The sequence below is a fragment of the Phodopus roborovskii genome, unplaced genomic scaffold, assembly GCF_943737965.1.
Source record: "Phodopus roborovskii unplaced genomic scaffold, PHOROB, whole genome shotgun sequence".
Taxonomy (NCBI): Eukaryota; Metazoa; Chordata; class Mammalia; order Rodentia; family Cricetidae; genus Phodopus; species Phodopus roborovskii.
In genome coordinates, this window is record NW_026126469.1 from 6168783 (window position 1) to 6240871 (window position 72089).

Sequence of the window (72089 nt, forward strand, 5' to 3'; positions counted from 1 at the left end):
GTAGAGGACAGAAATGTAAGCTGGGAGACACTTGAAGGTATTGGCATTTAAAGTAAAAATAATAATGATTATGATGATTCTACAGGGAACAGGATCTACATTCAATGTACAGCCTTGTTTTCTCCCACCCCAGGAACCTTCAGGGAGGGGCAGGCCATTAGCCCTTTATTCTAAACCCCAACAGCACAAAACAGACTTTCAAAGAAGAGCTAATACCAATACTTCTCAAACTGTTCCACAAAATACAAACAGAAAGAACATTGCCAAATTCACTTTATAAGTAGCCCAATACCTAAACACACAGACTCATCAAAGAAAGAGAATTATAGACCAATTTCCCTTATGAACATAGATGCAAAAAAGTCCTACAGCCAATAAACACTTTCACCAAAGTAGCTGAGCACAAAATTAACTCACAAAAAATCAATTAACTCACAAAATTAAGTCGCAAAAATTGTATAGAACCCTCCTAAATACAAATGACAAACTGAGAAAAAAAATCAGAGAAACAACACCTTTGACAATAACCTCAAATATTATAAAATATCTTGGAGTTACTCTAACCAAGAAAGTAAAAGACCTTTATTATTAAAAACTTCAAGTCTTTGAAGAAATTAAAGACGATATCGGAAGATGAAAAGATCTCCCATGCTCATGGATCAGTATGGTTAACAAAGTAAAAATGGCCACCTAACCAAAAACAATCAGTACCATCCCCAACAAAATTCTTCACAGATCTTGAAAGGACAATTGTCAATTTCATATGAAAACACACACACACACACACACACACACACAGAGAGAGAGAGAGAGAGAGAGAGAGAGAGAGAGAGAGAGAGAGAGAAGAACAGACAGCTAAAATAATCCTAAATAATAAAAGAACTACTAGAGGTCTTGACCCTGATCTCAGTAATAAAAATAGCATGGTATTGTCATAAAAACAAACGGGCTGATCATTGAATGGAATTGAAGATCCAGACATAAATCCACATACCTATGGACACCTGATTTTTTTTTTTTTATAAATAAGCCAGAAATATACACTGGAAAAAAAAGACAGAATCTTTAACAAATGATGCTAGTATAACTGAATGTCTGTGTGTAGAAGAATACAAATAGATCCATACTTATCACACTGCACAAAATTAAAGTTCAAGTAGATCAAAGACCTCAATATAACACCAGGTACACTGAAACTAATAGAAGAGAAAGTGCCTTGAACACATTGACACAGAAGAATTTCTGAACAGAACACAAATAGCATAGGCACAAAGATCAACAATCAATAAATGGGTCCTCATGAAACTGAGAAGCTTCTATAAGGCAAAGAACCCCATAAATTAGACAAAGAAGCAGCCTACAGGCTGGGAAAAGATTTTTATGAACTCCACAAGAGAGTTGATTTCTAAAATATATAAATAATTCAAGAAACTTGATATAAAAAAAACAAATAACCCAATTTAAAAATGGGCTATGGATCTAAACAAAACTCTCAATAGAGAACTCAAACAGCCAAAAACACTTAAAGAAATGAAAATCAAAACTACTTTGAGATTCCATATTACACCTGTCAGAATGACTAAGATAAAAAACACAAGTCACAGCTCATGGTGTCGAAATATGAAGCAAGGGAAACATTCCTCCATTGCTGGTGGGAATGCAAACTTGTATAGCCACTATAGAAATCAGTATGAGGTGAAATTCTTCCACCTCAAGATCTATCTATAGCACTCTTGGACATATAACCAAAGGATGCTGCATTCTACCACAGGCATGTTTGCTCAACCATGTTCATTGCTACTTTATTTATAACAGGCAGAAATTGGAAGCAACCTAGATGTCCCTCAACAGAAGACTGTATAAAGAAAGTGTAGTACATTGGAATATTACTCAGCTCTTTAAAAAATAACATCATAAAGTTTGAAGGCAAATGGGTGGGACTAGAGATAACCCAGACCCTGAAAGATAAATATGATATCTATTTATTTGCTTATATCTGTATATTAACTAAGCTACAATCCATAAACCCAAAGAGGTTAGGTAAGAGGAAGTGGAGGGAACACATGCATCTCCCTAGGAAGGGAAAAGTAGAATAGATTTTCCTGGAGATGGGTAGGCAGGACAGAATTGGAGGGTCAGGTGTGAAGGAGGAGGGAAGATGAGGTTGAAGGGGGAAATGAGAGAAAAGATAACTAGAATTGAAGAGCATTTAAGGAACGCTTGAGCAGCTGGTATGGCACAAAGTGCAGTGGAAACTTCCTATAATATACACAGGTGATCCTAATAAAGTCTCCAAACGAAGGAGACAGAACCTCTACTGGCCACCTCTTTCACCAAATGAAGCTTCAGTATCAGGATTGAGTTTCTTTTGGTTGAGTTGTTAGCCAAAGGAGTCCCATGAAAATCCCCCAAACAACCCAGACTGATCCCAAGACAATAGGTTGCTCTTCACAAACTGACAGCAAAACCACATTGCTGAAGACAGCACCCATACAACTCATTGAACATGGAAAGGTTGAGCTGGCGCCTACATAGAACCTTCATCCCCTTGTTCTAGTGTCTATGACACAGAAAGTGCTCTCTATGCTACCAAAACAGAAAAACACACACTAACCCAACAACAAAACCTTTGATCTACAATCTATCCTGCCTGCAAAATATGCTAGGGTATTGGCAACACAATGTCTAATTTGACTTATGAACCACTCCATGAGATGGAACCTATACTGGACACTGCTTGAGTGTCAAAGAACCAGACCTAGATATTCCAGAGTCCTAGGGTAAAACCAAATACTACTGGTCTAAAACAGAAGACAATAAAATGGACTCCTAAGCAGACACTCACAGCTAAACACTGAGCCAAACTTCTGGAATCCAGTTGCAGAGAGGGAGGAGTGATAAGAAAAGGGGTCAAGACCAGACTGGAAACCCATAGAGACAGCTGACCTAAATAAACAAGGGGGAGCTAATGGATCCCAGACTGATAGCTGGAAACCCAGCATTGTACTGACTCAGAACTCCTGAATGTGGGTCTCAGTTAGAAGGCCTGGGAAGTCTAAGGGACCTCTGACTGTGGAACCAGGATGTATCCCTGGTGTATGAAAGAACTTTGGGAGTACATTCACCATGGAGGGAGATACTCTCTTAGCCTAGAGGCAGGAGGGAGGGCCTAGTCCCTACTCCAAATGACTTGTCAGATTTTGATGATCCCTCCTGGATGGCATCACTCTCCCTGTGAAGGGGAAGAAATGGGATGGGAGGGGGAGCCAGGGGACATGGGAGGGAAGGAGAGTGGGAGGGGGAACTGGGATTGATATGTAAAATAAGAAAAAAATAAAATAAGTAAATTCGTCCTAATGGACTCCTAATGATATTCTTCTCTAATTAAAGATGGGTGCCTTATTAAGCCACCATTAGAAAAGCTTCCTCCTGAAATAGACAGAAACAAATAGAGAGACCTACAGCCATACATGAGAGGAGGGAGAGAGAGAGAGAGAGAGAGAGAGAGAGAGAGAGAGAGAGAGAGAGAGAGAGAACAAGAACAAGAAGAACAAGAAGAAGAAGAGGAGGAGGAGGAGGAGGAGAGACCTTGAAACACACAGATCTAAATGGGATAGCCTCCATCAAATCCTCCCCTCACAGCACAGGGAACCCCTCAGAAGGGGACAGAAGGAGTTGAGGGAGGACACCAAGAGAACAAAGCCCTCTGAAACCACTGAGCTAAGCTCATATGAACTCACAGAGACTAGAGCAGCAAGCACAGGACCTGCATAACTCTGCACCAGATCCACTACATATACATATACATATACATATACATATACATATATATATATTATAGCTTTCAGTTCTGTGTTTTTATGGGACTCCTGAATGTGTAAATGAGTTGGTCTTTGGTTTTTGTGCCTTTTCTTTGGGATCTTTTATTTTTCTGTTAGTTTGTCTTGTCCAACTTTGATATGGTGTGTGTGTGTGTGTGTGTGTGTGTTAGCTCATTACATCTTATTTAGTTGTGTTTTGTTGTTATCACCTAGAAGCCTGCTCTTTTCTAATGAGAGACAAAAGGGAGTAGATTTGGATGAGAGAGGAGGTGGTGAGCAAAGGAGGTTGGTAGACACTGAAAGAGAGGTAGGAAGAAGGATTGGGAGAGGGGAAGGAAAAAGAAATGGGAGAGCAGCAGATTAGGAGAAAGGACATAAACTGAGTTTATGGTGTCACATCAATAAAAACCACAAAATGAGACTTCTACATCTTAGGCAGATAAAGGCCATGGACGCCCAGAGGTTTCACATAGGAACTGTAGGCTGTTCAGTAAGCTAGTGACCAGCCACACCGTTGACTATGGATGGGTGTCAGAAGAGGAAAGAAAAAGAGAAAGAGTTGACAAGAAGGAAGGGCTTCGGTGTAGGACCCCAAAACACCTCCCATGTCTTGGAACCAAGTGTTAGTTTGGGATTGTTCAAAGCAACAAGAAAGCAAAGGAAGAAGAGAACAACCCTGTCAGATGTAGATTGTCCCTTATTAGTGCACGAGGATCAGTGGTTTCCCTGCAGGTGTGGAGACTGTGCAGGGGCATGAGGTTTCACAGGGCAAAGTGGGGCTTTGGGGGAGATGATTCCATCTGTACATCTGCTCTTGCAGTCTCAGCGTTGTCGATATGAGCAGAGATTGGTTTGCTGGCCCTCTTATGGGGAGGGTCCAGGATCCTAACTGCCTGCAGATATTATGACTGTGTCAACTTTTCTGTCCAGATTATTCCCAGCTGACTTGAGCCTTTAGGACATTAGTGCTTCAGGTGCTGCTGCCATCTTGACCATGTATTCATCAATATGAACAAGAATTCCTGGAAAGAAACTGTGTCTACAAAGACCAATTGACTAAGATTGCAGTGGTGTAGAGGGGTTGGAATGATGCAGGTCCAGGGCTGATTACCTTATCTTGGGCTGGCTTCAGACCCTGGAACATCCATCCTTTGTCCACCTCTGTGCCATAACTAAAGTTCTGTGACTAATAGATGATACACCTTTTGGAATCTATTAACTTATAAAACCATTAGTTTCCCCCAACCCCAAACCTAAGAACATCATCAGAGGACCTGAGGCCTATAGAAAAACCTCCTAGCTTGTTTTAACCACCTCTCTGATGATGTACCTACTGATTCATTTTAAATTTCCTTGATTTATGAATTTCTTTGTTCTGTGAAATTAGGAAGTTTCTTTCATGTTGAGACATAGAATTTTGGGTATCCTGGGGTAAAAGGGAGAGAAGGACCGCTAAGGTCCCCAATGACTTTTTTTTTTTTTTTTGAATTTTCAGTATAATTCTTTTAATGAAATATTTTATAAATTTAAACCTGTGCTTAAAATGCTCCATGCTCCATTGTTTAGGATTAATGGCAATGAGATGGAAAAGTATTTGAACAGATCTAAATTTTCTAGCCCACCCAATAAATAAGTGGTCAGTAACCTTATGGGTACTTAAAACTATACTGGTGGCTTTTCCATTGCTGCATACACTTCCTAGTTCACAGACATCTATTTGTATGCTTGCTACTCAGTCACATCAATATATAAGTCCTTAGGCCCCAGACTAAAGACTAACTGTAAAAGTGAACAGTTTTTATTTTTATTTTTCTTTACAATTTATGGGTAAGGCACCTTGGTAGTATTCAGAAAGATCACAGTGATGTTTTCCAAAGGATGTGTAGTCTTCAGTGGAAGTCACTGTCCAGGAAGTAACTATTCAGGATTGTTAGTAACGTGGGCATACTTTCCCCAGATAACCTAGCCTCCTTGTGTCACCAGGCCCAATTCACTCACATTCACTTCAATAACTGTGCCTTTGGTGATTACACCCAGAGTTGTATACAATGGGGATGATGGGTTCTTTTTCACACCAAGTATTGGCAGGCAAAAAGTAGCTTTCAGCTCAGGATGTGTGACGTGGGCTTTTTTGAAGCGCAGGCCCATTGGCCCAATGAACCTTTCATATTTAGGCGGTTTTCTTGTAAAGCCATCACCAACAAAGCAGACTTTAGTAACCATCCTCTTCCATGCTTTCTTTTTTCTTTTTCCTGTTCGAATAACTTTCAATACTTCTGTTTCTCCTTAGGCACGGACTTTGAGTAGAGGGACTTCCCATTTTCCGCCTTCTCTTTTCGTTTCTGCTTAATCATGTTGGAAAGTACTTTTGCTCTAGACTGTCCCTCTCTGTCCAGCAGATAGGCGGGTACTGCTCCTTGTGGGGTCTTCTCATCATCCTTTTGTTTGGTGGTTCTCTTTTCATGCATCTTAATAGTCTTTTTCATTTGTATTTTCTCAGCATGGCGCTGTTTATGGTAGAGCTTAGCCTTCAGGCCAATCATTTTTTTGGCCTTCTTTGAACGTTCATGGGCCTCCCGACTTTCTTTCTTTCTTTCTCTTTTTCTCATGGTAATCCAAACGATACCCATAGCGTTTACGGTGTAATTCAATATATTCATTTTGTGGCATGATGACAGCCACAGAACAGCGGTCCGCGACCTCCCGGGTGCTAAAATCTTCTTCTGGTCTCACTGGTCCACGAGCCCACTTCGCGGAAGCCCCCAATGACTTTTTAAGAGTGATCAACATAGTACTGTAAGTTCATGTGATGTGAGTGCTTTCTAAACTGAATGAAGGGGTGAACTAAGGGCTTCCATGCTTGTGGAATTTCCTCCTTTACTCTTTTCCTTCCTCATCAGGACAGGTAGAAATACCAAAGCTGTGCTTGCCCAGAGGTTTTATTCCCCTGATAGAGTTTGCTTTGAGTGCAGATTATGTGTGCTCATTTCCCAAAGTCACTGAGACCAGAATAAATAGATACTAAGAAGAGAACATGGTGGGGTTTTGGTGAATTTAGCTCAGGCCTGTTTCAGACCAACCTTGGTCTCTACTGCCCCTTAACTTCATCTATACTATATTCCACCAACGAATTGGACCTCATGCTCTGGGTCCATTAGGTTGGAAAAGACAACCAGGTAGCTCAAAAGCCCCACAATTGCCTGCTTGCTGGTCTTGCTCAGACTCATGCTTCAGTTCTCAACATTGGGCCCCTTCCGGCTTCCTTGCTTGGAAATCTTTCCTCTTGCAAGCACGCTCACCAGTTCCAGAATGCCTGTGTTTTCCACACCCTCATCCTCAGCTGCTGACCTCCACCTCCTCCCTGCCAAGGATGCTTGTCACTCCAGGGATTTTGCCTCAACATGTAGCCTGCTATATTCAAATGTCCCTGCTTGGGTCCTGGGCTACTGGCTCTGAGGTAGTCCCCAGCTCTTACCATATTGGTAACATGGATTACAATATTAATTTGGTGATGGTTTTATGGAGTTTTGTTGGTGTTGTTTGGTGTTTTTATTTTATTTTGGTTTGGGTTGTGCCTTATGTAGTCGTTGAGATGAGAAATGCTTCCCTACCCAAACTCATGGTGCTCTATGGAGACGTGGTACAGTTTAGCTGGAGAAAGCATATCAGTGGGTAGGCTTTGTGAGCTCACCCACTTTCAGTGTACTCCCTTATATGTGCTTGTGGTTAAAGATATAACTCTCAGCCTCTGGCTCTGGTTACCTACAGCCGTGCCTCCTCACCGTTGAAAACTTGTCCTCACTAGGATACAAGGTGCATTCTAAGAGATTCATATAAAGTCCCTCACATAAGCTGGAAGGGACAAGTCCCCCAGAGCACAGGGGAAGTGGGGGGGCAGTGAATGGAGAGAGAAGTAGGAGAACGAGAAGGGGAGGAGAGGAAGGTACGTGTGACTAGGAAGATTGAGTCAGGGAGGAATAGAAGACGAGAGGGGAGAGAGAGAGAGAGAGAGAGAGAGAGAGAGAGAGAGAGAGAGAGAACATAAAAGAGGGAGCCAATATTGGTTTGAAGATAAAATTGAACACAAAGAAAGGTCTAGAGACCTACAATACTGCCGCCAACTAACAATTTGAACTTCCGTGAAAAGGCTACCATAAATGCCCTTCCCGGATAGCGAGATCAACAACTAACTTATCCATGAAGCCCTCATCTAGTACCTGTTGGAAACAGAAGCAAACACACATATATAAACACTTAGTCGAACTAGAACCCAGATGCAGATGGAGAGGACAAGACCAGGCTTCAGAAACACATAGAAACACTTTAACTGAACAAGGAGGAGCTAACAGGCCACCAGACTGATTGCTAGGAATCCAGCATGGGACTGACTCAGGCCCCCCTGAATATGGGTCTCAGCCAGAAGGACTGAGCAGTCTAAGGGACCTCAGCCAGGATGTATCCCTGGTGCACAAAAGGATCTTGCGAACACAACCCCCACGGAGGGATAACTGTCCTAACCTAGAGACAGGAGAGAAGCCCTAGTCCTTACTTCACATGACCTGTCAGATCTACATGACCCCAACTGGATGGCATTCCCTTACATATGGAATTGGGGTGGGGGGATGGGAGGGGAGGGTGGTTAGGGTGCATGTGAGAGGGCAGAGAGGGTAAAAGGGAGGGAGGGAGAGAGGGAGGGAGAGAGAGGGAACTGGGATCGACATGTAAAATAATAAATCAAATTAAAAAAAAAGAAAACTTTTCCTCAATGTGAAGTTGATTTAGGTTGCAGTATTTATCACAACAACAAAAAAGTAATGAAAACCTCTTAGAAAAGAAACAGAGTTTAGTATGTATGTGATGCAAAAAAAAAAAAAAAAAAAAAAAAAAACAGTGAAAGGAAATCCAAAGATTAACATTCACAGGGTGACACCAAAGAAAAGCCTTTGGTCTAACCTAGCTTCATCCAACCACAAAAGCATGCTGGGAAAATCCTGTGTTGTATGAACTTGGGTGATTCAACGGGTACTATGGTAGTAACTTACTGGAGCCCTCACGCCAGCCTTTCTCTCCCTTCAAGCCCTATTGGAGGCAGGTGACTGGCCCCTTGCTTCACCTCAGGAATGAAAATACATTTCCACTGAGTTCATTTGAAATTCCTTTACTTTCAGTGAAGGGCTGACTCTGTTTTTTGAGTGGAAACTGAGCCAAGCTGATCTGAAACCCACGCAGGATTTACAGAGGCCCTGAAAACTGAGGTCTGGGAAACTCAGGTCCTGGGAACATAGACTCAAATCCTTGAATCCCATCCAGGAGAAGCTGTTACAGAAGGACACTCTTAGAAGGCCTGGACAACAGTGTAGAGATATCCACAAGAGGTAGGGAGAAAGAGCACAAATAAAACAGAACTTGCAAACCAAGAGGCCAGAGCACCAAATCATTGTGAAGGTAAGGTAATACTTCAAAAATGTTTTTATTTTAATTTTTAATTCAATTTTATTTTTTAATGTGTGTGTGGTATGGATATATTCACAAGTGTGAAGGCCCAAAGTTGATGTCAAATGGCTACCTCAGTCATACTCTACTTTTCACTGCTAAGCCCTCTTCCAGGCAATCATGGTCCATTTTCATTTACTGACACAGGGTCTCTTGAACTGGAGTCACCAACTCTAACTGACCTAACTTCCCAGGTTTCCCTGGAGAATGCCTGTCTCTGTTTCCCAAGCACTGAGATTGCAGGCAGCTACCATGCCTGCTCAGCTTTCATGTGGACTCCAGAGCTCTTACACTGGTCCTCACGATTGTACAGCAAGTACTTTATCCACTGAGCCACCACTAACTGGCTATAGCAAGTGTTCTATCTACTGAGCCACTCCCAGCCACTAACTGGCAGTGATAGTTCTAATCTAAAAAAATGGTTCATCCTATAATCAAAAACAACAGTTACAATGTGGGGGTAAACAGAACACATCTTTCACCTTTTTCAAAACAAATGGACCTTCCCAGACTAGTCCCAACAGAGTCTGATGGGAGATGATCAGAGATGCTGTTGACAAGTGCTCCAAAGGCTGCCAAGACCAGTCAGTGATCTCATACGGACAAGGAATAAGAGGAAGACAGCACAGGAAAACACTTTTATTCCCTTTGCTTCAACAAAGTTGCCAGAAAAAGACACTAGCCAAGTTTGGGGTTGGCATTCGGTTTTCCTCTCTGAGTTAAGCAATGTGATGAGAAAGACACTGACTGACATGGCTAGACCTGGCTTTATTCTGGCTGAGCTACTCGCTCTCTGAGTGACCGGATGAAGATTGGCCTGTCTGAAATTCCTTACTTCAACTCTAAGATAGGCACAATACTATCTGGCAGCAGGTCATTACCATAGTTAAGTGAATTACCATGGATAAATGCCTGGCACAGACCAGGGTAAGTAGGCATGTATGGAATGTTAAACATTACCCTTCATCCTGAGGTAGGTCACACAAGAATTCTCAGATGGTCTGAAAGCTGAAGCTTCCTAGGTGCCCCATGATGAGACTTAAACCCAAGCCAAGCCTGAGATTCACAAGGACCTGAGCAAGCTGGGGTACAGAGTCAGTGCTCAGAGACTTCAGGGTACCTTCCTGATTCCCTTTCCAGTCACACAGACACAGCTCCAGGCACAACCCGCCGGATGTGAGTATATGACTTCCTGATGGTAACGCTGCCATGGTGGGACACTCCCCGTGGCAGGACACATTCCTCCGTCATCTTCTGAGACTCAGGGTCCCAGCAGAGCACAGTGGCAATGACCTCATTCTTCTCATCCCTCCCACCAGTGATATACAGCCTGTTGTTGCAGGGTGCAATGCCACAGCTGGCTCGCTCATGACTGAACTGTGTCACCAAACACCAGCTGTCTTCCAGAGGGCTGTAGGCATAAAGCGCTCTCATGGCACCGCCTGCAAAGAAAGAAACACACATGCTGGGCATCTTTCCCGGTCTTTTCTCCTCAATCACAAGAATTCTACTTCTGATTAGGCTAGACCTGCCATCTTGCCAGAGAAACATAGACCGGTAGCTTTCCTCCCAGAAAGCCTGAATGGATAGCCCCAGGTTACTACTGTGGAGAAACTTCATCTCCTTTACATTCTGACCCAGTGGGAATCTGGTTCTGAAAGATACCTCACTTTGCACAGTTGCAAAAAACATCTTAAGACTGACTCCCTGCAAGAACTCCAGCTGATGCCTTGGGTACCTCACTATGGCTACATTCTGATCTGTGACCCTAAGCACTAAAATCACAGTGGTTATAAAATAATGAAAGGACTGTGCACAGGGACAGTTCATAAAAGTCATCAACCTGACATTAGCTAGGAACAGCATCTCTTTGGAGATTAAGTATGATTGAAGACATAAAGGCTGCCCTTCATGATATTGGACCTTTGAAACCTTTGGGAGCCTGACCACAAACAAAACCCCAAGAGAAATCCAGCAAGGGAGAGCTGCATTTTCCATAATGTATGCCCGTGTTTTATCTCCCAGTGCCTTCCCTGATTAGCCCTGATTAAATTCCCAAAGCTATTTGTATTCTAGCATCTCTTTAATCAGTAGTTCTCTATCATGACTGCCCATTAAAATCAGCTACAGTTTTAAACAACCCAGTTGTCCTATTCACAGACACCCTTCTTACTCTGGCAGAAGGCCTGGCCACTGTAATTTCATAAAGCACTTCCTGGTAATCCTAAGGAATGGTCAGGACTGAAAACTCTAACAATTACTTGTCAACTGTGGCCAGGTTTCCTCTCACCTAAGTACAGGTCCCTAAAACCAAGCAGGAGAGGAACATTCCCATGATCACAAACTAAAATGTACAAACCTTTCCTATTTGTTGAGCACTTGTTACACTGAATGTTTCAATTTCTGTATATTTGCTACCTTTGCAATACAACTTTACTCCCAAGTGACTTCTGGCTTCCTCCACTGTATAAGAGTGTCCATGCTTTGTGTGGCTGTTTCTGCCTCTGGGACATGAAGGGAAATTCCAGTAAGGCCTGGACAAAAACCACCTTCTCTTCCTTTTCAGCCTTATCTCCATCACCCAAGCATTCTCGAAATGATAACATCTGGTCTCCCAGGTGACCATGGGGTTCAGGGCTACAGATGTAAGAAGTCATCACTGACTCACCAACAACATAGATGTGATCCTGGAAACTCACTGCATTGATGCATTTAGCTTCTACTGGCATGGGTGACTTAAAAATCCATTTATTGGTAGAAGGATCATAACACTGAGTCTTGTCTGTAGCCAGCTTCCCATTGGGTCCTCCTCCAATGACGTACAGCTTCTTCTTGTGGCTAGCAGCCGCAAAGGAACTGACATGGACAAGGAGGGGTGCAGCCTGCAGAGGCAGAGGGCACAAGAAGTCAGTGTGCTGCTCAGATTGCTGGAGAACACACACTTGGGCACGCTCTGACTGAAATGACAAAACCCACAGCTCCCAATAAAATGCAGAAACAGAACCCACTATCTCTACAGACTCTGGGAAGCCCGGAGCAAGCTGTGTCTCTATTGTTCCTGGTTGTTTATCCCAGAGACCAGCTCTTAGGAAAGGAGGGATGCAGGCAAGAATAAATATCTATGTATGTGAAGCCAATATATTCATAGTCATTCAGTGGTCAGTTATGAGGTGCTTTAAAGTTATGCGCATGTGCAGATTCTCTCACTCTAGGGCAGCACTGCCTATTTGGGAATTAAACTAGATTTGTGTTTGTGAAACCTGTGAACCCAAGGATGATAACAGAGACTTCCAAGGGCCTCTTGTCAATTGGCATAATTCTTTAGTTTGGAGGACTAAGTGATGGGACTTGATGATTAGAGACCATCTTGGACCTATCCCCCACAGGGTCATCAGTCTTAGCTGGATGTCATGGCAACATGATAACCTTTCCTTGTGCTTACAGTGACCACAGTTTAAACTTCCTGTATGCTCTGACAATAAGAAAGAAAATCTGTGCTTCAGAATGATCTAGAAATGTTGGAAATAATATTGTTTTCTTATCCTGGGGCAGTTTTTAACCAGAGATGGCGTTGTTAGAGACTTGCACAAAGGCCTGTAAATGGCTCGTCCTTAGTGAGGAAATAAATTCAGCCTGACTTCTAATCATAACCAAATGACCCTGGGTTCACAAATGGTGGAGGAAATGGATCATCTGGTTTCTGGCATGAAGAGCTGTAGGACAGAAGGCATCTTAGGAGACAGACTGTGGGCCAGGACATGAAACCAATGGAGTTAACCATCTTAAGGTAGCCTCAGCCTCCCTTCATAGTTGGGGCTCTGGCTAGCACAAGACAAGACAATGCCCACACAGAGCCCTGCCACCTAGAAAAATGTTATTACTGGAATTGGATCAGTAATGTTGACTCATGGCTCATAGGAAGAGAAAAGCTCAGAACCAAGATGTCTATAGAAGCAAAGTGATCAATCACTAGCCACCACGATAGGCACCATCAAAGTTATCAATTATTAGCCACCACCATGGGCAGGGTTTTTCTTTTGTTGTTGCTTAAGCTTTGAAATTTCTCGTGGAAACAGTCTCCCATACCTCTGACCAGCAGTTGTGGAAGGGGTCATAAGTCTCCACATTGTTGATCCTTTGTAAGCCATCAAAACCCCCAATTACATAGACTTTGCCACCCAATACGACCATCTTATGCCTCCAGCGGCCTATGTTTAAATATTCAATCTGAATCCATTTGTTGATTGAAGAATTATATTTCCAAACATCATGCTGTGTTTCTTTGCCACCTACAAGAGATACAAAGGTTTTAAAATCATCGAGCAAATGTCTCAAAATACAGTTTTCCCTGAGCAGTCTCCAAACTCTAAAAGTACTAAATCCTTAGCAGAGTTCCAGCTAAGAGAAGATAAGGGAAACTCTGAAGGTCTGGTAGGAGTGACAAAACAAACTCAAAAGAGTGAGAAGACACAAAGGCCAGAATGGTGGACTGTACCTCTAAGGCTCAGGAATCGGGGCCAAGTAAAAGGAGAAGACTTCAGTGGGGTCAGTGTGGGTGGGTGGGAGCCAAAGAGTCTAATCCAGTGTTTGTGCCCCCAAGAAGCCGGTAATAAGGTTGAGCAAGAATGGTAGGGCATTGACAGCTAGATTAGAAGGTATTTAGGTTCTAAGTGTATTTATTCATTCATTCATTCATATATTTATTTATTTAAAAAAAAAAAAAAAACCTTGAAGAAGAAACAGTGTGGAAGAAGTTACCAAGAGATCTCACAAGATAATTTGCCCTTACATCTTTAATCTGTATAAAAGTAGTATAAAGATTTACCTCTAGGTGGAGACAAACCTTTGCCTCCTCTCAAGGGTTAATCCGGTGGGGCAGCCTGGGATCTGGCCTGGGGATCCTCCCTGGGAAGGCAGGTCCACCTTAGGACAATGGTCTTTTCCTTTCCAGAATTCCCACCCTAGTGCACTCCGGGAGTCAGGCAGCTGCCAGCACTGAACCTCAGTTAGGTGGGGCTGCCTCTGCTGCCTTTCTGAGGTCCGACTCTTTCTAGTTTCTCCATTCTGTCAGATGCTGGCCAGGACTTTCTAGTGTTTTAAACTCCATAACAAATGATTTGGGATTCTGCACTCTTCCCAAAGCTTCCCCACCCCCACCCCAACCCCCTCGGAGCTGCCTGCACTGGCTGACCTTCCGCTGTTTGCTGTCTTATCTAAAGGAGCAAGACTTTTGTTCTCCCTGCTTCCAGGCAGCTGTGAGAGAGTTACAGCTTTCCTGGGTTTTACTTTTAAACTGTAGTAATTAATTGTCCTTGAGTCTGTTCTTAAAACCTCTTATTAATAAGACCAAGAACACCAAAGAAAGAGCAGACTTCCTGGGTGATATCTGGTGGGTCTTCTGGGGCTCCCTGAGAGTAAAGGGCCCCAGAAGGCAGTAGGCCTTGTCCTATTTTTAATTAATTTTATTATGAAAATATGAAATGCTTACAATTGATCATTTGAGGGTGAAATGAACAATGTTTACAACAATTTTCTTAAAACACAAAATTATGATGTCTAGGTTAAAGGTACATGCTTGTGAATTTTTATAGAGGCTCCAAGACTGCCCCCCGCCCCACCCCAAATAAAGAACAATGGCACAATGATGTAGCCAGCATGGCAGGAATGAAGACATTCTAAAGAGGCACTTGTGTCCCTCAATCCTATTCTACTACTAAAATGAAACCATGGACCCAAGAAATGAGAATTTCTCCAAGCTGAGAGCAAAGCACTGTCCGGGGTGAGGGAGTTGTCTGCCACAAAGAGATTTCACAGTTCTAGCAACTGTTGAGACAACCTTGTCAGGTAAGATGGAAGCCCAGCCAAAGGCAGGGTCTTGATGGACAGACAGGACCACACCTTAGTGGTCCTTAGGACTGCTTGCTTAGTTGATCATGTCCTTGGCCCTCTAATCACACATTACTCTCACTAGGTACAATGGTACCCAGCAATCCAGAAGCAGAGGTGGGGAATCTCTATGAATTTGAGGCCAACCTGGACTACACAGAGAGTTGTAAGACTGCCAGGGCTACTTAGTGAGACCCTGTCTCAACAAAACAAAGCAAAGCAAAACAAAACAAAAGCCTGTAACTTCATTTGAGGGCCTCAAATATGAACCTGAGCAGGATCACTGGATCATTTTTGTCTCTCTTTCCAATATGGCATCATTGAATAAATCTCTTCTTTCTGTTCTTTACTATTAATTTGGCTGTTTTAATTGGCTTTTACTACTAATTACTGTTTTAACTGGCTTCTTGGGTATAAATGTGGCCAAACCTGGCTCCTTAGTGTACAAACTGTGTCCCTGAGTTTGGTGAGTGTCACTGTTCAGTTCCTTGACTGTGGAGGGGCTGCTACATAATTTCAAATATATAGAAATTATTAAATGACCACTTGGAGACAAGTTAGATAGCTACATCACTTTACATTTAAAACAACTTCCAATTATGACTTGGAGAAGTAACTAGAGAGATGAACTTGGGTGATTTGGAGAACATGACATGAAAATTAAATTAGAATCACATTGGAAAGAAAGTGGTTGTAAATATATAAATCAAAGTTAAAAGACAACCAAAATCTAGAGGGAAAGTATTTACACCACAAAGCAAAGGACATTTAACAAGAGATGCAAAGAATTAATAAGAAAAAGACAATCACAAAACAATAGAAAAACAGCCAAAGGATATGAGCAGACATTTTAAAAGAAATACAATTAGCTGATAATTATATGAAAATATACTCAACATCACTAAAAATCCAAGAGTGTAATGTATATATTCTAGTCTATTATGTCAGAAATAATTGGTGATAACAATTGTTATTAAGGATGTAGAAAATGGGCACTGGTAAACTATAAAATACATGTGCACTGGAAGAGATCAATTATGATCACCAAACCTGTTCTTCCTTCCTGGATGCATAACTAACTACATTACTAACCCCACATCTATTCTAGGAAGAAGGGGCACACTTTTGGTTCCTGCTACTGGACTATTTGTGACTTTTGCAGGCTAAGCTTTATGGAATAGATGTTTCTTCTCATTCGGGCCACGTATGGGAGATAGCAGAATCACAAATCAGAAGGAACATGAGTCCCTGAATACGTTGAGTGATGTGCTCCAGACCCTACTATTCCTACACACACTGCATCCATTCATTAAGTGGAACTCAGGACTTGTTTAACAGCTAATACTATGTATCTTAACAATATGAAAATATTTAATAAAAAATATTAAAACATGGGGAATTGTCATGAATCTAAAAACTGCCATATTTTACTTTTTATTCTCTGTATTATTCAAATCATACAGTATTTCTATAATAAAAAGAAACTTATAGCCTAATCTTTATTATGAACAGACTTGGAGGACAGCTAATATTACCCTCTGGAGGACACTAAATACACAGGAGCAGGAAGGGAATGTTTGCATCATCCTTTTGATATGAATGAGAAGGACCTGAACTTAGTCCCTGGATTGTGATCCTGTCCAACATCAGGATATAACCTGCATTGTATTCTAGAGCCACTCAGAGCCTTGTTTTCTCTTACTTCATAATTTGGCCTCCTTTGCTGTGACTGGCAATTGCATGTTCCTAAAATGTAGGTTCACCTACTAAGCAGTAAACATGACAGAGACTGTGTAATTCAAAAATGTCTACTGAGCATTTTCATTGCTAGGTACAAGGAGTGTTAACTCTCATGGAACTTCAAGTCTAAAGAGAATGCAAGCACACATAATTGTTAATGATTAAGCAACAACTTAGCAATGTATACGTGTTTGTATCACTTCAGTAGACATGTATCTCGGAACCTCTAAGAAATTTGGGAAGGTCGGATTTGTGGGAGGATAAGACATTTCATTACCCTAGTTCTATACCCACATCAGTGCCCTGAACCTGTAACAGACTAAACAAACCCTAACATCACTCTTTTTGTTCCTCCATGAGGGGTGGAACTGTCTGTGCTGCTCACATTACAGTATTTATCAACTGATAATGTTTCCTTCAAGATAAAGACCACCTAAGCTCTTGGTTCCATATCCTAACCCAAAGAGCTAGACCACTGTGAACACACAGACATTCTTGCTGAGCAGTTGGTTTTCACTGAGGAAAATGCAGAATGCTATTGGAGAAATGCTTTAATCCTAGCCTTCTGCTTACCTGAGATGTAGACCTCATTTTTTAATGTCACACAGGCAAACTCCACCCACTTCTTATTCTCACTCTCCAGCTCATGCTCTGTCAGTGGGAGCTTGGCCACCTCCAGGCGACTGCGCCTCAGGGGATCCAGGCAGGTTACCTCTGCCACAAATCGTTCATCTTTTGTGCAGCCACCAATAATCATGAACACTTCAGATTGGAACTCATGCATCCTGGGCTTGGTGCGCTCTGAAATAATCTGGAAATCAATGAGAGGGTATGTAGGCAAAAAGAGCACAACATGACAGTTCACAGAGCTTGGGCTGTGGAACCACAGAAGGTAGGTCCCAATTTTCACCTCCACCATTGCTGGCCTTGTGACTATGACTTCATCACCTGTATAATAACTATTTGATCATAACTACCCAGTAGGATTGTTGTATTAAATGATACAATACATGAAATGTGATGACCCAGGACCTGCTGTATAATAGGTACTGAATAAACTGTTACCTATCATTTGTGTTGCTATTTTAAAACAAGAGTCTGCTTGCCATCAAATGCACTTCCTTACTCTTTTACCTGCTCTGAAACCTGAACTTCTGGAATTAAAGTCAAAGTTAACATTTATGCAATGCCTATTGTAAAAAAGAAATTGTAAAAAAGAAAGAACATGGTGGCAGGTCCATAGGAAGTTGCTGACACATGTCATCCTTCAGAAGGCCTTAACTGGGGGGGGGGGGGTAGGACGGAGGCGGGGCTAGAAGGGATGACAGAATTTCAGGTCCAAAGAAGAGCTTCCTTAGGAGAAATACAGCATTGTGACCACAGATAGCCATAATAGGGCCTTAGAGGTAGGTGTGTGTGTGTGTGTGTGTGTGTGTGTGTGTGTGTGTGTGTGTGTGTGTAGACAGAGACAAAGTGCCTTTGCTTCAAATCCTAAGAGGAAAGGATGTTTCTGACTCATTGGTTTCCAGGAAATGGGCAAGTATCACAGAGGTACTAAGTCTGTCCTATCATACCTGCCAAGTGGCACAGAACAGGCAGTAGGAAGGACCAGAAGCTTGTCTTGCTGGTACAAGGGGGTGGGGCTGCCAGGCTGCAGCATACATAGCATGCTTTCCTTCCTTATCATTTGTTTGTCCCAGAGAGAGAGCTGGGTAGGGGCCTCCTTTTGGGGGAAAGAAACAGTAAGAGGGTCTGTGTTCTAATACTTACTATACACCAAGCCCTGGGCCAAGCACACTATATACTACTACAGTGATGAGTCTATGGTAATGGTCACTGATACTATTGACATTCTCTAGTAGAGAAGAGGGGCCTTTATCTGGGAATCCAACCATTATTTGTCTCCTGCTCTCCTCCAGCTGCAAGTGATTTTGGGAAATTCTACAGTAAACAGGAAGTTGATGGTTAAGTGAAAATGAGACTCATGATGTAGTTTTCATAATGTCATCATCCATAATAAGGTAAGACTTTTCAGTGATGCAGCTATTTGGGGTCACCACTTACCCACACTCTATAAGAAAGGATAATAAACTACTCAGCTCATCAAGTTGAACTTCAGTGGAATCATTACTTTGGTCTGTCATTAGTGCCCTGTCCAGAGTGAATCTGGTAGTTTGTGTCTCCCCAAGAAAAGTTAACAAAACATCAGCTAATACCCCACCTCTGCTTTTCCATCAATTTTGTTTGTTATTTGTTTTTCTATGCCAAAGAGCCAGATCCAGTAAATTTTGCATCCCTGGTTTTTGAGTTTGCACTGTGGCCATAACATTTGTAGCAGGTCTGTTAGTTGTGAGTTCAAAGGAAGAGTGAGGAGACATGTGACAATATACATCCTCATTAATGTACTGAGCCTGAGAGGATGAACAATAGAAAGTCGATTGACTAAGGATGGGAGCAGTGGGCCAGAGAGCTTGGAGACACTTGAAGAAACTAAGTGAGTAGGTAGGATATAAGCAGTGAGTTGGCACCAAAGACAAACATCTCTTCTATGCACCTTTCTTCCCAATATTAGCCTGGTTTATGTCCCCAAACTTTCCCTCCCCATAGCCAAGGCACAACCTCTAACAGAAGCTTGTCAGCTTTGTTCACTGACCATTCCAGTACTGCAGGCGATGCTTCACAGACAGACTTGTAATTAACTATGAGGACAGCCCTTTTTCTCTAATGGATTCTCAGCACCAACAGTTTCTGGGTCTTGTGGGTTTCTATGAGTTGATGGGATGGGTGGGTGGATGGATGGATGGGTGGGTGGGTGGGATGGATGGATGGAATGATTGATGGATGGGCAAGACAAGTAACCAAGGTCCCTGTTATGGACTAATTTTTATAATACAAATCACTATGGTACCCAGTCTCCACAATGGCCTCAAGTAATGTCTTCCTCCCAGAACTAAAATCCCTGTAGTTCCTTCCATACTGTTCCAGAATCAGCCTCTCTAACCAGAAGTAATGTTCTACCAGACTACCAAAAGTACTAAAGCTTCCATACTGGTTGCTTTCTTAGTCTCTCAGATAATTTGCTCTGGAAGAATGCCATCTGCTATGTAGATGCCCACATGGTTAGAAACCACAGCATCAAACCAATATCAGCAAGGAACTGATGCCTACTCACAATTCCTTGAGTATCACCGTGTGAATGTTCTGATCTCATTTGAACTTTAAGACTGCTGAAATCTAAGCCAATGGATGATAGACAGGTCAGCACCTAATAAGAAACTTTAAGTCAGAGCTAGCCAACTAAACCAAGCCATTGCATTTTCTTCTTTTCCTTTTGCAGTGCAGGACTAAACACAGAGCATCGTGACAAGAACTATGCCATGGATCCTCATCCCTCTCTGCTGCTTTCAACTGTGAAGTTGTAGGATAATTCATTATGTAGTGACTCCATATGGGTAATGATGGGAGAAAGGAAGATCTCAAAGCAATGTCCTCAACTGTCTTTAAAAAACTAGAGGGGGCAGGTAAGTTCAGAAAGTAAACAGAAAAAAGAACTCTATCAGGATCAAAGTAGAAAGAAAATCATATAGAAAAAAATAGAGAAAATAAAACAAAACCAGAAGTTAGTTTATTGAGAAAAATCAACAAAATTTATAATACATCTCACCAGAGCAATGTGGGGTGGGGACACAAAGAGCCACTATTCAAGATGCTATGTCACCACAGTTTCTAGAAATAGAAGAGATCCATATCACTACATAGTCTATAAATAGTACTAATGAAGAGGGGAAATTACTAACAGCTTTATGCCAACAAATCCTGCTACTTGTATGAATGTAGAGATTTTCTGCAACTCCATTTGCAAAGAAACAGACAACCTGGGCAGCACTGTGACTATTAGCGGATTGTGATTTGAAGTGAAAACCTCCTCTCTCAAAGAAAACCCTGGATTGCCCAAGCCCTATAACACCAAACACTCAGGATACCTGTGATTAATAGACAAGTAGCAAGCAGTTCTAAAACCAACCAAGGAGCATAGAGATCCACACACATAAAGGAACCGAGGAATTGCAGACAGATATTATTCTTGAACAACTCTGGGCTGTTTCTACTGTAGCCTGCCTATGAAGTTTGGAACTTTTGCATAATGATAGGCACATGTGAGGTTTCATACCTGCACATCAACAGCAAACTCTCCCTATGTTATGGCTTCCTGGTGAGCCTGCTCCTCCACTAATCCCAGCCTTGCCTTTACAAGATTCTGAGTTAAAAAAAAAAAATCTTCAGAAATTGCAAAGGCGAACAGGTAGGCACAAATGCTTTCTTGGTGCTGTCCATAAACATCATCATTCACAATACACCAGGGATTTATTCTAAGGCCTAGAGATGAAAAGCCCAGTAGTACCCAGTTCCTATTATAATGAGTTACACATTTAGAATATTTACAAGATGATGAATGCAATGGTTACCATGAATCATTTGATGTCATGACCAAATATTGAACCGATGGCCATAAGAACACAAAGGATTCTCGGAAGAAGGTAACCTTGAATTAATTTTTGGACTAAAAGCAGAAGTTAGGTAGAGGAAGGAAAAGAAGGAAGCATTTAGACAGCATCTGCCTTGTCCTGAAGGCTGGAAAAAAATCCTTTAGAGGAACTGGATACAGTATGTCAAAACCACAGCAGAATGTATACATCAACAATTAAAGAGACAGAGACTATGAATTTGAGCATAAGGGAGATACAGGAGAAGAGTTAGAGGGAGGAAATGGAAAGTAATGTAATTATATTTTAAGTAAAAAATTTATGTTAAATTTGTATTTAATTTTTAAAAGCAATTACACGCAGGAGAAATGGGGGTTAAATGATGCCAGAGACCTTGGCAGGAGGTATTTTGATGGAGCAGAGCTCAGGGAACTTTAGGAGAAAGAGTGGATGTCTTCCTGAAAGTGATGGAGAGCCAATGAAAAAGTCAGGCTAGCAGCAAAGTTTACACCTGCGTCTTCTGTCATCCCAGGAGTGGGGATGAATTGGAGGGAGACTAGACCATGAACACAGTAATGAGGTCTAAGGAATTTCCATAATGATGAGACTCGGGATCTGGGCAATGTCAGAATAAAAAAAAAAAAAAAAACAGATAAAAAATTCTCACAAGAGTGGGAAAATTTAAGGAATAGAACTCTTTCAAAATGGTGATTGGATAGGTTCACATGCAACTGGGCAGAGGAGACATGTGACAGGCACAGTGCCAGAAGGTTTCCATTTCTCACCTAATCCTCCCAACAGCTGTGTGAAAATGTAGTAGCATTCCCATTATACAGATCAGGAACACCCAGCTTCTAAAATGAATTGTCTCCTCTACTTGTTGGCCTGAGGATTTGTGAGCAAGGGTCACTTGCACTACTGAGAACCCTGGCTAACTCCTTATTTTGCTGATGAAATCCAACCTACCTCATTGCCAGAAAGGTGGTACATCCGGGCTTCCTGAAGCAGTGGGAAGACCTCGGGACACTGTCTAATGAGAGGGTCTGCTTCAACCATCTCCACAAAGTACCACGGGTCCAGAAGTGGTAAGCGCACATTCTCCAAAACACAAGGAAGTAGGCAGAGTCTCTCTGACTGTTTGTGCCGGACCCAGTTCATCACTGTCTCAAACACTTGAGCCTCCTCAGTCACACAAAGGTCATCACTCTTCAAGATGTGATACAAGGTATCCACCGGGAGTTCCAGGAACTCCTCAGAGTTCAGAATCTGAACGAAGTTTTGAATGATGTAACTTTGAACTTGCATCTTTAAACCTTCCAAGGAGTGTGTATCTGCCAGTCTCAGTATTCCAATACAATTTTCTGGGTTCAAGGCTTCTGTGAGGAAGGTGGCACAGGCATCCACCAGCTGCAGAAACTAACAGAAGGGTAGAGAGTCAGATCAGTAAGTGATTAGCCCACAAAACTATTGATAGTGAGCTTTGTGTGCCAGCAAAAACTTACAAACAGCTTAAATGTCCAACAGTACATTGATATAGCCAACAACTTGATGAATAATTTAAAAACATCTTATAAGATTACATTAAGTTATGTGGAAATGTGATACATTGCATTCATTAAATCTGATCAAATGTCTAGATTTATTTTTAATTTTTTTGTTAGTGCTGGGGGTGGAAGATTTATTTGTGTTTATTTTGTAGTGCTGGGGGTAGAATACACAGCATTGCATGTGCTAAATAAATGCCCTGCCATCAAGCTATTTTTCCTAATTTTAAACCTCTAGATCCAATCATCAGTTTACTGAAAAAAATATAGAAGTAAACATGACACCATAAATACACATTCAGCCACATCTAGATGGTGGGAAACTCCATGGAGCAACTGATTTAATTTCTTCTGTAAATATGCTACAAGTACAAAAAGGGAGAGATTGGGGGGGAATAAAACAAGAGCTCTGCCTATATCCATAAGTCTATGGGCAGCACAAATTGGATTTAGTTGGACATTTTTAAAAGGAGGGATCATGAAGTTTGGGGGAGGGATGAAGGGTTAGGATGGATTCTGAAGGAGTTAGAGGGAAAATGGGATATAAATATGACCAAGAAACATTATATGTGTAAATTATCAAAGAATAAGTCAGGCAGTGGCACATGCCTTTAATCCCAGCACTTGGGAGGCAGAGGCAGGTGGATCTCTGTGAGTTTGAGGCTAGTCTGGTCTACAGAGCAAGTTCTAGGACAGGCTTTAAAGCTACACAGAGAAACCCTGTCTTGAAAGACCAAAAATAAAATCAAAGAATAAAAATATTAAAGATTTAAGAGATATGAGCTTACTACAAAGTATGAACAATATTGAGTTGCTTGAGACAAGCAACGAATTAAGTCAGAGAAATGCTAACAAGCACAAATATCTGGAAACATGAAAAATTATTATTATTAATTTTAGGGGCAATAATGGTCTTATAGTTATTTTTAATAAGAATCTTTATCTTTTGAGCTAGGGTGACGGCTCAGCAGAAAAAAAGTGCTTGTTAGTCAAGCTTGATGACCCAAGTTCTGATCTCCAGAACCCACATAAAAAGCCAGGTGCAGTGGTGTAAGCATCTGCTACCCCAGCACTCCTTATGAGAACACTAAGACAGGAAGATGGCTTGTAACACGCAGCCAGCCTGTCTGGTTTATGAATCAGTGAATACACCGTGTCTCAAACAAGGTGAGATGTGAGGACCTAAATGTTGTCCTCCTACTCCACACTCAGGTTACAGCATGCATGTACCTGCACCCACACACAAGAACGTGTACCTCACGCCTTTCTCCCTCCCTCCCTTCCTGTCCCTTCCTCTCTCCATCTCTTACACACACACTCTCTTTCTCTCTTTAAAAAAAATTTGCCTTTTAAAGATATGCCTGCAATACTTTCAAACTGAAATGAGAAAAGTAGTCTACTGTGAGCAAAGAAAACTATTATATAAGCATACAAAAGGACTCAAAGATTATGGATTGAAATATTATGTTTAAATCTTGTGTACCACATATATTGTGGTAAATAAAGCTAACATAATCCACAGCACCCAAATCCCAAGAGCCAGGACCCAGAGTAGTAGGAAAACCCTGACTGAAATCTACTGGCCCAAAACATGTCAGGACCACACAAAGCCTCTTAAAGTGTGGGAGGTAGCCCATGAAGCTGTCATTCATACTCAGCTGACAAAAGTAAGTCATGATGCAAACTCTGCCACCAAAGGACAATAAATCTCCATAGAAACTGATTCTACAAGGGAATACAGCTTATAAAATACTGCAATTTAAGACATCATACTAATCTAGCTATGGGAAGTTTTCTGTCTTCGGTAATGTGTTATTTATCCCTCCCCCAATGAAATACTATCACTTTTGTAATTGAAAAAAAAAGTTAGTTTGTAAAAAGTATTGGTTGGCTCCATATTTCATTTTAACTCTGTCATCTTCCTCAAGAGGATATGGGCTTAATGTTTGGACACTGGCTTAATGTGTTTACAAGTCACAAAGCACTGTCATAGCCATTGTGTTCAGTGCTCATTTCACAGACCACATCTCACATGCATTGTCAGTCCACTCTTGTTCTCCAGGGCTCTGCTCTGAACAAGTCTGCTCTCCTAGATCTCTCTTTGTCCCCTGAGTTCACTAGGTCACAGGCTCAGTAAGCTTTAGTTGATCATTTAAGGGGAAGGAAGGAGGAGGTCACAGGGAAGAGCCAGATGAGAAAGCCCCTCTGAAGGCAAGCAATGGTAAGAGATATGGTGACAGGCCTGACAAGGGGAGTGTGGTATGCCAAGGACAGGTTCTGGTGACAAGGGGGGACAAGAGCTGTGGGTATAAAAAGGGGTGGGGCAGGAGTGGTCTTGTTACTTATTTTGAACTGTTGGAATGTACCCTGTAGCGTGTATCCCCCACTTTCAGGGTTATTTCCAATCACAAAACATGATTTTTCCTTATCAGACTATATCTTCCAAATGATTATATAAAAAATGTTTCTTTGAGAGCTAACACAAGGCTGAAAAAGACTGAGTTGGCGTTGCATCCTTCTGCTCTGTCTGTGGGTTCCACTGCCAATAGCTCTGCCCCTTGCTTGAGGAACTGTGAAAATGGTTGAGCTGAGAATCCTAAACCAAACTGTTTTCTTGACTTTTGTATCTTTTTTGAGTTTTTGATTTATATTTTAGTAGCCCAAAGTGGCCTTAAACTCTTAATCCTCCTGCCTCAGCTTTCCAAATACCAAGATTACAGGCTTGTGCCACCACACCCAGCTCTGGGAAATTCTATGAGCTATTCTTTGTCATGGCAATATAATGAAGGATGTGCTTCACCCTGGGCATTTTAGTTCTGGGTAAATAACTGTATAAATAAAAAGCAGAATAGGAAAAGTAGAGAAACCCCTCTCCATGAACCTCTTTCTTACAGGCTGGCTCTTCCCAGTGGCTTCTCTAACTCTCTGATATGGGTCAGTTCCATGCCTTCTAAGAATAGCCTCATTGTAGAGGTGCCTGTAATAGCTTTGCCCAACCACGTTTAGCAACTCAGAATGATCTAGGTCATGATTTTGTTTTTATTTCAGCAATATCTACGACAAAAGTCTGACAGCAGAAAAGTTGGGAAGGCCAGATAGAGGCAGCAAACATTTGTTAGGCATCTGGAGTACACTAAGACCCACGTGCTTCTTCATCTGCCACTTTACTTAGCAAACTATTTTTAATAAATGTCCTTTATTTGATTAGTAAAAAGAGGGTATTCAGACTACATTTATAGAGAGGAAGAAATATGAAATAGAAAAGTCAGAGTAAAATAATAGCTCCTGAAGTCACATAGCAGGTGGCAAGATGGCCTTTTAGATGCCTGCTTGCTAACTACAGCGGCAAGCTTGCACTGTTGAGCTAACCAAAAGCCAGGAGAATCTCAAGAGCTCTTATGACCACAAGGGTAGGTAGGTTTCTCTGACTGCCTAAGTTCTCCTAAAATATGTGTCAACAAGCATTTCAGAGTGATCCAACCAGCAGCTTGGAATTTGCTGGCATAAAGGCAATTGTGAGAACAAGAAATTGCTTTTTATATATTTGCCTCTGAATAAAAATTTTCAGCATGCTGTTCCACAAACTTGGTTTCTAGAACCAAACCAAGATAACAAATAATGGCAACAGGTAGCTAGTTTCCTGTTTAGAGGGATATGTGAATTAAAGGCTACCGTAAACACCTGACTCTTTGACAGGAACTCCTAAAATACCACCAAAGAGACATGACCACACAGGAACTCCTAAAATACCACCAAAGAGACATGGCCATCGTTCCCATTCCCATAAGAAATGTCTGCCTTTAAGAAGCCATTTGCAGGTCTTTTTTTGAGGAGGACCTATTCAGAGTTTTCACTCATTAAAAAAAAAGCTTTCCATTTTGTGTGTGTGTGTGTGTGTGTGTGTGTGTGTGTGTGTGTGAGTGTGTGTTGTTCTCACAGTGCGGTTGTTCTCACAATTAATATCCTACTCCTACTCTGAGAGAAATACATAGTTGACACCAGGCCTTCTGAGATGCTTGACTGTGGAACTGTTTTCCAAACACTCAACTCTACCACACCTGAGTCTCATAGGAACATTACAGATACTTCAACAAAAAGAATATAGCTGAAAAAAAAAAAAACAACAACAAACCAAGCAAAAACTCATCACCAGGTACACACAGCCTAATGAAGTAACACATGAAAAGTCAATGTAACGTAATTCCTCCTAAAATTACTAATTCGACAGAATGGCATCAGTGTGGCTGAATTAAATGAAATCCCAGACAGAGAACTCAAAAGAGTGATTATAAGTATGTTCAAAGAAGAAAAGAAACACCTAAGTTAGGATACAAAGAGACGAATAAAATAAGGAAAATGGTGTGCTTCTGGGCACACTTGCTGGCCAAGGAAGTAAAGGGTGTGCTCTGCTGACAGCTGGAACATACACAGTGCTCCTTATTCACCCCAGATAGTGAAGTTACAAGCTGCAGGATGTCCTGCTCTGATACAGGCTCATCCAAACACTTCATGAACCCTAGCTCTGAAGATCTGAAGGTCACTGCAGCTCCCCCAGCACACAGCAGAACTGAGTCTAGGGGGCTAGGAAGAACTAGAAAGAAAACTGGCTCAGCAGGATGACCCAAGGTGGTTTCCAGCACCCTCATCAGTCAGCTCACAACTGGAGTTACTCTAGGCACAGGGTATCTGACACCCTCTTCTGGTTACTGTGGGCATGGACACACGGCACACACACTCAGATAATACACACATGCTAATAATAAAAATACTAAAAACTACATTTAGAAAGAAAAGTAGATCTTTTTTACTCTGTGAGACCTGCTTAGAAGCCTTGATGACCACTCCAAACTTTGTCACCCCAAACAATGAAATTTGTTTTCATTGAGCTTCTACTTTGGTACCAGATATTGTTTGTAACAATAAACGCCATAGCTATTACTGTTGCCACTTTTCCCACCTTTAGACAAGTCAGCAACCCTGCCTTCATCCCATTAAAGGAAATTAGCATGAAAATAACAAGGACTGCTAAAGCTTGCCTGACCAAGGGTCACTCTGCTAAAGGTTATAGGCCCATAAGTTCAGAAGCCCTCTTGACACTGAAGGGGATGAACTACAAACACTGAATATGAAGTTGGTGAGTTCTTTCTCTCTATAAGGAAGGATGGTGTCCTGTCAATCAAAGGGGCTGACGGTTAGCAGAGAGAGATGGTCAGGGCAGTATTAACTGACTAGGGGACATTGCCAGAAAATCAGCCCAGCTGGAAATAATTGGCCTGGAATCTTCAGGATGCCCTGGGGAACTGAGCCAATGAAATTAACTAAACTGGTGGCAACCTGTTACTCAGAATTCATCAGTGCTGCTTTGTAGTGGATTTTCTATTTCCTTCCCATGATCCTGTGTAGATGGAAATTTCTGTTCTGCCCAGTCCCTGCAGCCATTCCTTCCCAAATATATACACAGAGGCTTATATTAATTATAAACAGTTTGGCTAATGGCTCAGGCTTCTTCTCTTAATTATTAATTAATTTCTATTCATCTGTATGTTGCCATGTGGTTTTTGGCTTACAGGAGAATGCCCAGTTAGCCTACCTTCAGGGTAGCTACATGGTGTCTCTTGTCCCTCTCTGCCTTCCTTTTCCCAGCCTCCTCCTAGTCTGGTAGCCCCATTTATGCTTCCTGCCTGGCTACCTCCTGCTTTTCCATTGGTTGAAACAGCTTTATTCATCAGCCAATTAAAAAAAGTATTCACGGCATACAGAAGGACATCACCTATCAGTCCTGTCTTTTGTCAGACCTTATAAATCCCTCCCTGACTCTAGCTTCAACAGACCTAATCCCACTGCCAAAAATCTTGTACCCTGAATCCTTCAGAGATGCTTACATTCTCAGACTTTGGGTTCTGTTCCCTTCAACCACCAAGCTAATTATGACACAAGCAGATAGTACCTCTATAAGAACTAAACCATACACAAGATTTTATATTTATCCCTGGTCCCTGGAAGTGACCTGGCCTACCCCTGCACTCTGTTTTTTTACACATATAAACAATGAAACAACATTAATACAATGGAATCAAGTTCAATAGTATGATTCCAGACCTACACAAAGATGATAACTTAGATAGGACCCTTGTTACAATTATTGATGCAACTAATATTATCCATAGTCTAATTATTTTATGAAGCTAGTATAATTACTACACTCACAGGAAGCAAACATTATAGAATAGAAACTAATTACTTCTTTAAAGCATAATTCTGAAGTCCTTTCTACTCTGTGACACTTCTTACCTCTCAATGCTTTCCTTTCACAGCACGAAGTGCATGTCACACGATGTCTGCTTCCCCTATATTTAGACAGTGTCACCTGAAAGCTGCATGGTGTGGTGGCAAGCAGTAGTTTCTTAACCAGAAAACTCAGTTTCAAATCACAGAACTTTCAGTCATCCTCCGTGCTGCCTTAAGTTCATGTCCAACTTATGCTAACATCAAATGTTGTGTGTAGGAAGCGCTGGCTGCACCACTGGCTCTGTCTAGGCTGCAACACTTGACAGCCATTGTGCTGCAGCCAGATACCAAGTGCAGAACCAGGCATTCCCAGCTTTGTACGGTAAAGCAGGCAACACCTCATTGGATCACCTGTCACCAAGTGTCCAAATGAGCATCTTCTGACTTGCAGGTAAGCTTGCTCACCTTCCCCCTTGTGTGTGTGTGTGTGTGTGTGTGTGTGTGTGTGTGTGTGTGTGTGTGTGGTATCTTTCTCTGTATCTCTGTGTGCCTCTGTGTATGTCTTTCTGTCTGTTTCTGTGTTTATCTCTGCCTCTGTCTCTGGATATCTCTGTACCTCTCTTTCTCTGTGTATGTCTCTATCTCTTGCTTCTCTGTCTCTGTATGTGTTTGTGTATGGGTTGTGTCTTTGTCTCTGTATCTTTGTCTTTCTCTGTATATCTCTCTGTGTCTTTCTGTTTCTGTGTTTATCTCTGTCTCTGATTATATCTCTCTGTGCCTCTTTCTCTCTGTATGTCTCTGTGTGTCTCCTCTCTGTCTCTTTCTGCTTCTCTCTCTCTCTCTCTCTCTCTCTCTCTCTCTCTCTCTCTCTCTGTGTGTGTGTGTGTGTGTGTGTGTGTGTGTGTGTGTGTGTGTAAATTCCAGATAAAGGTTCAGAAGCCAGCCTAACCAGGTCTCTGGGGGCTCCCTGGTTTTGTTCATTTCAAAGAGCACAGAACTTGCTTTTTCACACACCTGGAAAAGGTTGGCAGCTTCCAGAACCCGCTGAACATTGTGCTTGGTGATCAGAGCTTTGCTTGTATATGTGTAGCTCAGCAGAGTGTGCATGGTCTCAGCATCCACCCCTTTAATAACGATCCTCTTCTCATACTTTTCCTTTAAGTCGTTGCAGAACATGGCCCTAGAAGAGAGACTTGTAATGTGAATCCTTCCAGGACTCTGGGTTCCAGACCTAAACACATCCCCTTTTAGGGACACCTGTCCTCCAGACACAGTGAAATCCCAAATCAGAACCTGGACTGATAGGAACAGGAACATTTGACATGCTGATTTCCTGAGGTCTTCCCCCTTGGTTCTTCAGCTCTCCTTGTAGATGCTAATTCAATGCCTGGCATGAAGAACTCTTGGATGAAGTCAATGTATTTCAAGGTGATACATCAGTGTCTTTCTGGGATCACTTGTGCTCTAAATTGAGTTGTCATTCCTAGATATGGCTTCTGAACTCTCTCTTAGATACACACACCATGGATGTAGGACATTTCCTACTCCAGTTTAGTTCATGCCTGTATTCCCCAGAAAATCAATGGAGTTAGGGAAGCAGGGAAGGGACAAAGAATCAAAACTGTGTCCATAGAGAAAGCCACTTTAACCTAATCTTGCAGGGATTAGAAGGTATACTCTACAGCTGTCCCAGCAAGAGATGAAGACCGCAGACAGCCTTTAGTCAAGGATCTTTCAGGAGCAGGAACCACTCTTGAGCATCCTGGTTTTCCAGAAGCCTAGGAGAGAGCTGAAAAGAAGGGCTTCCCAATGAGTGTGGCCGGCAGAAGAAAGCTAGAGTCCAGACAACACTTGGATTCACTCACTTCATAGCATACATGAGAAAATACAAATCAATTCATCTGTTTAGTGGCTGCTGGTAAATCCCTACCTTATTGCTGTATTTGAAGAATAAGTAAGATACTATATATCAATAAAAGCCCAAACAAACAAGACAGTCCAGATCAAATCAAATCAGGAGATTTTAGCTGGCAAGAGACATGGAGATTGGTACTGAAGGGAAGACAAGTCCTGCGGCTCCAAGATTGAGGGCACAGGCTGCCATGGCACAATGGCAAGGACAGCTGTGGGGCAGGAGTGGGAGCAGCTTCCTTGCAGTTTCAGATCAGAAAGCAGACAGGAAGTGGAGCTGGGCTATAGGCTTCAAGGCCTGCTCCCTGGGACCCACTTCCTCCAACCAGGTCCCACATCCTCCCTAAACAGCACCTCCAGCTAGGAACTAAGTGTTCAAATGCATGAGCATGCTGGGATGCTTTATATCCAAACTCTGAGAGTGGGTCATGTACCACTTCAGCCTCAACTTGCCAACATGTGTCCTGGTCTCTGTCAGGTCCGTAGAGTGTCAGAGTCTCTGCATGTTATCCATCCTTCACACACAGCAAAGGTGGAACCTGGGTTAACCTCATTAGCACTGCTCTGAGGACACTAATTTCCAGAACTGTTTGTGGGGGGGGGGGGCGGGGAAAAGGGTAAGGGAAGTGTCTTTCTCTCTAGGATCCTTGCACATCTGGCTCCCACAGCCCCAGCATTTCCGTGCTCCCCTTTGAAATGTTGTCTTTGCCCTTGGCCATGGCTACCATGTTAAACACAAATAAGGTGAAACTAAAGCTAAACCTACCGATTCTTCAAAGGCTGCACTCCCAGCCAGCTATTGCTGCCCCCAGAGACACATAGACACACATGCATGGGCAAATTTGAGTCCCAGAGATGGTCAACCACAAAATAGACACTAGAAACTAGGACTTGGGGCCCCTACCTGGAACCTAACAGGATACAATACTCAAGAAAATCAGTAGGATACAAAGTCAAACACTGGGTGACTGACTCAGTGTAACCCTGAGTACACTAGACCAGGTTATGTTCTGTGCTAGCACAGCTGGGTTGGTTGTTGGCAATTTACCTCTTAGAGAGGGTAGTAGGGGATGGGGGAAATATATAATAAAGTATAATGGCACAGGTATATGAAAATGTCAGCTTGGCATGGTGGCACATGTGTACCATCCCAGCATATAGGAGACAAAGGCAAGAGGATGAGTTTATGGCCAACCACCATCCACTGTATAGCAAATTCAAAGTCAGCCCAGGCTAAATGAGGATATCTCAAAAAAGCCAAAAGGGAGGGAGGATGGAAAGAAATGCCATGATGAAACCCACTCTTTGTTGACTTACAGCAATGAAAATAATTATTATTAAGAATTATAATTGCAATGGTACAGTTGCAATGGTATGTGCCAGTAGGATACACCAACGAAGTAGAGGTAGGAGGGCCAAGGAGTTCAACTCCAGCCTAGAACACCCATGTTTCTGGATTTCTAGGCTAGGTGTGGCAGGCACATACCTTTAATCCCAGCACTTGAGAGGTAGAGGCAGGCAGATCTCTGAGTTCCAGGCCAGCCTATCTCAGAGAGAGAGGGGGGGAGAGGGGGAAAGAAAAAGAGGGGGGAAAGAAAAAAGAAAAATGGAGAAAGGCCTAATGAAATGATTCATAGGTAAAGATACCTGGCACCAAACATAATGGTATGCATTCAATGCCCAGGATCCATATTATAGAAAGAGAGAACAAACACCCAGACATTGCCCCATGTCCTCCATATGTGTGCCTACAAACACATTCTCCCATGCCCCACCTCCTTCAATGATAAAAGAAAAAAGAATAAAAAAAATTAATCCATGTAATTAAGTGAGATACTGCATAGTAAAACATATTTTCTAGAAAGACATAGACCACCTCATATGAGATCCTCATTTTAAAACAAAAAGTTTCAGAGAAGTAAGCTAGTTGCCCAATACAGTGAATTAGAGCCCAAGTCATTTAGCATGTCTTTCACCACAGCATGGACATATCTACAGCCCAAGACTTGCCTAGGAGTCAGGCCCCAGATGAAAACACTAGGCCTGAGCCTAGTTACCTCTCAAAGGAGGTCCCTCCTCAAACGTCATTCCCTCAGAGATGGTCTCCCTCATGCTGTCTGATAGTATCACTCCACATTTATTTGCTTTACTTTTCTTTATAGAACTCCCACAATGGGCCATTGCACTGCACACCTATTTGTTCATTGATCATCCTCCCAGCTACCATATGAACTCAATGGACTCACTGTCTCTGGCTACAAAGCTCCAGATCCAGTGGAGAGATGGTTTCTAAAGAAAGTGGGTGAGCTAGTGGACAAACTATCTTTCTGAGATCCTTAGAGTGGCTTTTTGTCAGTCATCTGCCACTCCAAAAACTATCAAACATTTTCTAGTGGATGAAGAGGAGCCGAGCCCTGCCTCCCATCAGAATTTGAAAGGGATAAACCTCTACATACATGACACTTACTATTCCTGAACAGCCTGAATATCACTACTGGAATTTTTTCATCCATCCCAACTTATCTATGGTTTACCATCTCCTATAACCTCCATGCTCAGAGCTCCCTGCCTCAACACCAATCAACCCTATAAACAAGCATTCCCCCCACTCACCTCTACCGCCTGCATGTCAACCCCTGCCTACCCCTCCTTAGTTCCTGCTCATTTCCTTCTCTACCCTCTTCATACCAAGAATTAACTTCTCTGCTTCACTAAGATATTCTGTGGCACTAACATTAATTGTAAGGTGAGGAAAATTCAACTCAGGAACACAGCTGTGCAGAGATGGTGCATACCTGTAGTCCCAGAACTCAGAAAACTGAAGAAGGAGGATTTTAAAGTTGAGATCAAGAATCTGTTTCAAAGTGTGTGTGTGCACTTGCATGTGTGAGGTTGTGTGTGTGTGCATGTGTGTCCTCATGAGTGCATGTGTAGTGTATCTGGTGTGTGGGTGTCATGTGCATGTGTGTGTGTTCACATATATGCATCTGGGGTAAGACACTCTTCTTAGTGTTGTGTGATGCCCAATGAGCACTGCTGTTAAGAGAGGGTTATTGTTGTTTGACCCCCATTGCCAGGCCTGGGCTAGAGGTGAGCCTGGGACCAATTTGTGGAATCCTCCCTCTCCATACACACACACACACCCTTCCCTGGGAACTCCCTGGATTGGCCCCAGATCTTGCTCCCCCTGTGTCCTGTCCCCATCATGAGCACTCTTGGGGCTCTGATACACAGCCAACTACCCCCACCAAGAGCCTGCCCTCCCCTTACCCTGTGCCCTACCCTGCCCACTGTCCCACGGCTCTGGTTGAGCACTTGGACAAACAGTGGAGCCAACAATCGTGCCACCTTCGGGGAAATTCCTGGAGCTACTCTGATCACACTAGACCTGCCTATCCACACAGGACCACCCATACTCCCCACCTGCCTGGTCTCGGATCCCCACCACCAGTCCTCTACTGGAATTCCAGGCCCCTCCCAGAGATCCGCCTATCCCTGCAGGGCCACTCTGAGTTCCTGTGAGCTGCATCCTTAACACCTACCACCAGGCCTCTGCTAAAGAGGCCTCAGCTGGAGAGTGCCAGGTCCCAGCTAGATCTGCCTATCAGCACACAGAACATCCTGAGTCCCAGCCTTCAGAATCTTTGACCCCCATCACTGGTCTTCTGCTGGAGCCTGATCTTTGAGCCCCATCTCCGGGCCCCTGTCTGAGGAGAGACCTCCTAGAGAGCTTGGACCACCCAGAGCTACAAATATCGAACCTTTGACCCACCTAAGCCCACCTGGGGAGTATCATAAAGAGAGAGACAGAGAGACCCCACCTGAATCTACTGGAAGAAGCAATGGGAAGACGGCAATACAAGAAAACACCTAACAAAAGAAAGACAAGCATAACACCACCAGAATCTAGGAACACCAACTAGATCGGAACACAACCACAAAGCAGATGAAGCAGAAGAGAATGACTTAAAAATTATTGTCATAAAAATGATAGAGGCCCTCAAAGACGATGTGAGAAAATCCCTTAAAGAAATGAAACAAAAAACAAACAAAAAAATTGGAAGAAATGAACAAATGTCTAAAAGAAAGTACAGAAAGCCAAGAAGAAACAATTAAATAGGTGAAGGAAACAGTTCAAGATTGAAAACAGAAATAGAGATAAAGAAAACACAAACTGAAGGAATGCTGGAAATAGAAAAACTGGGCAAACGATCAGGAACTACAGACACAAGCATAACCAACAGAATACAAGAGATGGAAGACAGAATCTCAGGCACGGAAGATAAAATAGAGGAAATAGATTCATCAACCAAAGAAAATCGTAAATCCAACAAATCCTTAACACAAAACATCCAGGAAATGTGGAACACTGTGAAAAGGCAAAACCTAAGAATAATAGGCATAGAGGAAGGCAAAGAAACCCAGATCAAAGGTGCAGAAAACATATTCAACAAAATCATTGAGGAAAACTTTCCCAATCTAAAGAAGGCTATGCCCATGAAAGTACAAGCATACTGAACACCAAATAGACTAGACCACAGAAAAAAGACCCCTCGATATATAATAATCAAAACGTCTAACATACAGGATAAAGAAAGAATATTAAGAGCAGAGAAGGAAAAAGGACAGGTAACATACAAAGGCAGACCTATCAAAATTACACCTGACTACTTCTCCATGGAAACTCTCACGGCCAGAAAGTTCTGGATAGATGTTCTACAAGTACTAAGAGTCCACAGATGCCAGCCCAGATTACTATACCCAACAAAACTCTTAATCATTATAGACAAAGAAAACAAGATATTTAATGAAAAAGCCAGATTTTCACAATATGTATCTACAAATCCAGACCTACAGAGAGTTCTGGAAGGAAAACTCCAACCTAAGGAGGTAAACTACACTCACAAAGACATAGGCAACAGATAATCCCACTTCACCAGAACCCAAGGGTAAAGCAGGACAAATATATTCACAATACCACTGCCAACAACAAATCTAAAACACACAAGCATTAACAATCAATGGTCTTTACTCTCCCTCAACATTAATGGTCTTAACTCGCCAATAAAAAGACACAGGCTAACAGAATGGATATGAAGACAGAATCCATCCTTCTGCTGCATATAAGAAACACATCTAAGCTTCCAAGATAGATGTTTTCTCAGGGTAAAGGGCTGGGAAAAGATCTTCCAATCAAATGGACCCAAGAAGCAAGCAGGTGTGGCTATCCTAATATCAAACAAGTTAGACTTCAAACCAAAATTATTCAAAAAGAGATGAAGGCTTTCATTTCGTATTCATCGCAGGAGAAATCTGTCAACACAAAGTCTCAATTCTGAACACCTATACCTCAAACACAAAGGCACCCACATTCGTAAAAGAAATGCTATTAAAACTCAAAGCTCACATTAAACCTCACACACTTATAGTGGGAGACTTCAACACCCCACTCTCACCACTAGACAGGACCACCAATCAGAAACTTAACAAAGAAACAAAAGAACTAACAGAAGTTATGTCTCAACTGGGTTTAACAGACATCTATAGAACATTCCATCCAAAGACAAAAGAATGTACCTTCTTCCCTGATCCGTATGGAACCCTCTCTAAAATCGACCACATATTAGGCGGCATAACAAACCTCAACAGACACACACACACACAAAAAAAATGGAATAGTCCCCTGTATCTTATCAGACTACCATGCTTTAAAATTGGAACTCAACAACAACACAAATTGCAGAAACCCTACAAACATAGAAAGTGAACAATGTGCAATTGCACCATACCTCGGTCAAAGGAGAAATAAAGAAAGAAATTAACGACTTCCTAAAATTCCATGAAAAAGAGGACACAACATACCAGAACTTATGGGACACCTTGAAAGCAGTGTTACGAGGGAAGTTCATTGCACTAAGTGCCCATATGAAGAAAACAGAGGATAGTCACATAAGAGAATTGACAGCACAACTGAAAGCCTTAGAACAAAAAGAAGCAAACTCATCCCGGAGGAGTAGATGCCAGGAAATAATCAATTTGAGGGCTGAAATCAATAAAATAGAAACCAGGAAAACAATACAAAAAAATCAATGCAACAAAAGGTTGATTTTTCAAGAAAATCAACAAGATAGACAAACCTTTATCCAAACTAATGAAAAAGGAGAGAGAGAACATGCAAATTAACCAAATCCGAAACAAAAAGGGGGACATAACAGCGGACACAGAGGAAATATGGACAATTTTGACGTCATACCTGTACCTCACAAAATTTGAAAATTCAAAGGAAATCGACAAATTTCTGGATAACTGTCACTTACCAAAATTAAATCAAGAATGCAAAAATTTAAATAGACCTATAACCCCTAATGAAATAGAAGCAGTCATCAAAAGCCTTCCCACCAAAAAAAGGCCGGGACCAGATGGCTTCAGTGCAGAATTCTACCAGAAATTCAAGGAAGAACTAATACCAATACTCCTCATACTGTTCCACACAATAGAAACAGAAGGTTCCTTACCAAACGCTTTTTACAAGGCCACAATCACCTTGGTATCCAAGCCACACAAAGACACAACTAAGAAAGAAAACTACAGATCAATATCCCTGATGAATATCGATGCAAAAATACTCAATAAAATACTGGCAAACCGAATCCTATATGGATTTTAGACCTAGAGCAAAGTATCACCAGCTATAATTCACACTGCCAGAGGAAGTAGGATAAAAGGTGAATTCTAAGAGATTCATATAAAGTTCCTCACAGAAGGGAGAAGGGACAAATTCTCCAGAGCTCATGGGAAGTGGGGGGGGGGGCAGTGAATGTGGAGAGACCTAGGGGAAAGAGAAGGGGAGGAGAGGAAAGCACATGGGACTAGGAAGATTGAGGCAGGGGAGGAATAGAAGACAGAAGAGACAGACAGACAGACAGGGAGAGAGAGAGAGAGAAAATAAAAGAGGGAGCCATTATAGGTTTGAAGAGAAAACTGAACCTAAAGATATCTAGAGAAATACAAGACTGACTCCAGCTAACAATTTGAGCAACAGTGGAAAGGCTATCATAAATGACCTTCCCTGATAATGAGATCAACGACTATCTTATCCACCTTATCCACCATCATGGAGCCCTCATCTGTTGGAAACAGAAGCCCACAACTAAACACTGAGTCAAACTAGAATCCAGATTTAGAGAGAGAAGACAAGACCACACTGCAGAAACACATAGAGACAGCAGATCTAAACAAGGAGGAGCTAATGGGCCCCCAGACTGATAGCTGTGAAACCAGCATTGTACTGACTCAGACCCCCTGAACACGGGTCTCAGCTTGAAGGCCTGAGCAGTCTAAGGGACCTCATACAGTGGAACCAGGATGTATTCCAGGTGCACAAAAGGACCTTGAGGGCACATCCCCCATGGAGGGATACTCCCTTAACCTAGAGACAGGAGAGAAGTCCTAGTCCCTACTTCAAATGACTTGACAGATTTACATGACCCCTCCTGGATGGCATCACCCTACATGTGGAATAGGGGTGGGGAGATGGGAGGGGAGGTGGTCAGGGTGCATGTGCGGGGTGGGGGAGAGGGAAAGAGGGAGGGAATGAGGGAGGGAATGAGGGAGGGAGGAGGGAGAGGGAACTGGGATCAATATGTAAAATAAAAATAAAAAAGAAAGAAAGGGTTATTGTTCCAATGTAGCCAATCAAAGGGGTTTCCATTGCAAAAACTCAGGGAGTCACCAGCTCCAACTGTGAAGGAAGATAGAATGGTTTGCTGGCTATGGCAGCCAGAAACTGTGAGCTGCAGGCACAAAAATCTTCCACCTCCCATTTCCCAAACCAATTCTTGTTTTTTATCTTCATTTTTAAAAATAAATTCATTTATTTTAATATGTGTTTGTAGTTTGCCTGAATGTATGGTGTGTACCATGACCCCCTATGGGGGTCAGAAGAGAGCATTAGATGCCCTGGAACTACAGCTACAGATGATTGTAAACTGTCATGTGGGTACTGAAAATTGAACCCAGGTCCTTGGAATGAGCAGCCAGTGATCTTAACTGCTGAGCCATCTCTCCAGCCCTTTCCCCAAGCCAATTCTAACCAAAGAAAGCATGCTGAATGCAACTTAGTTTCTGATATCTAGTTATTCTCTAAAGTATACTATGTCATTTCTCACCTTAAGTGGAGTCCACATTATATCTTTAGTCCCTTAAGTACCACAGCCTTGAGGGGTGAATCACAGTGTAAGCTCCAAGGCCAATGTCATGCAAACACTGTGCCTGTTAAGAATCCTGAATTTTAGCAACCCTAAATCAAATGGATTAAAACTTTTGGTAAAATGCTAAATGCATTTTATTAGACCCTGTGCTAGCATTCTTGATTCCTAAGCAAAACAAAATCTAAAAACCACTGCCCTAATCTAAGCATGATAGCACATGTCTATAACCCCAGAATGACAGACTGAAGCTGGAGGAGCATATATTTAAGGCAAGTCTAGGTTGCTGTCCTTGTTACCTTTCTATTGTTGTGGTAAGATGATATGACAAGGCAACTTATAGAAAAAGGTTTACTGTGGGCTAACAATTTCAGAAGGAGGTCCACAAGCATCATGGCAGGGAACATGGCAGCAGACAGGCAGGCAGTAGTACTAAGGACCTACATGTTGAGCCACAAGCACAAAACTGAGAGAGAATGCTAACTAGGAATGGTGAAACCTCAAAGCCTACACAAGTTCTCCAATAAGGCCACATCTCCTGACTCCCCCCCCCCCAACACTGCTACAAAGTAGATATCAAGCATTCAGATATTTGAGCCTATGGAGAAATTGTCATTCAAACCACCACAGCTACAAAATGAGAACCTGTAAATAGATAAGCCTCTAATGCAGGTCCCTGTGGCTCCCATATAACAAGAAGTCATAATAAAGATCAAGTTAAGAAAACAACTGGCCAGGCTAAAACAGGTATACACCTGGAAATTCCCTTTTTGCTATAGAGATTCCCTTCCACCTTTTGGGATCCAGAACTCCCAGGATCTCATCAGTACTGGGGATATTTCACAAAGGAAAGGGACAAGTAACCACCTCTTCCCACCCTGGAAAGTTCACTGTACCAGGTCTTGCCTGCCTTATGTCTCTAGCTAATACACTCAGAGAAGGCACTGCAGCCTGCATTCAGGTAGCACAGTTCATTGGAGCTCAGAGTTTCCATAAAGAGCCTGACATTGGGCCTTATTAACAATAAATAACATGTGATTTTTGTTCTTGTCTGCTGTGAGCATGCAAATCTCTCACACCTGGGAGAGCACCTTTTAGTGTGGTTTATTCCCCCCAAGGGTTTGTGTGTTCTGAGCTTGTCCTCAGTGTGGCAGTGTAGATGTGCTGGGCTTTCAAACACAAAGCACCTGATATAAGGCAGCTGGGCTGGTAGGGCACCGCCATCAGAAGAACCTATGCCGTCCTCATGGGACACTGCCCAGTTGTCATTTAGAAGAGGAAGAAGGGTCCCACCCCATGCTCTCTGGCTTCTTGTGTCTCCATGGGACCTTGCCCTCCCCCACATTCCCACCATGATAACACCTACTCAATGATATTATTGGTTCCGTCAAGGCTAGAACCAGACCAATGCTAGCATCCTGCCCTTGAACCTCCAGGACAACATAACCCTTCCTTTTTAAAGTTCCTAGATTCAAAGTTCCTTTGTTATAGTAATAAAAATAAAAAATAAAAACACATATCTTCAGAGTAACATTTGGAAGTACACAGACAACTTTCTGTCTACTACAGACACATAACTAATAAATAATGCCCACGTTTGTCTCTTGAGGTTGAAGTCAGGTGTTTAACACCTCCCATCATTGAACAAGCATTGGAACTAATGGAGCTTAAAACTGAGAGTTCCCTCCACCAAGGTGAAATAGCATCAGGCCTTAAAAGAGCTGCTGTCTGCCAGCCTTCTGGCTCATATCACCACATTTGGCTTTGGGGAAGCAGAAGCTGACTTGCTTACTGTGCAACCAGAGCCCTGAACATCCAAATTCATGTCAGAAAGTCTTGTTCTGTCCTACAATATCAAACCCAACATAAGATAATAACAAATACTAGTTTCTAGGCTCAAGTGATGATCCAGACATACATGTAATTGCCATTCTTGTTTCCTTGCTCAATATCAGTCTTACACTATTTAGTAAGAGCACCCAGGCTTCCCATAGTGAGCTACCCCTCCTCCTACACTGTCTTAAATATCTGTGTGGAGCTAGTCTCACTTCTTGGGCCAGTGGTGAACATATGGTCCAAGTTATATGGTACATCCCCCAAGCCAGTTTCAGAACTTTCTCTGGAACTATTACTATGGGATGTTTGCTTCCCAATGAACTTGTTGAGCTGGTTGAAATGAAAGTTGAAAGATACTTGTGACTTCCTTGTCTGTATACTGTAGAGGAGAGGAGGGAAGGGGAGGGGAAAAGAGGAGAGGGGAGGGGAGCAATGGGAGGGAAGGGGAGAGGGGAAGATGAAAAAAGAGAGGGGAAAGGAGGGGAAGAGGGAAGGGAAGGAGAGGAAGAGAGAGACACAGAGACACAGAGATTCAGAGAGACAGAGACAGAGAGAGGAGAGAGGAGAGATTAACTTGAGCACAGGGATCCATCTGTACCTGGAAGCAATAAATACACCTAGACTTTTAAAACAAACATGAATGAGTACACTTTATTCTTCTTTAAATGCCACAACAAGCATTTTTAACAATCATCTGATGCAGAGGTGGATGAACAGAGACATGAAAAGACACCCACATGGGCAGTCTAGGCCAAGAAGATCAAACCACTCCACCTTCCCCTCCCAACCACACTCTGACTACCATGAGTAAATGACAGTGAACTCTCAAGTGACCTTAGGCAGGTACCCTATCGTCTAACAATCCTTGGAACCAGCACCTCCAGGGGCTGATACCCTGCAGTCTCCTGCCTGAGCTCCAATCTTACACACATGGCTGTTACTACTTGATCCAGTTTGCCTTTGAGTTTGTATCTCACATTCCTTACTGGAAATGAAGCCTGGCTGCCCCTAACCCAGTGGTTCTTAACCCATGGGTGGAAACCCCTTGGGAGATGGTGCTGCAGTACTTTCACAGGGGTCACCTAAGACCATTGGAAAAGACAGATATTTACATTATGATTCATAACAGTAGCAAAATTACAGTTAGTAACAAAACAATTTATGGTTGGGTTCACCACAATAGGAGAAACTGTATTAAAGCATCACAGCATTAGGAAGGTTGAGAACCACTACCCTAATCAAATACCAATTGCCTCCCAGACCACTTCCTTAAGTCTTCTTAGAGTGTCACTTCCTTATTAGATCAGAAGCAGGGTGAGCATCGGTGTTTACTGCCCACAGCTACACTCTGACCCTAGGCATTCCTTGCCATTTTCCTTCTCTTCTGAACATGTATGCCCCATCTCAACTTACCCAGGACCTTGTGGTGGCTTGCCATGATGAACTCATCATTATCTAGAAGTTCCAGATCAACCTAGGATCTGACTGAGTATTCCCTGGTCCTAACCACTTAGAATCCCCATCTTCATCCCAACATATTGACCTGGATGGGATCTTACATAGCAGACTATCCCTACTATGGAGCACTGTGCTGGTTCTATACATGTTCCAGAGTGCTCCTTCTGCCAGCTGCCAGACTCATCTGGACCACAAGCCTGAGGTTTGGCTGTCCATAATGAAGAAGCCAGAGGTCAAGTGAAAAAAGCTGAGCACTGCTGCCAGAGAGCAACAGCAAAACCAGAGGATGAGGGAGGAGAGGATGAGGAACGAGAAAAGTTATGCCCAGCATCTTGTGCACCGGTGCCAAGGCTGGGGGTCTCCAAACCAGCACCCGTGGCATTTGTCAGCCTTTGCCCCTGAATGTGGACTTCATCAGTACCCAGGGAAAGAATTCTCTATTTCTAGCCCTCCCTCATGGAAAACTTTTTAAGACTCAAAAGATAGCATCCCCAAAGCCTAGGCTGGTTTAGATGGCACAGTGCACCGAGTGTAATAATAGCTATAGTACTTCCTGCAAGGAGCTCAAAAGTTGCAGTGTAGCTTCCAGTGCTACTGTACAGTGGGAGGAGCCTCTCACAGAGACCTCTTGGATACCTCATCTGCACACCTGGAATAGGCACACTTTTCGTAGCAGCTGGGCCATATGCTTCATTTGTCTTCAAACTATTTACATAATTTGAGCCCATAGTTCCCTGCCTGCGTGAATGAGAACTCCTGGGAAACAGATGTGACTACAAAGGCTGACTGATTAGAACTTCAGGGACTGTGTGGAGAGTTTGGATGTCACAAGTCCCAAATCATGTTAGGCCATCATTAATGCCTTAATAGCCATTTATGACCCTCTTCTGTGTGTGACCTCACTTCTTTGTGACGGCTGGGTAATTTTTAGAACGTACAAACCAAACACTAACTTTCACCAACTAAAGGCTAAGAATGCCATCAGATAACATCTGGGGCCTGCAGCTGAGGTTTCTCACTTTGCTAAAAATGCACTGATCCAGCTTGTTGATCCCTTACTTTCTTAGTTCTCTTTTTGTAGAAACTTCATGAAATTGCTATCTCCTTGGAACATGGTATTCAGGGAGAACCAGAATCAGTGTTGTTGGCCCATGGTCTCTCAAATTTGACTCTAGAATGGACAATACTTTTTGTTCCCATGAGGTGCAAAGTGTTCATTTGTCAACACTTAGAACTTACCCTAAACAATTTCAAAACATATAACTTTATACAAAAAGCTGTTATAATTATTATGATAGTGTGTTGCAGAATATTAGTTGAAGATGTGCTACTTTCTATGTTGCATTTGTTTAACTCTGTAAAGCTGTGTTACTTTGCCTGTCTAAAACACCTGATGGTCTAATAAAAAGCTGAACAGCCAATAGCTAGACAGGAGAGAGAAATAGGTGAGGCTGGTGGGCAGAAAGAATAAATAGGAGAAACCTGGAGAAAAGCGAGGATAGAGAAAAGGAGGAGAGAAGGACACCAGGGGCTAGCCACCCAGCCACTCAGCCAGGTGGAGAGTAAGCAATAAAGAAAGATATATAGAATACAGAAATGTAAAAATCCCATAGGCAAAACATAGTTAAAGAAAAATGGGATAATTTAAGTTACAAAAGCTAGCTATAAGCAAGCCAAGTTAAGGCCAGGCAATCATAAATAAGAATAAGTCTCCATGTATTTATTTAGAAGCTGGTTGGAGGGCCCCCAAAGAGTAAAAAAAAAAAAAAAAAAAAAAAAAAACCAACAACAATAATGTTCACAATTAAGTAGTAACTGAATTACAATATATCCACAGTCAGAAAGAAACCATCAAACCTTGTCTATCTATAAGAAGTAAAGAGTAATACTTACATTATATAATTGAATTAGACATAAAGAATAAATAACAATATGTGGTATAAGCACAATGACTTCTTAATGTCTATGCCTAGAAGAAGTGACAGCATGTTTAAATGTTAATAAAAGACTTCTAGGTAATTTTTCTGTAAATTTATAGCTTAATGCATATTTATTAGTTAGTCTTTATATTTATTGTTTTTCCCGAATTAATCTTAACAAATCTGACCTACTTATGTAATTTTAAAAAAATAAGCTTTAAAAACAACAGTAGAATTGCTTACTGTGGTAGGTAAAAGGAAATATAAAAATATAAAACCAGATTTCTGCACAGGAGGATTCTGGGTAACTGATAACTGAAACAATTAAGAAGTAACACTGTAGAAAGGGGGTGATAAGAAAGCAGAAATTGATATTAAAGTGAACATAGCATTTTCTTAACCCCAATGGTTGTCCTGGTGTCAGTGTGTCTTTCCTGACACTGAAGCACCATTGATATTTAAAGACAATATGGGGAGGAAGCTTCTAGATGGGCTAAGTCGTTATTTAAATCACACAACTGGGTTGAGAAGCCAGCCAACCACAGCAGATTAGTGGGGGAGGGTCCTGCCACTCCCTGTTTCTGTAAACAAAGCTTCAGCAATGCCCATTAATTTATATGTTGAGCAATTAGCACAGAGGCCACCTGGCCCCAAAGCTTAAAACTTGTACTTCATGGCCCCTTACAGAACAACTGTGTCAATCCTCCATCTAAAATTAAAAGTTGCAAATTTGAATGATCTGTGGTTTATAATTCTTTCACAGTTAATACCTGTACCTAATAGATTTTGAATATTTTCCACACACCCTCCCCTATCTCAGCCTTCTTCTCATACTGAAACCCAAGTCCCCCTCTGAGTTTTAAGTTTCCTTCCTGTGTGTGACCTACTGAGTTAACTTTCACAAGTGTGTATATAGGGGAGCAGTTATTTACTGGAGTATGGGCAATTTATCAGTGGCTACACCGCTAAAAATGTGACAGCTCCTCCTCCAGCAACCATTAACTGTCAGTAGACCTCAGGGAAAGCTGGCCTCATTCCCCACCCACATCACACATCTATGATGCACTGTTGAGCCCACGCTTGTGTAGACAACCAGAGCTGCAGTGAGTTGATGAGTTCCAGGGCTACATTGTGTCTGAAGTCATCTTTTTGCTACATATCTCCCCGTCCTTTGGCTCTCAGACTCTTGGCACCTCCTTTTCTGTCATATGGATGAGGAGATCCTGGGTCCCAGAGCGAAACTACAACTATTGCTTTGCTAAATGGTCATGTCAAACTGCCTTCTAAATTCTTGTGTTTATATCCATAGATTATGCTGCTCCCAGAGAGGATTATTGTATTGCTGGTGGTCAAGGCAGGAACAACTACCTGATTGAAATGCCACAAACAACTCGTTTTCTTCTTTTTTTTAATTTTATTAAGATTTGTTAATTTTTATTTTATATATATAATTATTTCCTGAATGTATGCATGTATACCATGATACCATGTGTGTGCCTGGTACCTGAGTAGGTCAGAAGAGGGGATCAGAGCCCCTGGAAATGCAGTTACAGATGATTGTGAGCTACTATGTGGGTTCTGAGAATTGAACATAAGTCCTCTGAAATAGGAATAAGCGCCCTTAATCACTGAGCCATCTACCCGGCCCTGAATAATCCATGTATTTAATAAAATTGGAGGTGGGGGGGCATGGCAGTGCAGAAATTGTTTTGATTCTGGCCTTGTCTCTCAGTGAGACGGGTGGGCAGGTGAAGGATTGGCAAGGGCATCCTCCCTTATCTGTCCTTTCCCAATCTGTAAACTCAGAATTGGTCTTCAGGAAAGCGTTCTACCAGTTTTGTTGCCTCCCAGTCCTCCCAGGTTTGTGCTGTCATTCTCCTGAGCAGTGGTAACTGCCAGGGGAGGTCTGTGGTCTGGCTGCTCCAGGGCTATCAGAGAGGAATCAAGGTTACATGAGATTGCCTTCTACTGCTTCTGCCTTCATCCTTCATTCCAACAAACATCACTCTCACTGTAACTTTTTTCCTTAAGACAGTACCTTCCATGTGGCTTGGGATGGGCTCCCATAATGGATTCTCCTGCTTCTGCCTCCCAAATACTGATGTCACCATACCCAACTACACTGTAACCTCTAGACGATCTCTCTGATGGGCCTCTCCCTACTTACAGCCTAATACAGTATTTTCATAGAGATGGCAAATCATGTCATTTTTTAATACTTCTAATACTTCTCTATAGCCTCCTCTCATGGTAAGATACATTCCACTCCTTAGCCAGTCCTAAAAACACTGTTTATGGTCTGACCCTACTAGTCTCTCAGCCATACTGCTACACATCTATGCTACTTCTTCCCCCAGAAATTTGTATGTGTGTGTGTGTGCTACCTCTCCAGAAGGCTCTTCTTTCCAATTCCAGGTCCACCACCGGTCCACCAACCTAATATCCCATCTTGAATCTTAAGATGCTGTTAGCAAATTGACAGTGCCCTTTTCTTAGCATTCTTGTTTGTGCCTCTGCTGTGTATGTCTGTGTATGTGTGTCCTTGTCTACTAATCCTCTTTCCAGGATAGTCACTGAGCTCTGAGCCTCTCCAGATTCCTCCCAAACCAAATAGTTCCAGATAATCAAACTTAATCTATGCAATCAAGGATCCCATGGATCTGGTAAATTTTATCTAACCTAGACATCAATCATTATATATATATGATTTATCATGTTTTAAAGTCATAGTGGTATCATCATTCATGTAGTTAGTATGGCCTTTTCACTGAAACTGAGAGTAAGGTTTAATGCATTAATGAGCTTCCAAACAGCCAAAGCAAATACAAAGTTACAGTAAACTGGCTAGTAAAATGAAGTAAAGCAGAATTTATTGTCTTTACTGTACATTCTTTTTCTTTTGTTGAGTGTGTTCCTTTTCTGAGATATTATCTCTCCTACCCAGGATTCACTTAGACTACACTGTTCGTGTGATCTGTGGAGGCTCTCGCTTTTTGGAATTCTCTCTCTCTCTCCTTACCTCCATCCCTCCTTCCTTCCCTCCTTCTCCCTCTCCTTCTCCCTCTCCTTCTCCCTCTCCCTTTCCTTCTCCCTCTCCCTCTTCCACCCCCACATACACACCTACCTCTTTGGCTAAGCTCCTAAGTTAGGTTGCTCATTGTGCCCTAACTCCTTGACATGGTGATTGATCTAGGAATCATAATTGAGTGGGGCTAGGCCAATCAGCATCTTTCCTGGGGATTTTATACAAAAACTAGAGAAATCTCTGAGGTCCCTACAGAACCAAAGCTGCAAGAAGTGAGTCTCAGAACTACCAAAAAGCAAAGGTCAACCACATGGCAGAAATTAGAGCTGAAAAGTCCAACAGGAGGTACAGCCAGGGCAAAGTGAAGAGCCAGGGAACGTGCTGGCTGCACTGAAGGCCTGGGTTCTCCCTGGTCTCTGCCATGCCCCAGTCTGCCTATGATATAGAAATGTGCTAAAGCAAATCTCATTAGAGTTTCTATTGCTTGAAACCAAAACCAAACAAAACAAAGCAATATCCACCAAAATAAACAGACAAAAAAACCAAAACAAACAAATAAACAAAATATGCTGAATAATGTAGAGCGTAATGGACAGAGCTGCAGGCCCATCTATGAAAAGCTAATGCTACATAACACAAAGCCAGCTCTTCTCGAATGCTGCCCCATGATTTGACAAAGGACTGATTGCACACTGATGGGAAATATTTCTCTATTGTGCTTTAATTGAAAACTGCATCGAAAACAGTCAAAACTAAAAGACTGGACTTCATAGTCTTTAAAAAATATCTTTGCCGCTACCATAAATGCCCTTCCTGGAGAGTGAGATCAACAACTAACTTATCCATGGAGCCCTCAACTAATGTCTATTGGAATCAGGAGCAAACACTAAAAAAAAAAAAAAAAAAAAAAATCTTTGCCATGTTTTTCTGTTGCATATGTGTATGTTTATGGACATGTGTGCATGCCATAGTCATGTGGGAGGTCAGAGAACAACTTGAATGAGTTCTCTCTTTGTCCAGTATGAACTCAGATCCTCAGACTTAGAGCCAAGCACCTCTGCAGAACCATCACACCAGTACTCTGTTTCTTGATTGAAATTACAACCCATATGCCCTAGACACCAGGTATGCATGTGGGTAAATTTGTTTTTAAAAAATCAAAGGAAGTTATTACTCTTCTGCCCTGGAGCACATCACCACCCACTCTTCACCACCCACCACCACCCCTCTATATAAACTGTGCTGCAAGAATCACTGTACGGGCATAGCACACCTGTGTCCACATGATTATATGAGTGACCTGTTGATTCTACAATATTCTGAAGCAATTTGGATTTGGGGTGTGTGTGTGAGAGAGAGAGACAGAGACATAGAGAGACAGAGACAGAGAGAGACAGAGTATACACACCCATTAGTACATGTATGGAGGCCAGTGGTAGACATGGGGTATCTTTCTCTGTTGCTCCCCCATCATATGTTTTGAGTCAGAGTCTCTCAATGAATGTGGAGTTCACCAAGTGGCTATGCTATCTCTACTTCCCAGGACTGGGATTACAGGTTTGCACTGCTATGCCTAGATTTCAGCATGAATGCTGGGGATCTGAACTTGAATCCTTCTGCTTGCACAATAAACACTTGACCCACTGAGCCGTCTCCCAAGCCTGCATTTTGGACATTAAGTACTCTTTCTGGTTTTTCCCATGAGGACTGAATTTCATCATCCTTCCCTTTTCTAACACACATATCAGCCTCCCAACCTTGTGAGAACCTTTTCTTAATCAGTGACTCAAACTGTAGGAGGACTATCCAGGTTTTACTGACTTTGAATATATGTGGGGTACCTGCTAAATACCAGCTACTGCAAATGGCAAAAAGGACAAAGGAATGAATAAGGAAGTCACTGCCTTCACATAGCTCACTATGTATCCCTGGCTGACCTGGAACTCCCTTTGTAGACAAGGCTGGCCTCAAACTCACATAGACCTGCCAGCCTGTGCCTCAGGAGTGCTGGGATTAAAGAAGTGTCCCACCATATGCAGCTCAGTGTTTTGAGTTCACCCATCTGTTCGATGCCTTCAGGCTACAGATTCACAGAGGATGAAGACAGGAAGAATGATAGTGTGGATGAATGATTGTCCTTTTGCCTTCTGGGACCTTAAATTACATATTCAATGCCTGTGAGGCAAGAGTCATAATGTCTTCTAAAGTTGTGGTTCTTTCAAAATCCCATAACACCTATTGACCTAATCCAGGCCTGGCCTACTTAAGTCATTTTGGGGTTCTGCAGCAACTAGACCCCTCCATAAATACAACAAATTCTCCCTTTTGAGTGGGAGATTGTGGCAGGAGCCTCCACTCCAGTAGGTTCAGAGGTTTGATACTCATTCCCAGCTCTTATCCCAGCCATGCATCAACAGATAATCAGAGGCATGAACTTTGACTTGAGGAGACAGAGAAGCAAGTACACGTGAGAGCTCCAATGACTTCCAGTCTCCAGGAATAGCTACAGAACAATGAGGGAGTTGAAGCTCTATACACTTCCCTTCAGGATTCCATAGCAGCTGGGCTTCTGACACAGGCTGGATGGTTGAGATCTTGACTACTACTTGCACTTGCACCTGTCTCTTTTCTGAGTTCACCTCTCTACACTTCGTGGGAGGGGATTTTCCAAGTCCATACTACTACATATATAAATTTCTCTTTTCAAATAAGCCAGAGACCATTTCTAATCACAGAAAGTAAAAAATTATGTCTTATTGCCACACACATGATGTGTTTTAGGCAAACAGATTAATAAATGAACTGTTGTATTATTTGCATTCCATGACAACTCACTAATAAATGTAAATCTGAAAATCTTTAACTGCAGATACAGGTACTGAGCCTTCAAAGTCAAGCAATTCCTCCCAGATTTTACAGAGCCAAGGAACTAACTTTTAAAGCTTACCGCCTTTTGTTCATGTCTCAGTCTCAACAAAATGTATTTTTCTCCAACTTCCTCATTCCTCCCCAAACTTTAAAATAGATCCACAAAGGGAAATTCACTGTCTGGGTGACTAATATTGTCCCTATTTGGTTGACACATCGCTACCCTAATCTCTTTTCGGGCACACAATTAAATTCTTGTAACTGCTTTTCTGCAGGCTGCAGTGGGTTAAATAGCTCCGATGCACTGACAAGGCGAGGGGCTGAGTCTGAGGGAAGTGATACCTGCTCTATACCACAAGCAGAGGCTGCTGATTTCAATCTGCTGTGGTATAATGACAATGACAGATGTCTCACCCCTTTGAAAACCTTAGACACAGTGAGTCATTGTCAAACCTAATGCTGGTCCTTGGTCTTAGGACATAAGTTGGCTTTTTTTGTTTTTAAATTAACTGCCATCCTAGACTTCATCCCCTCAGCTATAAGATGAGCACAACATCCCAACTCACAAGAACGTGATTATGCACATTAAATGAGCTAGGCACATGTGATACTGGGCCTATCCCACACCAGGCTCAACAAACAGAATATGGAGTCCTATCTCCAGAACTGTACCCATTATAGGAAGAAAACTACGGTGGAATAAAATCTAAAGAAAGGGTAAGACTAGGTAATTTGGCAAGAAAAGTCACATCCACAGGCAAGACCCTCACAACTGTGTACTTCAGCTTCTCACCACCAACACCACTGACCCTGGGGACTAGCAAAGTGTTTTCTACATCAGCAAGAATAAAAGATCTGAGCTGAGGCATCTCTGTTTATGAGGAAAAACCCAAGGACCAAAACAAAGCGATGTTTCAAGGGCAGAGAGCCATTAGTCCTATCTCATAAGCAGGCAAACACTACTAGAAAATTTACAACCAGTGATAACAGTTTTTTTAGTGACTCAAAACAGAAAGAATAAACTGAAAACAAGAAGTACGTAGGGCACTGAAGCAAGCTGGCTTTCCTTCACTCCTAAGTGGGAAAGGTAGTGGCCAGTGCAGTGTTGGGTTGTGTCGACCCATTTTATGACTGTGCTTGCATTTTACTTAGATATGCTCCCTGTAGAATGATGCTCCAAACATAGTGGCAGTTTGTACTGCAGTTAAAACAAGGACTTTTAGAATGTGAGGCATCACTGCTCCAGCAATGGCCAGGTACACAATGAGCAGCTTCCATTTCCTCATCTAAAAGGAGGGCACCTGTCGCCTTTATGCTGCTGCAGAGTGAAACCAGACATGGTTGTTTGTGGTGCAGGGCAGGCAGGAACTCCCTCACATTCCCATAAGCCCCTTCCTTGCCCCTTGCCTTGTTAGTATGTGGAAGCTATGTACCCACAGTAGCCTGCTGACCCTGCTCTTTGACTTCCAAAGAATTTTCTCCTAGCCTCCCCAAATAAAATACACATGTATCTATAGATAGATATAGATATAGATATTTTTATGATACCTTCTTAAAATCCTCAGCCAAGACTGAAAAGCAGGGAAATCTCAGTAAGAATAAGTACAGTGATTTTTTTCCCCTAGTTTTCAAAATACCTCCCTCACCTACACCATCCTTTCACACTGGTTCCCTGTCATGTCCACACTGATGTGGACCATGCTGGACCAGTTGTATTCATAAGGGTTTCAACAAAGATGCTTTGAGCAAATGTATCCACCAGGCACTGTGTAGGACCTTTCAACTAAGAGAACCCTAATAACAATGAGAGAAAACTGTCACTGTCCCCATCTTCCAGTTCACAAAACAGAAACTCAAGAGTACCAGGGAAAATTGCCTAAAATCTCAGAGCCATCAAGGGCCAAAGTGAAATGGAAGCAGATCTTCTAATCCCAGGCCTGATACCATGACACCCAAGAGCCTTTCACACCCAGAGCCTTCCTGTATTAGTTATCCTTCCCTCCTTCTCCTTGCACAACAGAAACCCCTTATTTTCAGCAAGTCATCTGTTAAGTCCAAGAGTGAGGCCACATCCTTTTTCTCTAACTCCACTGAGGAACAAAAACAACATCATGTTTCTAACACATTAGTCAAAGAAAGGGGGAGGGAAAATCCCCCTGACTGAAGTAATTTCACATTCTTAAAATCAAGGACATCCTTTCATATGTAAAGTTTACTGTAATAAAGAAGCACTGCTTCTGAAGGATCCCAATTTCTTATCATGTGGCCTAAATCGGAAATCTAAAGTTGGCTAGTTTCTTTTCTTATATTTTAAGTAGGCACACAAATCTTAGTATATATACATACATATTTACATTATATATAATATATGGTGTATAGCATATATCATATATAACCATAAATCTAACAGTAAGCAAATGAGGTTCAGCTTTCATGTCTACAGATATTTTCCTTGCAGCATGCATGCAGTTTGACTCTGATTCAAGGCAGGCTGACCTGAAATAGTTGCTGGCTGCAGCAAGCACCACACGATGGCAAGAAAATTCTTGAATGTCCACACACAAGATAACATCTGTCAAAGCATTTTCCTCTCGGAGGGTCTCCAGGCCGTTCTGAAGAATTAAGGAAAGCCTTGTGTCGTCAAATTTTACCTTCTCCCCATTTATTATTTCCACCGAGTCTCCCCCTTTCTGGGAGGAATTGTCTGTAGTGGGTGCTGAGGGTCCTTCCAAGCTCCTCTCTACCACGTCGTCGCTCATGGTGCAGGCTCCTCTTTGTCCTGCCATCAACATCCAGACTAAAGGAGCTGCCAAGTTTCAGGGAGGTCACACTGCAGAAGCTGAGCGGATTTCCTGCGTGGGCCCCTCCACTTATCACCAGCTGTCACACATACAAAACAGGAAGTCTCACACTTTCTCATCCTGTTACTACAAATGCCAGCAACAACTCCTCCTCCTCTTCTTTCTGAGGATTGTCACAGGGTTAGGAATCTCTTCAAGTGGGTGTGTAGGACTTGAGAGAATGGGAGAAAGGGCTGCTTCCCAGAATCTCCTAAGAATACAATTTAGTCATCTCCTGTCTCACATCCATGGGCAGCAAGCATCTGGTGCTGGTTGTTACCTGTTCCCGGGTGCTTCCATAACCCACGATGACAGTGAGAGAATGGGCAGGTGGTCTCCTCTGTCTCCCACTGCCTGCGACCATGTTAAACATAACACTCTCCCTTCAGTGGGCACTGCACATCTTCTGTCATCGTCCCAGGTCAGGAAGAAGACTTTGTCAGGACAGTCATCAATATGTCCCACACAAAACAACCATCTTCTGTTTGAGCATGCCTCTACAAGAGAACAAGAGAAAGAGGAGGAGTAGTGTCCAGAAGCCCCAGGGTCTCATCTCTTACCTTAGGGTAGGTCAGCACTGGATTGCCCTAACAAGTCTCAATTTGGCCTGTTCTTACCCAGCATTGACCAACAATGTATTAAATAGTAGATTGTGAAGCGTTTTCATTATCTTGGAAGGTCTGCATTGCTTAGTAATAATTGTAATTTTTAAAACCTCACTATCCTAGAGTTTTATGTGATGTAATCCATGTAAACCTTTAACGAAATGCAACAACATTAAGAAGGAACTTCTTGTTTTACAGATAAGAAAACTAAGGCTCTACTCAAAGGAATATCATGTTCCATTTGGCTTGCTTCCAAAACCTGTTTCCTCCTAGAAGACTGACACCTATGACCTGATTTGGACATCCACAAGTACACTGTGACACCTATATGCACCCCGTAAGTAAAAGCAGGGTTTTTCATGTAAAACAAGAATATCAATATCAGTATGCCAATTTGTTTTCATCTTCAATAAATTGTAAAATTATGTATATGTCAAAGAATTGTTTTGAGGCCTTCTGAGGACTAGGGACTGCATGCAGATGGGCCTCATGGGCCTGCCCAGAGTCTGCCACCATTCTAGTCCCACCTCCACTCAAGGAGGGATCCTGACTTCTGGTACCCTGCTCAGAGCCTTCTGAGGATTGGGGACTGCATGCAGAGGGGCCTGTCCCTGCAGACTGGCCTTCCCAGAGTCTGCCAGTGTCCAGGTTCCACCTCTGCCCAAGGTAGGAGATACACTTAGGGCTGTTTCTGGCCTGCCTTCCAGGGCCCTGCTCAGAGCCTCCTGAGGCCCGGTTCCTGGGCATGAACAGGGGAGCCCATCCAGAAAGACCTGCCCAGAGTCTGCCAGCGTCCTAGTCCTGCCTCTGCCCAAGGAGGGATCCCGCCTTCTGGTGCCCTTCTCAGAGCCTCCTAAAGACTTAGGACTGTGCACAGGGTAACCCGTCCTAGCAGACCAGCCCATCGGGAGTCTTCCAGCACCTGAGTACCCACCTCCACCCACTGAATGAGGAAAGCCATTGGAGTTTTGGGCCTGCTTAAATCCACCTGAAGAGAACCTTGGTCCCATACTCACCAGGAGAGGAAGAGACCCCACAGGTTCACAATGGAGGGAGGGATGGGTAGACAACAGTATAAGAACACATGTTAATTGAAGTATCTCAACCCAGGATATGGTTTCTGTGCTTAAAAGTTCACCCTGAGTAAGGCTCCAAGATACCCTGTAGTCACAGCCAGCTCACAGACTTTCTATTGTCTAAACATGTCTGAGCAACCTTCTTCATCTTCTTCTTCTTTTTCGTCTTCTTCTTTTTCGTCGTCTTCTTCTTCTCCTCCTCCTCCTTCTCCTCCTTTTTCATCTTCCCCTTCTCCTCCTTCTCCTTCTTCTTTATTTACATTACAAACAATCTTGTTATACATGTCAGTCCCAGTTCCCTCTCCCTCCCATCCTCCCCTGTCCAGCCCCAACCCCCATCCCATCCCCTTTCTGTTCCCCAGGGAGGATTAGACCTTCCATGGAGAATCTTCAAAGTCTGTCACATCATTTGAAGCAGGGCCTAGGCCCTCTCTCGTGTATCTAAGCTGAGAGAGTATCCCTCTATGTGGAATGGGCTCCCAATATCCATTCATAAACTAGGGATAAATGCTGATCCACTACCAGAGGCCCCATAGACTGCCTATGCCTCCTAACTGACACCCATGTTCAGGGGGTCTGGGTTGGTTCTATGCTGGTTTCCCAGCTGCCAATCTGGGTTCATAAGCTCCTGCTTGTTCAGGTCAGCTGTCTCTGTGGTTTCTCCAGCCTGGTCTTGCTTGACCCCTTTGCTCATCATTCCTCCCTCTCTGCAACTGGATTCCAAGAGTTTGGCTCAGTGTTTACCTGTGAGCATCTGTTTCTGCTTCCATCAGTTACTGGATAAAAGCTCTCAGATGGCAGAGCTTTTAGTAGTCATCAATCTCATTGTCTGGGAAGGACATTTAAGGTAGTCTCTCTACTATTGCTTAGATTGTTAGTCATCCTTGTAATCTCTGGACATGTCCCTAGTGAAAGATTTAGACCTACAATGGCTCCCTCTATTATAGTATCCCATTTCTTGCTCTTCTTTATTTTTCCAGTGACTCAATCTTCCTACTCCCTCATGTCCTCGTCTCTTCTCTTTTCCCTTTCTCTTTCTCTTAATCCCCTCTCCCCTCCTCCCATGCTCCCAATTTGCTCAGGAGATCTTGTCCCTTTCCCCTTTTCTGAGGGATCATGTATGTCTCTCTTAAATTCTCCTTGCTTCCTAGATTCTCTTGCAGTGTGGATTGTAGGCTGGTGATCCTTTGATCTATTTCTAAAATCCATATATGAGTGAGTACATACCATGTTTGTCCCTTTGTGACTGGGTTACCTCACTCAGGATGGTTTCTTCTAGTTTGTAGTTGTGTGGGTTAATATCAGGGTTTTCAATTTGATTCCATTGGTTTTCCTGTCTATTTTTGCACCAATACCAAGTTGTTTTGGGGACTATAGCTCTATAGTAGAGCTTGAAGTCAGGGATGGTGAAGCCCCTGGAAGTTCCTTTATTATACAGAATTGTTTTGGCTATACTGGGACTTTTGTTTTTCCACATAAAGTTGAGGATTGTTCTTTCAAGGTCTGTGAAGAATTATGCTGGGATTTTGATGGGGATTGCATTGAATCTGTAGATTGCTTTTGGCAAGATTGCCATTTTTACTATGTTTATCCTACCTATTCAAGAGCTTTGGAGATCTTTCCATTTTCTGGTATCTTGTTTAGTTTCTTTCTTTAAAGACTCAGAGTTCTTACTATATAGGTCTTTCATTTGTTTGGTTAGCACTACCCCATGATATTTTATGTTGTTTGTGGCTATTGTAAAAGGTGATGTTTCTCTGATGTCTTTCTCAGCCCCTTTATCATCTGTATATAGTAGGGCTACTGTTTTTCTTGAGTTAATCTTGTGTCCTGCCACTTTGCTGAAGGTGTTTATCAGCTATAGGAGTTCCTTGCCTGGTAGAGTTTTTCAGGTCACTTATGTAAATTATGTCATCTGAAAATAGTGGGAATTTGACTTTTCCTCTCCAATTTGTATCCCCTTGATCTTCTTTTGTTTTCTAATTGCTCTAGCTAGAACTTCTAGTGCAATATTGAAGAGATATGGGGAGAGTGGTCAGCCTTGTCTTGTTCCTGATTTTAGAGAAATCACATTGAGTTTCTCTCCATTTAGTTTGATGTTGGCTATTGGTTTACTGTATATTACGATTATTGTGTTTAGGTATGTTCCTGTTATCCCTGATCTCTCCAATACCTTAATTATGAAGGGGTGTTGGATTTTGTAAAAGGCTTTTTCAGCATCTAGTGAAATGATCATGTGGTTTTTCTTTTTCAGTTTGTTTATATAGTGGATCACATTGATAGATTTTCATATGTTGAACCATCCCTGCATCTCCGGGATGAAGCCTACTTGATCATGGTAGATTATTATTCTGATGTGTTCTTGGATTCAATTTGACAGTATTTTATTGATTAATAAATGATTGCATTAATGTTCATGAGGGATATTGGACTGTAGTTCTCTTTCTTAGCTGTGTTTTTGTTTGGCTTGGGTACTAAGTTAATTGTAGCCTCATAAAAAGAGTTTGGCAATAACTCTTTTGCTTCTTTTGTGTGGAAAACTTTAGCTGTTCTTTGAATTTCTGGTAGAATTCTGCATTGAAACCATCTGGTCCTTGGCTATTTTGGTTGGGAGACTTTTGATGACTGCTTCTATTTCATTGGGGGTTATAGGTCTATTTAAATTGCTTATCTGTTCTTGATTTAATTTTGGTGATATCTATCCAGATATTTGTTTATTTCCGTTGATTTTTCAAAATATGTGAAGTACAGGTTTTCAAAGTATGACCTGAATATTCTCTGGATCTCCTCAGTGTCTGCGGTTATGTCCCCTTTGTCATTTCTGGTCTTGTTGGCTTGTGTGTTCTCTCTCTGCCTTTTGTTTAGTTTGGATAAAGGCTTACTTATCCTATTTATTTTCTCAAAGAACTAACTCTTTGTTACATTGATTCTTTTTATTGTTTTCCTTTTTTTCTACTTTATTGATTTCAGCCCTCAATTTGATTATTTCCTGGCATCTCCTCTTCAGGGGTGAGTTTACTTCTTTTTGTTCTAGAGCTTGTAGTTGTATTGTTTATTCTCTAATGTGACTATCCTCAGTTTCTTCATGTGGGCACTTAGTGATATGAACTTTTCTCTTAGCCTGGCTTTCAAAGTATCCTATAAGTTTGGGTATGTTGTGTCTTCATTCTCATTGAATTCTAGGAAGTCTTTAATTTCTTTCTTGACCCAGCAATGGTGCAATTGTGCATTGTTCAATTTCCATGAGTTTGTAGGGCTTCTGCAATTTGTGTTCTTGTTGAATTCTAACTTTAGAGCATGGTTGTCTAAGAAGATACAGGGGGTTATTCCAACTTTTTTGTACCTATTGAGGTTTATTTTATTGCCAAGTATGTGTTGATTTTGGATGGAATGTTCTACAAATGTCTGTTAAACCCAATTGGGTTAAAACTTCTGTTAGTTTCTTTGTTTCTTTGTTAAGTTTCTGTCTGGTGGACCTGTATTCAGAGTGGGGTGTTGAAAACTCCCACTATAAATGTGTGAGGGTTTATGTGGGATTTGAATTTTAGTAATATTTCTTCTACAGATGCCTTTGTATGTGGGGCATAGATGTTCAGAATTGAGACTTCATCTTGATGGATTTTTCCTGTTTTGGATAAGAAATGCCCTTCTTTATCTCTTTTGATTGATTTTAATTTAAAGTCTAATTTGTTAGATATTAAGATTGCTACACCTGCTTGTTTCTTGGGTCCATTTGATTAGAAAATCTTTTCCCAGCCCTTAACTCTGAGGTAATGTCTGTCTTTGAAGCATAGATGTGTTTCTTGTATGCAGCAAAAGGATGGATTCTGTCTTCGTATCCATTCTGTTAGCCTGTGTCTTTTTATAGGTGAGTTAAGACCATTAATATTGAGGGATATTAAGGACCATTGATTGTTGATGCTTGTTTGATTTGGATTTGTTGTTGGTGGTGATACTGTGTATGGATTTACCCCGCTTTTTCTTTTGGCTTTTGGTAAAGTAGGATTATCTATTGCTTATGTTTTTGTGAGTGTAGTTAACTTTGCGGCACTTGCGCTGCTGTAGAAGCCCGAGAAAGTGCAGAGGGTGTCGAGGTTGATCACACAGGACTCTTGCTTGATATTAAGAAGGCTCTTTATTATATATACTTTACTCCATGGGCTAGCTTATATACCCTGGCACCAGATGGAGGAGGGGGAAGCAAAAGGGGGCAGTTAGTCATCTCAGGTTCCAAGGACCAGGTAGGGCACTTTCAGGGCTTTGGGAGCCAAAAGAGCATTAGCATTTTGCATTAGAAAGCATGTCTCATGTTTTCCAGAGGTTATACTTGCCTGCCCTGAGGGCAGCAGGAGGGGGAGTGCATTCTTAGCTGACATCTTAATTCCTACAAACTTCCTTAGGTTGGGGTTTTCCTTAGAGTACTTTCTCTAGGGCTGGATTAGTGGATACGTATTGTTTAAATCTGGTTTTGTCATGGAATATCTTGGTTTGTCCATCTATAGTGATTGAAAGCTTTGCTGGGCATTGTAGTCTGGGTTGGCATCTGTGGTCTCTTAGTATTGGTAGAACATCTATCCAGGACCTTCTGGCTTTCAGAGTTTCCATGGAGAAGTCAGGTGTAATTCTGATAGGTTTGCCTTTATATGTTACTTGGCCTTTTTCCTTTGCTGCTCTTTAATATTCTTTATTTATTCTGCATGTTTGGTGTTTTGATTATTATATAGTGAGAGGACTTTCTTTTGTGGTCCACTCTATTTGGTGTTGTGTTGAAAGACAAAAAAGTTAAAGAAACCCCCACTTGAAATGAAGGACAGACTGACCTAGAAAGCTACCCCAGACCAATATCAGTTCCTTGGAATTTGCTAACTTCCCCTCACAAGGCCCCGAGATAACAGGACACCAAGAATTTACACTGCGCCTCCTTTCTTGTGAGTCAGCATGTGGTGAATAGGGTCCTTAAAAACAAAAAGATAACTGTACCTCCAGTTTGCCTAGACAAGATTAATTAGCACACCCTGAGGTCCTAAGGTCTGTTGACCTTAATAGCGAGACCATGCAGCCTCAAAGGGTCACATACTCAATGGACAGAGGATCCCACCCCCTCCCTAAGCTTGTGGGTTTTGCCTTTAAAGACACCTGTGACCGGGGAAGGGGGCTTCTCTCTGGCCTGTGCGCTAAGGGAGCCCATTTGTGCAAACGTTTCCTGTTCATTAAAGCCTCTTGCATGTTGCAGCAACTGGACTGGACATTGAGTTCTTGGGGGTACCGACCAAAACTGGGAGACTCCTCATTCTGAGGGTCTTACAGTGGAAGCTTCTTCTACTTTCATTGGAATGTCTTTCTTTAGGTTGGGAAAGTTTTCTTCTATAATTTTGTTGAATATGTTTTCTGCACTTTTGAGTTGGATTTTTTCACCTTCTTCTATACCTATTAGTTTTAGATTTGGCATTTTCACAGTATCCCATATTTCCTGGATATTTTGTGTTAGGAATTTTTTGTACTTAAGATTTTCTTTGGTTCCTGTGTTATTCTTTTGCTGCAGCTAATGCCTAAGAAACACAAACATGAGACTCAGCGCCCACGTGGAGTTTATTGAGAGACGGGAGAGAAAGAGGGGGTAGCTGGTGGCCAACCGAAAGAAGGAGAGAGAGAGAGCAGGGGGGGCAAGAGAGAAACCAGAGAGAGGAATCAGAGAGGGAGACACCCTTGGCGCGCTTGCTTTAAAAAGGGGTCTTGGGCATGCGTAACTGAGTCCTCTGGCAGCCAGGTAAAGCTTGAGCCGCCAGGTAAGGCTGACATAGCGATGACACGGCCATGAGCGTCCTGCCCATCATTGGGGGCGGGGGTCAACTGGCTGCTAGTCCCTAACATTCTGGGCAGTCTAAGGGACCTGAGACAGTGGAACCAGGATATATCCCCGGTGCACAAAAGGACTTTGGGAGCACATCTCCCACGGAAGGATACTCCCTTAACCTAGAGACAGGAGATAAGGGGGGCATGAGAGGGTGGGAGAGAAGGAAAGAGAGAGGGAGGAAAGGAGGGAGGGAGGAAAGAAGGAAAGGAGAGGGTGTGAGGATGGAAAAATTTAGCCTAACTCCCCCTAGACTCTGCCCCCTAGCAGTGAGTAGGCAAAATATCACATTCTTGACTGTTTATGACAGGGTGGTTTACAACAGCACCTGTGAGTGAATGAACAGGAAATGAGTCTTGTCACACTACCCAGAAGCCCTAGCGAAAGCAGACTTCCTGGGATAAGCGTGGGCTTGGATAGTTCAAATTAATTGGTTCACACTGGATGCTATGAGATGATTGGTTTGTGATGCACGGGCTTTGTTGTAACCCTATAAAAGCTGCCTGAACCCTATATCAGGTGTTCATAGGTGTGTGGGTTAATATCAGGATTTTCAATAATATTCCATTGGTCTACCTGTCTATTTTTATGCCAATACCAGGCTGTTTTCAGAACTACAGCTCTGTAGTAGAGTTTAAAGTCAGGAATGGTGATGCCTCCTGAAGTTCTTTTATCGTATAGGGTTGTTTTGGCTAACCTGGGTCTTTTGTTTTTCCATATAAAGTTATTATCCTTTCAAGGTCAGTGAAGAATTGTGGTGGGATTTTAATGGGGATTGCATTGAATCTGTAGATTGCTTTTGGCAAGATTGCCATTTTTACTATGTTTATCCTACCTATCCAAGAGTATGGGAGATCTTTCCATTTTCTGGTATCTTCTTTAATTTCTTTCTTTAGAGCCACAAAGTTCTTGTTATATAGGTCTTTTACTTGTTTGGTAAGTGTTACCCCAAGATACTTTATGTTATGTTGCTTGCGGCTATTGTAAAGGGTGATGTCTGATTTCTTTCTCTGTCTCTTTGTGGTCTGAAAAAAGTAGGGCTACTGATTTTTTCTGAGTTTATCTTGTATCCTGCTAGTTTGCTGAAGGTGTTTATCAGCTGTAGGAGTTCCCTGGTAGAGTTTATTGGGTTGCTTAGGTAAACTATCATATCATCTGCAAATAGAGACAGTTTGACTTCTTCCTTCCCAATTTGGATCCCCTTGATCTCCTTTTGTTGTCTTATAGCATTAGCTAGAACTTGTAGTACGATATTGAAGAGATATGGAGAGAGAGGGCAGCCTTGTCTTGTTCCTGATTTGAGAGGAATTGGTGTAAGTTTCTCTCCATTCAGTTTGATGTTGGCAGTTGGTTTGCTGTATATCGCCCTTATTATGTTTAGGTATGTTCCTGTTATCCCTGATCTCTCCAAGACCTTTATCATGAAAGGGTGTTGAATTTTGTCAAAGGCTTTTTCCACATCTAGGAGATGATCTTGTGGTTTTTCTTTTTCTGTTTGTTTATATGGTGGATCACATTGATAGATTTTTTTATGTAAACCATCCCTGCAATTCAGGGATGAAGCCTACTTGGTCATGGTGGATGATTTCTCTGATGTATTCTTGAATTCAGTTTGCCAGTATTTTATTGAGTATTTTTGCATCGATGTTCATCAGGGATATTGGTCTGTAGTTTTCTTTCTTAGTTGTGTCTTTGTGAGGCTTGGGTGCCAAGGTTATTGTGGCCTCATAAAAAGAGTTTGACAATGAACCTTCTGTTTCTATTTTGTGGAACAGTTTGAGGAGTATTGGTATTAGTTCTTCCTTGAATGTCTGGTAGAATTCTTCACTGAAGCCATCTGGCCCTGGCCTTTTTTTGGTTGGAAGGCCTTCAATGACTGCTTCTATTTGATTGTGGGTTATAGGTCTATTTAAGTTGTTTGTCTGTTCTTGATTTAATTTTGGTAAGTGATTAGTTATCCAGAAATTTGTCCATTTCCTTTGAATTTTCAATTTTTGTGGAATATAGATTTTCAAAGTATGACCTGAAAATTGTCTGGATTTCCTCTGTGTCCGTTGTTATGTTCCCCTTTCCGTTTCTGATTTTTATAATTTGCATGTTCTCTCTCAGCTTTTTCATTAATTTGGATAAAGGTTTGTCTGTCTTGTTGATTTTCTCAAAAAACCAACTCTTCGTTGCATTGATTTTTTTGTATTGTTTTCCTGGTTTCTATTTTGTTGATTTCAGCCCTCAAGTTGATTATTTCTTGGCGTCTACTCCTCCAGGGTGAGTTTGCTTCTCTCTGTTCTAAGGCTTTCAGTTGCTCTGTTAATTCTCTTATGTGACTATCCTCTGTTTTCTTCATATGGGCACTTAGTGCAATGAATTTCCCTCGTAGCACTGCTTTCAATGTGTCCCATAAGTTCAGGTATGTTGTGTCCTCATTCTCACTGAATATTAGAAAGTCCTTAATTTCTTTCTTTATTTCTTCTTTGACCCAGGAGTGGTGCAATTGCACATTGTTCAGTTTCCATGAGTTTGCAGGTTTTCTGCTATTTGTGTTTTGTTGAATTCCAATTTTAAAGGATGGTGGTCCGATAAGATACAGGGGACTATTCCTACTCTCTTGTATCTATTGAGGTTTGTTATGTCACCTAGTATGTGGTCGATTTTAGAGAAGATTCCATGTGGAACAGGGAAGAAGGTATATTCTTTTGTCTTTGGATGGAATGTTCTATAGATGTCTGTTAAACCCAGTTGAGACATAACTTCTGTTAGTTCTTTGGTTTCTTTGTTGACTTTCAGATTTGTGGTCCTGTCTAGTGTTGAGAGTGGTGTATTGAAGTCTCCCACTATAAGTGTTGAGGTTTTATATGAGCTTTGAGTTTTAGTAGTGTTTCTTTTATGAATATAGGTGCCTTTGTATTAGGGGCATAGATGTTCAGAACTGAGACTTTGTGTTGACAGATTTCTCCTGCGATGAATATGAAATGACCGTCTTCATCTCTTTTGATTAATTTTGGTTTGAAGTCTAACTTGTTAGATATTAGGATAGCTATGCCTGCTTGCTTATTTCCATTTGATTGGAAAATCTTTTCCCAACCCTTTACCCTGAGTTAATGTCTATCTTTGAAGCTTAGATGTGTTTCTTATATGCAGCAAAAGGATGGATTCTGTCTTCGTATCCATTCTGTTAGCCTGTGTCTTTTTATAGGTGATTTAAGACCATTAATGTTGAGGGTGATTAAGGACCATTGATTGTTGATGCTTGTTTGATTTAGGTTTGGCCTTTTCATGGTGTCCCACATTTCCTGGATGTTTTGTGTTAAGGATTTGTTGGATTTATGATTTTCTTTGGTCAATGAATCTACTTTTTCTAGTTTATCTTCTGCGCCTGAGATTCTCTCTTCCATCTCTTGAATTCTGTTGGTTATGCTTGTGTCTGTAGTTCCCAATTTTTTGCCCAGTTTTTCTATTTCCAGCATTCCTTGGGTTTGTGTTGCCTTTATTTTCTTTATTTCAGTTTTCAAATCTTGAACCGTTTCCTTCACCTGCTTAATTGTTTTTTCTTGGCTTTCTGTACTATTCTTAAGGAATTTGTTCATTTCTTCCTCTTTTTTTGTTTGTTTTTTCCTCCATTTCTTTAAAGGATTTTCTCACATCTTCTTTGAGGGCCTCTATCATTTTTATGATGGTAATTTTTAAGTCGTTCCCTTCTGCTTCATCTGCTTTGTTGTTGTGTTCCGTTCTAGTTGGTGTAGATTCCCTAGATTCTGGTGGTGTCACACTTGTCTTTCGGTTGTTAGGTGTTTTCTTGTATTGCCGTGTTCCCATAGCTTCTTCCAGTAGGTTGTTGGTGGGGTCTCCCCTTCTCTCTATGGTACTTCCCTGGTGGGCTTATGTGGGTCAGAGATTCAATATCTGTAGCTCCGGGTGGTCCAAGCTCTGTAGGAGGTCTCTCCACAGACAGGGACCCAGGGTTGGGGTCAGAGCTGAGGATCCAGTAGAAGATGCCACTAGCCAATGGCTTTAGCCAGTGGCTGGCAGAAGAGGACAAAGGCTGAGCTGAAACTTGGGAAGGTTTTGCAGGATAGTCAGATCTCACTGGAAACTGGGACTCTCCAGCTGAGGCCTCTTTCTTTAGCAGAGGCCCTGATTTGGGGGTCAAGGATCTTGCAGGCAGGAACTCAGAGTGGACCCGCAGAGATTGGCGGATCTCTGGGAGGGGCCCGGGACTTCAGCAGAGGACTGGAGGTGGGGTCAGAGACCAAGCAGGTGGAAATTACAGGTGGCCCCGCGTGGATAGGCAGGTCTCCTTTGTTCAGAGTCGTTCCGAGGAGTCTCCGAAGTAGGGTGGACCTAGATAAAATACTATTAAACTTAGATTTGAAATATAAAGTTGTTGGAAGTTGAATCTTGAAACGTCGAAAATCACCAACAATGATTTTACTCATGAAAGTGGTCATAAATGTTTAAATACATTGCTTAAAAAGTAGTTAGCAAGGACATTTGTAAACAAAGAAAATTTGAATGTGAGCTATATCCCATGACACCAATCAGTGTTGCATTTCTAACATGTGATGATGGCTTTATCCTGTCCATCTCGTTGAGAGATATATGTTTTTATAAAGTGAGGCACCATGGCATCTGCCACCTATTCTCAAGTGGTTCAGCAAACAAAAAAATATTTTACATAGATACTAAAAGCAAAACATAATGGAAACTCATCACACTTTTATTTAATATTTCAAACTTAAAATGTCTGGAGAACTGCATAAGGATCACATGGAGAGTAACATGATTTGTGTGTAATTTGTTCCCCAAATGTTCAAAATAAACACTGGCCACAGCACAGCAGTACTGAGAGCTGAGAGAATCTTTGAGAGGTGGGTCCTGGTGTGTGGAGATTAAGTCTCTGTGGAAGACGAATGTTTTTCTTGCAGGAATGTGTTTATGCACTGTCAGGATGCCCCACAGCCCAGGTTGTCCTGAGTGAATTTGACACTGCCCCTCACCTCTCCCAGATACACTACTCACAACTCTTGCTTGTATTCCACCCAGAGAGATGCCATCTGCCATGTGGCCTTGATGAGAGCCAGGCAGATGCTAGCATCATCCTCTTGAACTTCAAGGACTAGGAACCAAAAAAAGTTTCTTCACAAATAATTCAAACCCTCCAATACTTTGATTAGCAGCATAGACCTGACCAAAAGAGATGAAGGCTCCCCACACTGCTCACAGAGCATGGTATCACTGCTACCTATGCCACACTCACTGCCTTCCTAATACGTTAATCTCACCTAAAGTTCCAACTGTGTACAAAGGCCCCAAAGATGGTTACCTCTGGGTGCACCATCGGCTGAAGGCAAGAGCAGGGCACAGGAGGGAGCAGGGAGCTAGGGGCTAGGAACTTACACCCAGTCTCATTGTGAAACCCACATGATGGGAGATGTCATTCTGTATATGTTTCTCATACTGGTTAATAAATAAAGCACTGTTGGCCAATAGGAAAGGAAGATAAGAGGGACTAGGAGACAAGGAGGAAGAGGAAGGAGGAGCCAAGATGTAGAGTCTGGAGAGAGCAGTATGCGGCAGCCAGCTCCGGGTAAGAAGACCACATGGAAATACATAGATTAACACAAATGGGTTAATACTTAAGACAGAGCTAGCCGATAAGAAAGTAGTAACTGGCCAACAGTATAATATCAATACAGAGTCTCAGTGTATTATTTGGGGCTGGCGTGGCGGCAGGACAAGAAAAGGCGGCGGGCGGAAAAACCGTACTCCTTACACCCACAGGTGGCCTTTCACCCTTAAAATATATCTGCCAGGGAAAAGAGAGGTGATCAAATCTGTTGAATCTCAAGCTACAGAATGTCAGCACACCTCTAGATAAGAGAGGTAAGAAACGAGGAAAATGTTAGGCAAATAAGATTGTTTTTCCATGTCATCTGCATCTATGGGGCTATGATATACTGAGAGAGCCCAGAATTTGAATTAACTGAAGGTTTTCTAAACTCAATACCTTACTGATAGTAAATATGATTCTGTCATTCTAATTGTGTGAGGTTCTTTAAAACATGGAGAAGTATTTAATACATTTCAAGTACAGTTGAGGTTTTTTAGATAGCTCCAGTTTGTGTCAACGGCCCTGCTCACCACTATAGATGTGCATACATAAAAAGGGGGAATATTATTGAACTGTACTCACCAGTCACCCTAGTTCATCACCACATTCACTGATTTTTCCATGTACAAATGCAGCAAAAGAAGTTGAGGGTGGTGAGATTTAAACGTTAAACACTCCATGGACATTTGCAAATTGTTCCCTTGGTATAGGGAGGTAAAGGCATATTTCCAATTCCAACTGGGGTTAGAAAAATGCAGCCATCATCTTTATAAAGGGATAAGTGAGATTTTTGAGTGTTTGTATCTGAGGTGATAATCTTATCTAGCCCTGGGCAGTGGTGGATCACACCTTTAATCCCAACACTCAGGAGGCAGAAACAAGTGGATTCTCAGTGAGTTCAAGGCCAGCCTGGTCTATAGAGTTCATTCCAGCATAGGCTTCAAAGCTACAGAGAAGCCCTGCATTGAAAACAAACAAACAACAAAAGAATCTTATTTAACCTGAGAGAAAGATTTTGAAGTTCATTGCCTCCTTGAGGTGTCTAGCCCTTGGAAGCAGAAGAGCAGACTATCAGGAAGGATTCAAAATCACATAAACATGAATTTAACTCCTAATTATTGCATTTGCCAGACTGTGGTTGTAAGGGAAAGGGGCCAACTAAAGAAACACACTCTGAGCAAAGCCAAAGAAACACACTTTGGCCCTGCAACCAGAACCAAAGAAATGTACCCTGACCCTGAAACCAGTGCCAAAGAAACACACTTTGTCCCTGGAATCAGAGCCAGTGAAAGAAATACACCCTGACCCTAAAATTAGACCCAAAAGGCTAAAAAGGACCCGTGAAAGAAACGCTTTGGCCCTTAAACCAGAGCCAAATCTGACTCTAAACCTGTGCAGAAAAAAACAACCAGTCCCCGAGCTTGAGATCTAGCCAGACTGAGCTCAAGGACTGAAATCTGCCCAATCCCCACCCTGGAAACCTCCCTGAGAAAACTCTGCCCCCTAAGAATCCCTGTATAAACCAGTGTCTGTTCAGCTTGTGACTGTTCAGGCTGCCCAGCTGTCCTCTGTCAGCCACTCTCCTGGATTCTTCCCTCCCAATACATCTATTGAATGAGGTTTGGGTGAGATCTTTTGCTGGAGCAGAGACACAGAGATAACCCTGAGCACCTAACACTTTTCACCAGGGAAACCTTCCCTTAGCAAAGAGTTGTTACACTCCACTATCCACTCTCCAGGAGACTGGAGCAGAACTATAACACCTTAGCAGATGAAACCCTCTCCTGCAGAGCAGAGTTGATACACTGGGGAAGCCTTTCCCTGAAGCAGGACTGTAAGCTGTTATGCTTATTGTGACCTGTGGTTTTCCTTGGCTCCTGAGTGCCAGAATACTTATCAATCTGAGCTGTAACCCTCAGTATTCTTTGGCTCCCAAGTGCCAGAATCCCTGTCCATTCCACTTGAGCTGTCTAAATGCTCGCAGTGGCCTTTGGTAATTTGCTCAGTTCTTAATGCTTGGGTTTTTTTGTTTTTTGTTTTTGGTTTTTGTTTCCCTCCCCATCCCCCGTCTAATTTTCTGTTAAAAATGATTTACATGGCAATCGACCAGTACCAAAATAGTTTTCAGTATATCTGCAGGGAATTTCTCTCTCTGCTTTTCTTTGCATAGGATTCAGAAATTTCTTTATTTAACTATTTAACTATTGCTATTCATTGAATATTACTATGCCATGTGCCAAGGACATTCTACAATGTCTCACTTAATAACTCCCATGAGAGATCATTACAGGAAGTCAATACTATGTCTAAATTGATGTCAATACAACCTTTTTTTTTTCATCTTTGGGATCTTTTCTGGGTTAATGTCATGTCCAAGGGGATACTAACTAAGGAAATTTTCAAGTTGGCCTTTTTTCCAGAATTTAAATTCAATTGTTATTTACAAAATGTCAAAGGTGTCCTTTCTACAATGCGGACACAATACACAGAATCAATATCTCCCACAAGCCTTGTACTAAAGGAAACCCCAACCTCATAAGACAAACGTGTACAGAAAAACCCTACACGGAATGTGCAGACCACTATATGGGGGGATAAAGCCCAGAATCCTGTGGACCCTTTTAGACACAACCTTTTATGGTTGATATGTTTTTAGCACTTCATATTGTTCTTCAATGTAGCTGTTTTATGGAACAATAGAAACTCAGCAGGTGGGCACTAGGAGCTGCCACACAGCTTACAGAGGACTACTGCATTGACCTGCAAGATCTTCCAGAATAATGTAGTGCAGGAGTCCCGAAGGGAAGCTGGGTCACTGAGGGGAAATTGCAATCTGTCTGAGGGCAATTCTAATCCTGGGAAAATGTTTAAGTGTCTGTCCACAGTCAGAGAAGCACCTGGAGACAGACAGAATGCCTGAGTTTGAAACTCATTGTTACCACTTTAGTAATGTAAGACCCTCAGAATGAGGAGTCTTCCAGTTTCGGTCAATACCCCAAGAACTCAATGTCCAGTCCAGTTGCTGCAACACGCAAGAGGCTTTAATGAACAGGAAACATTTGTGCAAACAGGTTCCTCCAGCACCCAGGCTAGAGAGAAGCCCCCTCCCCCCGGGCCCAGGTGTTTTTAAAGGCAAACCCATAAGCTTAGGGAGGGGGTGGGACCCTCTGTCCATTGAGTACATGACCCTTTGAGGCTAGATGATCTGACTATTAGGGTCAACAGACCTTAGGGAATCAGGGTGTGCTAATTAATTTTGTCTGGGCAAACCAGAGTTGCAGTTATCTTTTTGTTTCCTAAGGACTCTATTCACCACCTGCTGACTCAAAGGAAAGGAGGAGCTGTGTGAATTCTTGTTATCTCAGGGCCTTGTGAGAGGAAGCTAGCAAATTTCAAGGAACAGATATTGGTTTCCAGGTTAGTCCTTCATTCCCCCCTTTTTCTCTTGTCAATAGTTCTAATCTTATAACTATGGAAATTAAGAGGCAGCCTCCTCTTGGCTCCGGAGGCTCCTATACTGCTATCTAAGCATCATAATCTGGACAGCACTCTTAACAAAAGTAACAATTTTTCCAACAGTAAGCAACAAGAGAGAAATAAAAAATAAAAATGAGCAGTTGTAGGAGGCTGTCCCTGGGTGCTATAACCTGGAGTGGCGTGGGGGTGGGTCCAGAGGAGGAGGACATATTCTGGACCAGCCGCAAAATGAGCCTTTTCACCAACTCTCAAGGTTTCTTCTGTGCAGTGACATCTAATGTAATCTAGATCTCCAACTTGGAAGTGATGTGGAACTTCCAAGTCTCCCGCCAAGTAGGTCTCTCAGAGCTGCTTTCCATGCTTGCTGTCTCACCCACTCGAGCACCTTAAGCCTAGCAAACAGAGGCTTAAGAGAACAGCACATCAGCACTATGTACAGAGGTAATTTCCACCAGTGGGGCCCTCCACATAGAGCCATTTATAGGGGTTCAGCCTAAATGGTCCAGAGGTGTTTCTAACATAAAGGGTAGGAGAGCTATCCGATCAGATCATCAACACCAGTCTCCGCGGTCAATTTAGTGAAGGTCTCCTCAACAGTTTTATTTATGCTTTTTACCTGAGCTTTGGGGTCTGTATGCACAATGCAATTTTAATCAATCCCCAATATCTTGGCCAGTGACTGACTTACCTGGGCAACAAAAAACTGGACCATTGTCTGATTTTACTACCTTAGGTATTTTAAATCTTCAGAAAATTTTCTTCAGTAATTTTTTTTCCACCACGGTTGAGACAGCCCTATGCACATGAACAGTTGCTGCCTGTTAATGTTTATGGACTTCTCTTCATCTAGCAGTACCACTGCCCCAGCCCTTTCTTTACCTTTTACAACGTAACTGCTCCCAGCAGTGAACCGGTCAACATCTCCCCAGCCAGCAGGATGTCCTTAAGATCTTTGCCAAGTCCAGTCTCTTTAACCAACAGTTGATGGCAGTCATGAGTCCCTGGTTCACCAGTCTCCTCAGGCAGAAGAGTGGCAGGGTGAGGCTGGCTGATGGAGTGAACGTAATCCTCTCAGTCTCTCAGTGAGAAGCAGGCTTTGGTGGTGACAATGCCAGACAATGCTCTCCAATGCATGGGGGCTATTATAGTTGCTTTATACCCCAAAGTTGACTTGTCAGCAGCGATAGCTTTTAGACAGCCAGGCCACCCTGGTGACAGGATCAAGCTTCTTTGACAGATAAGCAACTGGTCTGTTCCACGGCCCTAGGGATTTGGTCAAAACTCCCCAGGCGACCCCCTTATGTTCATCCACATAAAGGGTAAAAGGTTAGTTACATCAAAAGGCTTAAAGTGGGTGCTTTCAGCTGGGCCTTTTTAATGGCATCAAATGCCTTCTGATGCTCTGGGTTCCAAGAGAATTTTTTCCTTAGTCAGCCTGCAAAACCCAGATGTTCCCAGAAATTCTCTTACTTGCCTGGCCATCATTGCGGAATTTTAAACCCTTGGGACAGTCGGATCCAGATGAGCTGCCCAGTTCTGCACGTGTCAGGGTCCTTCCATTTAAAGGCAAAAAGCAGTTGGCTGGTGGGATGTAACCTCCAATGAGTGGGGTACCCGGCTCATGCCAAGGTCCACTGTTCTTTGGGGACTCCATGAATTACCTTGGGCTTGGGGAGGGGGTCCAAACCCTGTCTCCCTTTAATTTTATCTTTTTTTTTTAGGTCTAGGACCTTCAATACCTTGTCTTCTTGGGACAGTCATTTGCCAAGTATCCTTTTTCTTTACAATATGCACGATGGTCCTCCTTGTCGAGTGGGGTCCTGTTGCCCAGGTTCCCTAGCCTGTTTTAAATTTTCTAACTTTTTCTCTCTATTTTTTTTTTTCCTTTAACCACTGTGGCCAAGACATTTTAGTCAAATTCTTTTCCTGTCTTCTGTCACGCTTTTTCTTTGATCTCTGTCTCTCTACTGTCTTTCTTTTCTCTCCTTCTCTTCTCTGTCCCTTCAATATACTTTCTCTGTCTCTTAACCCTTCCACTCTCTGGAGTTTCTTCCTAATATCTGAGGCACAATTTCCCCATGAAGACCAGAGCCACCAAAGCTCTCTGGGCTTCTGAAGTAGGGTCAAAAAGTGCTCTCTTTACCTTAACCAAATTGGTGGGCCATCTCGCGGCACCTCGGAGACCTGCCACCAGAGCCTAGCGATACTCCCT

The 72089-nt window shown here is 42.2% G+C and overlaps 1 protein-coding gene and 1 pseudogene across 1 annotated transcript; both read right to left on the reverse strand.

Annotated features, from left to right (window-relative positions):
* Positions 1-5756: 5756 nt before the first annotated feature.
* On the reverse strand, positions 5757-6565 carry LOC127226831 (ribosome biogenesis protein NSA2 homolog; annotated as a pseudogene).
* A 2723-nt stretch (positions 6566-9288) lies between these two features.
* Positions 9289-53259, reverse strand: Klhl6 (kelch like family member 6). The gene is made up of 7 exons (XM_051191130.1): positions 52917-53259; positions 30211-30376; positions 22391-22840; positions 17514-17751; positions 13401-13603; positions 11983-12196; positions 9289-10756 (listed from the first exon to the last, which is right to left on the reverse strand). The coding sequence occupies exons 1-7, from the start codon at positions 53210-53212 to the stop codon at positions 10455-10457; spliced, it is 1869 nt and encodes a 622-aa protein (XP_051047087.1). The 5' UTR covers positions 53213-53259; the 3' UTR covers positions 9289-10454.
* Between the last annotated feature and the right edge of the window lie 18830 nt (positions 53260-72089).

What these genes read in the sequence shown, in the direction of transcription:
- Klhl6 (XM_051191130.1), bottom strand. Translation starts at nt 53,212, where the DNA reads ATGTTGATGGCAGGACAAAGAGGAGCCTGCACCATGAGCGACGACGTG. An exon ending in GCAGCCAGCAACTATTTCAG is followed by an intron (nt 30,377 to 52,916) that starts GTCAGCCTGCCT and finishes TCTCTCTTCTAG; the next exon opens with GGCCATGTTCTGCAACGACT. An exon ending in TCCACAACTGCTGGTCAGAG is followed by an intron (nt 12,197 to 13,400) that starts GTATGGGAGACT and finishes CTGCCTCTGCAG; the next exon opens with GCTGCACCCCTCCTTGTCCA.